General features: G+C 42.1%; 1 protein-coding gene across 11 annotated transcripts; it reads left to right on the top strand.

The window, feature by feature from the left end:
• Positions 1–2,997: 2,997 nt before the first annotated feature.
• SEMA6D (semaphorin 6D) lies at positions 2,998–57,137 on the top strand. 11 transcript variants are annotated; one of them, XM_076004331.1, is made up of 19 exons: positions 2,998–3,337; positions 41,856–42,018; positions 42,425–42,536; positions 43,095–43,155; positions 43,272–43,334; positions 43,442–43,543; positions 43,776–43,866; positions 44,332–44,451; positions 45,517–45,605; positions 46,332–46,549; positions 46,658–46,789; positions 47,471–47,626; positions 47,728–47,901; positions 48,737–48,877; positions 48,975–49,052; positions 49,456–49,556; positions 49,935–49,991; positions 51,513–51,680; positions 53,402–57,137. In XM_076004331.1, exons 2-19 carry the CDS (start codon positions 41,910–41,912, stop codon positions 54,688–54,690), a joined length of 3,261 nt encoding a protein of 1,086 aa, XP_075860446.1. In that variant the 5' UTR covers positions 2,998–3,337; positions 41,856–41,909; the 3' UTR covers positions 54,691–57,137. The 11 variants fall into 11 exon arrangements, with proteins under 11 accessions (XP_075860446.1, XP_012619006.2, XP_075860441.1 ...); XM_012763552.3 differs by having other exon boundaries at positions 49,495–49,556; XM_076004326.1 differs by having other exon boundaries at positions 49,495–49,556; positions 51,513–51,668.
• The last annotated feature ends 14,952 nt before the right edge of the window (positions 57,138–72,089 follow it).

Here is a 72,089-nt window from a genome sequence, read left to right on the forward strand (position 1 = left end):
TAATGTTTTGTTTAATAACTGTAATAGTTAAGGGGTTGTACTTCCTGATGATGGATGACTTTTATTGACAATTACACACACAGATTTTCTATACTTTTCAGATGGCTTTTATGCTTAAAATAGATTACAAATGAAGCTATTAGTTATCACTGATGGGTACTATATATAGATAATATTAAAGCATAATCATACCATGTAAAGAGCTGAACCTTTTAAATTCTCTTTCTGGGTGTGAAAATAGCCAAATATCTCCATTCATTCATTCATTCATTCATTTAACAAATAAACATTCCTATGCCAGTCCTAAGCTGAGCTGGCATACAGGGTAAATAAATGAAGGAGATACAGGGTAAATAAATGAAGAAGCATTCATTCTAGAGTAACTGTACTCACTCTCTGGTTTAGCACAGAAGAGAGTGTGAGAAAGTTCCATTATCAGATCTGTTTAACAAGTATTCAGTGAGTGTCTATTAAGTGCCAGGCACTGTGCTGGGCACTGGGGCTGGCCAGGTAAATGAGATAAGATCCTTGCTGTTAAGAAGTGTTCAATGGGAGAGACATCCTAAACAGATCATTTCCCTTCAGTTTGACAAATTACATAAATGAGCACAGAAGAGAAGCACTGAAACCCATTGTAGGGGCTAGTGGGATGAGGAGTGTCTTGACACTTAACAGATTTTTTTGGTAAAAGTCAAGAAAAGCAGTAATTAAGCTATAGGCCAACAGGAGGAAAGAGTGCCCAAAAAACAGAGACACCATAGAACAGTGCGGCTCCCTGGAGAACTGCAAGTATCCGGGCAATGCTCGTGCCTAAAACATAAGGTAGGGAGAAGGGGGAGTTGAGTTGGAGTGGTAAACAAGGGTAAAAGGTTAAAAGTGTGTAAAATCAACTGATAAAACCAAATGTTAATAAACTACAACAGTGGTAATGGCATGAAAGTGAACAATTTCCTTGGACTTTTTTCCACTAAAATCCAAGTAGGGTGTTATTTCCTAACTATCAAGATTCTAGGAACCAGGGAAATGAGAAATCATTAAGAGTAATATTTTGATCTTGACCAAAAGGCAAAGGATACCATTATTTCCATGCCAAGGAATTGTCTACCTCTCTCTCTCTTCCCCCAGCAGACCAAATAGAGGGATTGAATCTGAGGTCTCAACTGATCACTTAGACTGGGAAACATGTCTAACCCATGGCTTGAAATGACCTATCAACATAGCCTTCTGCAACCTAAGACTTTTTTTTATTCCTCCACTTAAGATCTCAGTCTAGGTTAAAACTGCACTCTCCCAGAGGCACTCTGAAGGTTGGCCATTGTGGAATTTTAGCAAAAAAAAAAAAAATTTAAGAATCCAGAGAGATGAACTCCCCCCCCATCTGCTGCTACTGCAGACACATGACAACTCACAAGCTTTGTCTTCAGGTGGGTGGCCATTTGATTCTTAATCAAGCCAGTGACCACCCCCTCGCAATCTTCATGCAGGGCACAGTGTCTGCTGTCTGCAGCAGGGCTTGCTGCCTTGATGGAGAAAATACGAATAGCTGGACGCCAGGAAGCAGGCACAGCTTTCTGGGTCAGAAGTTGGCTGGAGAAGGGGCCTGCCTGCCAAGTAACTTGCAATGATGTCAGAGCTCAGCACAACCAGAAAACACCAGCTAGCTCCACAACAAAAGACTTAAAACAACAGAAAAAAAAAAAAAAATCACAGCGTTGTGTTGCTAAAGCTGTTCTTTCCGCCCCCTACTCTTTTCTTGTAATAGGAAGAACAGCAGGAAGGGAGTTTATATTTTAAAAGACTCCCCCCCCCCATCCTCCTCTCCCCGTCTTCCTTTTGGTTACAAAGTGTTAACTAGTGAGGAAACAGCCCTCCGGATGAGTCCTGCAGCAGTTCCTTGGGGTGTCTTTTTTAGAGGTTCTTTTCAAGGCTGTCAGTGGAAGTTTCAGAAACAGGGAGAAACAGAGTATTTTTCGTCAATGTAAACATGTAACTTTGTGTTTGGGAGAAAGCAGGGACCATTGAGGAAAGGAAATCCTTTCTGCGCCCTCCTCGTCTCTCATTCACGGTAATTAACCATACTCAAATGAAAATTAAAAGTTTGGCGAAAAAGCTCTCTTCTTTCTTTTTCTTTAAACAGGGGCATCGTGGTTCATTCTAGCCATTTAGAGCCCTCAGTGATTCATAACTCAACTGGAAATTAATAAAACGCAGCCCGTTCTTGGAAATGAAGTTTGGATTAAAATCCTCTTGTTTTGCAACAGATGACGTTTTTTCCCCTTTTCATTTGTGACAGTCAATTTTAAATGATGTCACTTCAAGGACATTTTCATTTCTCCCACAACATATTACACGAAACACTTGCCTGTAAAACTGGCTCATTAGCCTGCAAAATTATACTGTACAGAATGGCTTTCATTCAAAGTAGAAATGGGATTTTTAGTAGGCAATTTCTGTATTTTATAAAGATAAAGCAATGTTTGATTGCTTCTTCCCAGCTGTTTTGCTTAGTGGTTATAAAGAGAAATTGGAGGAGTGTGTGGTGGGGGGAGGTAACGTGGGGGCGGGTTTGTAAGGATGCGCTTAAAAAAAAATAAATAAATCTCAGACTAGAAAACTAAGGCAGAACTTCCCGGAACAACTGCGCCCGCAGCTCTCCTGGGCTGCAATGATTTGTCTTCGGGACGTCTGGAGGAAAGCTCTGGACGGAGTGAGGGAATGAGAAAAAGAGGAAAAGAGGGAGGGAAGCGAAAAGACTGCGTCTCCGGCCTCAGCACCCACGGCGAGCTGGAGGACTGAGGCGCCAGAAGTTGCTGGAAGGAGCAGCTTCTCTCGGAGGCGGGGAGGGAGAAGGGTGCACAGCAGAGCGCCGGGGAGGAGGGACGCGGAGGCCACCGAGGGGTCAGCGGGGCCGCGGCGCCAGGGTGGGGGCCTCCAGGCGGCGCTGGCCACCGCGCACCGGCGAGGGTGAGCGCGCCCCGCCGCCCGCGCCTCCAGCCGTCCGCGCCCGGGGGTGGGACCCGCGCCGGGAGCTGCCGAGTGCGTGGAGGGAGCCAGACTCCGGCTCGCCTGATGGATTGACTTGGAGATGGATCGAATTACACCATTTGCCGTGCATCGGTTTGTTTTGCTTCTGCTGCGTCCCGCTGCCGCCGCCGCCGCCGCCGCCGCCGCTGCAAGGGCCAGTGGTGGCCAGTTTCGGGATTATCTAGAGGAAGCCAAGACCTAAGGAGACAGAGGAATACCTATTTTTTTAACATTTTGTCTTTATTTTCTTTTTTGCTTGTGCGTGACAACCTTTTTATTTATTTATTTATTTTTAACAACCACCCCTCATGAGGTAAGATCGTCTTTTAAAATTTTGCTAATGCTCTGTGCGCCCAGCGGGGGTCGGACCCAGATCCCGAGAGCCTGTGTCGCTGTGTGTGCGTGTGTGTGTGTGTGTGTGTGTGTGTGTGTGTGTGATTGTGAGTGTGTAGTGTCACTGGAGAGTTGATTCTTTTCCAAGCAGCTCTTTCCGCCTGCTGTGCAAAGGACGCGCAGAGGGCTGGAGAGGTTTGGCGGACCCGTCAAAACTGGCAAAGCTGGTGGCTTAGGGGGAGGGGCACATGGACTTGGAGGCCCTCCTCCACTGTGCAACACCCCCCGAAAAAATTGGAGGTAGGGAGGAAGGAAAAGTTTCTTACCAGGCAGGGCCAGCTCGGCGGTCCCCCGCACATTGTCTGGGGGAGCCGGGGCTGCTTCGGTGCCCGGCACGGGCGGCTCCAGCCAGCGGGAGAGAGCCGAGGCACGACCCAAGGAGCCGGCTGCGGGCCCGGTCGCCTCCTCCCGCGCGCCAGCCCCGGAGCGGACGCGAGGACAGCCGGGTCGGGCAGTGCGGGGCCCGGCGAGGAGCGGGCGGGTGAGCATTCGCCTGCGCTCCGGAGAAGGGGCGCAGCGCCACCACCGAAGCGGGAGCAGCCCCCCGCGGGCGCCAGCTACCTGTCAGTGCGCCCCGGGTTGCACGACTCAGCTGTGGCGCCTGCTGGTGAGGGGCGGGGGCTCGGGTGACTTCGCCGCCCGCGCCCTCGCCCCCCGGGCTCCAGCACCAGCTCCTGACCCGAGGGCGGCCACTTCCCACCCTCCCTCCCCCTCTGCTGGCGGAGCGCGCCGCGGGCGGGCGGCGGAGCCCGGAGCTGCCCACCGCCCACCCCACCTCCCACCCGGCGCCCGGTTTCTCCTCCCGGCCGCTCTCCCCGGCAACTTTCCGGGCTTTGTTCTCCGGCTGGAAATGCTTCGCGGAAGCGTCTTGGACAGGGTCTCCGCCAGGCGGCAAGAGCTCAGCGCCGAGATGTGTGACGTTCTCATCTCCCCATCAATTATGGATGGAAACAAATAAGGAAGAGTCAGTTCTGCATGAGTCCCTTCTCCGGCGGCGACGGGCGTCCTGCAGCCGGGAGGGAGCTGGCGGCCGCTGGCGGGGGCATGGTGAGGAGGCAGGTAGGGAAACTTTCATCCCCCGTCTTGACAGCCGCGACGTTTGTCCCCGGGCTGCAGAAACTGATACAGAAGCCCGCCTGGGGGTCATTTGCAAGGGCTTAAAGCTTCCTCTGTCATGTGTGATTCTTGGGTTGAAATGAAAGGTCATAAAGGACTCGGAGGTGTGGATGAGAACGGGGTCTGAAAAATTTCTGCTCGATCGACTCTCGGGACCATTGCTGTCAGGTGATTGTTTGAATCCTGAACTTGTAAAAAGCGAAATGTCACGGAGCCAGGGGGCGAGTTGGAGTGCGGGTATGGATTACAGCGTTGGAAGCACTCAGGGCAGTACTTTCTGTTCTGAGGGGACCAGTCAGTAACCCGTGTTTCGGATCCCAACCCCACAGTGAAATCTGTGTGATTTTCACACAGAAGGGACAGCGCGTCGTTATTATAGAGCTGTAGACTTCGTAAACAGTAATTGGACCTTAACGTTCAGTACAGCGAGGGCTGCCTTCCCTTAAAAATAACCATAGTGTTTTCTGTTATTTCGGAGGGGAGAGGGAAATGACTAGGGCAATTTCCCCCAAAAAACTTCTGGCTGCTAAGAATTTTAAGTCTGCAGTAAAAAGTATGGGCGCTTTTTAAGGTTGCCCTTCCCCCCCACTTGATGTTTGGGGCAAGAATAATGTGGATCCTTTTGTTTATTTCAAGGCTGAAGTCCTAGGGAAAGGTTTTAGCATTTTTCCAAACCGGTTTGATATGTATCCCTCGGAAAAAAATCTTGTTTGAAGATGTGTTTCAAGGTTTCTTGTACTATTGAGAAATTTCATCTCAGACCGCTCAGGGGGAGGATTTTACTATCCTTTTTAGTGCTTCAAAACAATGGTTTTGATGCTGGCTTATTCATGCTGTTAAAAAATGAATCCCCTCACTCTCTTAAGTGTCTAACTCAGGAAATTAAGTTGTGTGTAGTTATGTTTAATGTAGTGAGTGACAGGCATTTTCTGTCAACCTGGCAGATAGTACACAAACATTTATTCTGGCTTAGATGCGTAGAAATTGCCAGATAAGCTCTGAGATTTGGATCTATATCGCCATGAACCTAAACATCTTAAAATAAACAAACCATAGCTCAGCCATAACTGAGTTTTGTTTTTTATAGTTCGTGTCTGTGCTTTGGTTTTGGTCTCAAGAATGTGCTCCCAGAAAGACAGTTAAATAGATAACCCTAAGGTTTCCAAAATGTGTTGTTGAGCAGACCGTTTTCTTCTATTGGCACATTTAGTCATATTAACAATGAGCTACTATTTCTTATTGGATCCTGCAGAACATGGTACCTGGCCTCATTTCTGCTAAAAGATGCTTACAGATAACCTTTCTTTGAGGAACATTTCTGTGATGTAGAAGAGTCTGCCAGAAATATTGTCACTTCCCCATCACCAACAGCTGGTTAACTTGAGTTTGATTTAGATTGTGGGCATTCTGCCCTCTTCTCTTCTACTTCTTCTTCTTCTTCTTCTTCTTTTTTTTTTTTGGTGCCCTTTAATAGTACCATCTGGCCATGTCTCCTCTGGTTTGATGGCTTGATGGATTTGAAAGATGGCTGTGATGTAAACCTATTAAGTCCTTAGAGTAAAGGCAACTTAGAAATCCAGAGGACTTTAGTTCACTTGCTTGCTGCACAAAAAGTCTCTGTCCAGTACCTGTGATGGGGGTAAGTGGGCTCCTGTATTATAAGTGGTGTTTCTATCATTTCAAAGGCCACAGGCAAGTAAACAGGAATGACAGACTTGTTTCACAAAGATGACCATAATTGCTAAGGACTTATTGAAACTGCAGAAGTTATTCACTTCTTACTGCTCCATCCTAATAAACCTTGGTAATTAGCTTAGTCATTGTTCTTGCATGTGAGTTTCACTAAGATACAAAGAGTGAAAAATGCATCTGAAATAGGGTAATTTTTCACCCGTCTGATGTGTTTTATGCAGAGTTAAGAGTCTGGATGAATGCCTAACCATTATTAGTGTAACCATAGGAGGTGAACTCCTTTCGTAGCATATGGCAGGATAAAATATTATCTTTTATTTCAATTAATAGACTTTAAGCCTGCACATTCTAGATTTCATTTCTAGAGGAAGCAAATGGCAGCTGTGGTATGTCAACCAGTCAGTATTTATTGAGTACCTGTCGTTTGTTTTCAAGGAGCTATGCTAGCCGATGTTCCAATACCAGGTGGACCAGACACGTTTCTGTGTATTCAACTTGAGTAAGAATAAAAAGAAAAGATGGCAAAACAAGTGGATCTTTGGACAAGAAGCACGAATATGCATCTTTCTTTTTAAGCATGTTATTTTATCCAAGAGATTTTAAAGCAAGATTGTCCACACCAAATATTTACAGTGGTCCAGCCTACCTGCCTTTAACTCTAATGAATGATTCAGTGTGCTGTTAGTGTAATTCACACATTAAATCTGTCCTTAGAATAGGAGCTCTCACTTTCTGTGGCTTATGGGAATGGAGACTTAGTGTTAAAATCTACCAAAGCCATTGGTGCCATTTACTTAGTGAACAGCTGCCAACCTCCAGTGGGGGGAAAAGGTGTGTTTTTATTTATTCTCATGACACATGGAGAGAATGAAAATCCCGTAACTATATTAAGCATACCACAACACTTCTCAGTTGAGGTGGCTGTTGTTGGGCTGTGTCCCCCTCAGACACTGATGACAGTGGCAGTTCAGCTAATAATCGAAGTCACTTCCATTTCTCCCAATGGCAAAACTCCTAAACCTTCTCACTTTAGAAAACAACCATTTATATAACCTAAGAGGATCAGATCAGCGGTCCACACCCATACCACAGGAGGTATACTTATTTCTCAAACTTTTCTTTCCTATTAAGCTTTTGTTAACTCACTCAAATTAGCATTTTAACAACCCTGAAGTGAACTTCTGCCATTCTCTCTACTTGGACACAGTGTGTAGATCATCCATCATCCTGTCCTTGGCTACAACAGACTGCTGGCTCTATCACCATTTGGAGCTACACGGAATCCATCCGACTGTGAACAGCACAGCTGGCTACAGCAATTTTTTCTTCCACACCACTAGCAGCATTGTCTGGCTGTAGTAACTAAAGTTAACACCCAGAACGGGAAGTTTTCATTGTTTGGCAACCTGTCCCAGGCCCCCTCGTTCAGTACTGGGGGACACGCCTGCCGAAAGGTCCTGCCAGCTTGCCAGTGGTGTGTTCCACTGAACAGGGGGCTTGTCCCAACCTTACACGACCACAGGTGTGACTCTTTGAGGCTTTGTAAGATTAAACCACCAGCATTACAGAATTGGAAGGAGCCATCAGACTCTACTCAGCTTGCACCTTCAGAATTTAGTCTGTTTGCAAAGAGGAAAAGAGAAATGCAATAGCCTTGAGTCTGTGATGTCAAATGACTGAAGACAGAAAAAGACCTGTCTAGTTCCTTGGTGAACTGAGCATGTTATTGCTGCATCCCTTTGCACAAAGAACATGTGATGCGCCTAGATATGGGGCCCATATCTAAGAGTACCCAATGCTATGATATTTTTTGTTTGCTTTTGTTCTTCTTACTCAAGAAGGTATCTGTTGCAGGAGCCATTGCTTGTTAAAGCAAGAATAACAAATTAGGTGGATTCATTTGTTAGGTTATGTTGCCAGGCTTTTTTTATTTGTTGGTATGTTTAAACTTTTATAATTGGGAATACTACTTTTGGAGGTTGAGGTGCAAAGGGAAAACTGCCTTGTGTTTCGGTGCAAGTTAGCATGTATTCTCTCTTCTCTCCCTAACATTTACTAATGCAATCAATCACAAAACAGTTGGGAGGAGGAGGAAGATGATAGTGATGATGACAGAGGAAGAAGAGGAGAAAACAGCAGCAACCACAAGACCTAAGACTTAATGCTAGTTTGTTTACTAAATTCTAGGCACCACGTTAAGATCTTTATATTGACTGTATCATGTGACCCCCAATCAACTACATGAGGTGTGTTCTATTATTATCATTGCTTTACCTAAGAAGAAGCTGAGGTGCTGAGGAGTTAAGTCATTTTCCTAATGTTCCTGGATGGGAAGGTGGTAGGGTCAGCATTTGAACTCAGGCCACTTTTTCATCACTGCACTGAATTGCTTCAGGGAACACCCAGTATCCTGCAATTTTCTGTTTTTAAATAAAAGAGTCATGTTGGGGGGGGGGAGGAATTTTTATACTGATTGAAATGATATGTACAGTATGGGTATGCTCTTAAATCACAAGTTTTTCTAAATTAAATCATCTTGTTATACTTTACCTTCATTTTATATTCTTATTGGCCAAATAATTCTTACACACTCTTCTCTGTAAGTGTGCTAGAACAGTATCACCTCCCACCGTTTTTATCCATGTTAGGCTTTTCTGTCCAAGACTAAAGTGGCATAGGACAAATGACAATATTCATCACTCTCCACCAAAAAGTGCTTCTGCGTCTGGATGCGATTGACATTCATTTCCCTGATCTTGGCAGGTGAAGATCCATTACGTATCTTTGTCCCGTTTCCCAGGAGTATTTATGGGCCCCATCAGCAAAGACAGCGAGAGCTGCAGCTGTTGACAGGCATTAGTGGCACCAGGATGGAAAGTGTATTGCCGGAGTTTGACTATGTATTTCATTGTACCATACATTCTTCTTAGTTATGATTGCGGGAGAATCTTTTAACCTATGTGAGTAATCAGACACATTGTTGAGAAACTGTCACCCAGGCATCAGCATTTTCTGTTGTTGCTCTTTATTCAGGATTCCTATGGGAGAAAGAAAAAAAAAAAAGAAAGAAAGAAAGAAAGAAAGAAATACACATTACTGCTACACATAATTCTGAAATTTAAGGTTTTCAACATATATTTATGGCAAGGAAATATAGGTTTTTAAAGCCCGATATGTTGGTACATGTATAATGAGGCCTCAGGAAGATGTGCAATTACTTAGCCTATTATTGGAGTCTATACTTAAAAATAATGTCAGGAGTTTCTACTTTGCTGAGGAACTGGCACATAAGAACCAGAGCAGACGAAGCTCTTTGAGAAAATAACACTCATATTCTCTGGGAGCAGGCTGTCAGCAAACCAGGGACTTAGTTAGATACCCCACTACATTGGGCCTGCGTCTCACTTGTTATTATAAGGGTCTTTGGAAGCTTTTTTTGGTCTGCGAAGTTGTCTACATTTATCAGTAAGTCCTCAAAACTCCCCTGGGTGACTGGTGGATCAAATGAAGATATTTTTAAAAGCTACAGAAAGAGAAGGGGAGGCAGAAGAAGGAATAAAGAATGTTGCAGTTGTTCCTGCCATGGCTGGCCATGACATTTGTTCATTTGGCCAACTTCTACCCCGTGTCTACTCTGTACGAATAGGTGCCAAGGCGGAGAGGGTTCAAAGAGGAACGTGACACAGTTCCAGAGCTCAAGGATCTCACTGAGTGATGTAGGAAAGACGAGGTGAACAGATAGCTGAAATTGTGCGTGTTTTAAGTGCCAGACTTATGGAAATTGAGAAGAGCGAGAGGCTATTTCTGGCTGGGGTGGTCAGGGAACGCTTTATGGAGCCACTGATATTTGAGCTGGTCCTTGAACTAGGTGGGATTTGGACAGGTGGACAGGGAGGAGTGAGGGGAGGAGGTGTTGAGAGGGAGGTCATTCCAGGCATAGAGAACAGCTTAGGCAAAGGCCCTGGGGTGGGCCGGGCAGGGGGTGGGACTCTAGATCAGTTGTCCGCGTTTCAGTCCTTACCTATGGCAGCCTTGCATTTCAGGTGTGAAGAGGCAGTTTGCCATGCAGCCCACACTATTTATTGAGCGTCTCTGGTCTACTGTACTTAGCCATTCGGCAGATGGCCCCGCAGCTTAAGCCATCAGAATGAATGGGATCAATCTTGTGGCAATTCAGTAGATTGCTCCATGATCAGAACTAAAACCCACACATCAGCTGCCAACTGGTTCAGTGGTACACACGAACACTGCAAGGGATCACATGATTTGCCTCAAATTCCCAAGCACAGAGCTCCCCTCCTGGAGTTGTTCAGCAAAACCAAATTAGAAAGTTGTTGCTTCATCAGCTTTGTCTTCTTTGTAAACTTAAAAAGCCTCCATGGTGAAGAATAAATTCTGTATGTATATGGGGGGTTTGGGAGTGGAGAGAAGGGGATATGAAGACAGGAAGTGGAAGAGAGGACAGAAACATACTGAAACCTTGACAGTAGGGGTTCAGCTCCAGTTGCTGCTTAGACCCTTTGGGGCTTTATTGCCTGCTCACCAGGGTTGGTTAGCAGACGGAGTGACGCATAGTAGATATGCAGCAAATGTTTTAATAAATGTGTTAATTGAGTTTAACTTTTTATTACATTGCAGATAGAGCCTGTCATGGCTGGAAAACTGTGCAAGGAATTGGGCTGGAGCTATGACAGCCTTCTCCTAATAGAGAGAGGGAGAACGACTTGGAACATTTTTAATACTTTCTTTTGGAAAACTCCACTTTTAGGGTTCCCCAGGGAAATTTGCACCCCTTGCTGGGTCTGAGATTTCAGGATAAACGCACCTGCCACCAGCGCCTCCCCATGTCCTCCAGCTTCCAACCGCCTCCCACCCTCCACCAGACTGTTTGGACACAGGGATTTCCAAGCCAACATTAACCCCTTGGTTAACATAGATTATAATCAGCCCCCAGTTAAGTTTAGTAGTGACGCTAATAAGCTTCATGGGAAGAAAGACCGGAAGTTCTGTGTGGTATAATTATTCTTATTAGAACACGCAGTAAAGGGAAAATAAAATGAAAACAGTTACATTAAGGAATGATCAGATCAATTGTTTTGCCAAGAATTGCTCCAGTGGTTCAATTTTCCATGGTGTATTTAAGTCTTTTTACAAGTTAATAGTTACATGACAGACGGTCTTAGAGAGGAATCTTAGCGTCTGAAGAATCACTGCCAATGAAAGATCAATCTGAAATTGCAAAATAGTTCAATAAGGAAGAAGGATTAAGTGTCTACAGATTCAGTACTGGGAACTTTTCAGGAATATTCTGGTGACATAAAGCAGAGAACCTGTTCAGTCTAGTAATTGGCCCTGGCTCCCACCCAGTCGCTGGTTGGAGGGCAGGCTGCCTCCCCTGCATGGAGCACAGTTGCCTCCAGACAGGATCTAAAATGAACTGGGCTGGCTCAACGAGACTAATAATAACCGCTAGCACTTACTGTGTGCTTACCGTGTGCCGTGGCACTGCGCCTAGCACTTTAAATATGTTATCTAATTTAATCCTCACACTACCCCTGGGAGGATAGGGCTAATAATAGCTAACTAAGAGCTAACATGTATGTGTCTGATACTCTTTCAAGAATGTATATGTTAAATCATTTGATCAGCATTCTTTGAGATCAGTAATATTATTAAATCATGTACTCAATTTTACACAGGAAGAAACTGAGGCATGGGAGATTGAGTCACTTTCCCAGGGTCAAACAGCTGGTGAATAGTGAAAGTAGGGGACTTGGATCCATGAGAGTTAGTGTGGTTAAGATCATGAACTCCTGGAGCCAGCCTGTTGAGGGTGCGAATCCTGGCTGCAGGATTCATAAGCTGTGTGATCTTGAGCAAATTACTTAACCTCTCTGAGTCTCATTTTCACCATATAAAAGGTGGGTGATGATGGTAGTACCCACCTCTTAAGGTTGTTGTGAGACACAGATGAATTAATATTTGAACAGCACTTATAATAGTGCTTGGCATGTACTGATTGCTATAAATATATCAGTGTCTCTTAAATAAAAATAAATGCAGTCTGGCTCCAGAGCCTGTGCTTTTAGCCCGTGGACTGTGCTATCTTTTCACATGTAATTTTATGATATCTCTTTAACTGATATATCTACCTTGAAGCCTGTTCCAGAAGAGCTACTCTTCACTCCCACCCATTACACTGGTCACAGATTCAACTATACTAGAAAGGGGAATTTAGCAAGAGGCACCCAGTGTCCTGGAGATTTGCCCCAGACCTTGATGCCTAGTTAAAGATCCCTAACCCAGATGTCAGCTCTTTCAGAATCTTGATATCAAAAATCTACCTTCCACTGTTGGTTGTGTTGGCGGACAAAATGTAGATCATTAGCATGTACTCTATGCTGGTGGCCCAGGGGCTGATAAAAGCCTGAATAGTGCCATGAAATTTAGGCACACTCCAAGACCATCCCTGCCGTCACCCGCATGGTAATCTCTACTGGTGGTCTTCAAATTTTAAAACTCATCAGAATCACGTAGGGTTAAAATGCAGATTCCCAGAGCTCTGGCAACAGTGGGTCTGTTTTTCTGGGTCTGGAATGGAGCCCAGGTGTCTGCGTTTTTTAAGAAACACTCAGGTAACTTGAGCCCGTTGGCCCTTTACCACACTTTGAGAAATGGCACTCTAATGTAACCAGAGTGGCTCTGTCAGTGTCCCTGCAGATTGCCTGGCATCATGTTAAAATGCAGATTCCCATCCAAGCAAAGTGCTAGACTTCAAGGCTAATGCTGGCAGGCCACTAGGTAGTGGATCTGAGACCTCTTGCCTACAGCACAGGGAGAATGATTATGAGCCAGCTAGCTCATGAAAGAATGAAAAAAGTAATAAAATCTGCTCAAAGCTAAAGAGGCTCCCCCCCCCCTCAGTTTTCAAAAGATCTTCATAGTGTGCAGAAATTATGAAAGAAAAAGGGCACACACTTATTTCTGCTGACTGGCCTATATCATTTCATAAATGGAGTCCTGGGCCAGTATTCATAGCAACAGTTTTTGATTTAATGATAAACTGAGATAAGGGTAATCAAACTTCATGCTTCAGGGCATAAGGTGATTGCCTGCTGCGGTCAGGATGGAATTTTTCCCCTTGTGCTTTGCACAATTGACTAGATGCATTAGAGAGAGTGCTCGGGCTGTACTTGGAAGAGCGGGCTGGGGGCCAGGCAGAAAGCTCCACTGACTGAGATCATATGGGAAACTATTCGGGCTGCGATGAACAACCCCATCGTTGTTTGGCTCTATCATTTTTATTTCATATTAAGATTCCATGTACCGTATGTATGTATTTCTATAGCTGCACGGTGAGGCTGAGAGCATACTGTATCAGGAAGCAGATACCCTGCACCCCAGCCATGGCCAAAAGACTGAGCCTCGGAGTGACCTAGGAAAAGCACTCTCTGCTTAGAGACTCAGTTTCCCCATCCGTGGATATCCTGCTTTTCCTGCACAATTATAATGGCATCAGATAAGACAAGATGGATGAAAGTGCTTGGTGAAAACCAGACAGGTGCTGCTCAAATGGAAGGTATTATTATGATATGATAAAATATACTTGTTGGTATCACCTTTTATTATAATCAGCAATATATAAATTCATACTCTGTGTGATATCATATGCATAATGACAGCAAACATTTATTAAGTTCTTAATCTGTGCCAAGCACTGAAGTATTTTACTTCCATTCTCTCAAATGATGCTCTTATCAGCCCTCATATCAGCAAATACTTATTTAATTCCTATTTTATAGATGAGGACACAGAAACTCAAGAAGCATCATTAGTTCATTGCCCACTGCTGTGAGAACAGTTTTCACAAATTTAGTGGCCAAAAACAACATAGATTTATTACTGCGGTCCTGGAGGTCAGAAGTCTAAACTGGGTTTCACTGGGCTACAATCAAGGTGTCGGCCCTGGGGCAGAATTTGCTTTCTTGCCTTTCCCGGCTTCTCGAGGCTGTCTTCAGTTCTTCCCTGGTGGGCCATTCCTCCATCTGCAAAGCCAGTGGTCCCGTGACACTGACTTCTGCTTCTATAATCACTTCTCCTTCTCTGAATCTTCTGCCCCTCTCTTCCATCTTTTAAGGACCCTTGTGATTACAGTGGGGACACCCAGATAATCCAGGATAATCTCCCTATTTTAAGATGCTTTACTTAATCACATATGCACAGTCCCTCTGGGTGTGGACGGTTTTCTGCCCCCCTCAGTGAAGTACCTTGCTAGAAGCGCACAGCGGCAGAGTCAGAATTCACACCCACGTCTGTCTGATTTTAAAGCCCATGATCTCAACCGCTCAGTGTAAACCCCCTCAGTTTAATCAGTGGAGGAAACAATAAAATTATAGGACATAAGTGATGAGGAGAGCCTTGTTGCTTTTAGAATAATCAATTGGAGGCTTTTAAATGTAATCATCATAGTAACTACACAAACATTAACCTTACTGATAATGCCCTACTTTGTACTCAGCATACTACATACAGTCATTCATTCATTTCTTCTGAGGGTGAGTATTATTTATCTAGCTAACTGAATTTTCAGGCATCCCTGAATCCATTTGTCTTTCACTGGGCGACTGAATGAACAAGGAGCATTTTGGGGCCCAGGGAACCATTTCGTTGGAGGTCTGTAGGAAAGAATTTTGAGAGGGCCACCCATTCAGCAAAGGACAGTTGAAGAAAGATAACAGGGCAATCGTTTGCTGGCTCTGGCACTGTCTCTTGGACAGTTAGATGGGGTTCCTAAGGTAGGACTGCCCCATCCCATCCACTGATGGTCAAGGCCATCTCCAAAGATACAGTTCCTAAGAACTGTAGAAAGTTGTCACAAATCTCTCTGTCCCCCTGTCCTACCATTTATCACACACTTAGCTAATGTCTGAAGTTTAATTTTAAAGTTAAAAATGTGTACCCATCCCTGAAAAGACTCTCAGAGCAATTTGGAAAAGGAGTAAGAGCGCAGAGCTGGGAGTCTGGAAACTTAGCCTAGCTCAACTGTAAGCCAAACAGGTGTCTGTGGGCAAGGCACTGGCTTTGCTAGCCTTAGTTTCCTCCTTAGACCAAAGTGAGGTGAGGATGGGTGGGACAGAGTCTACAGGGTTCTTTCTAGTAGTAAGATTTCTTGATGGCATGTTTATCTTCTAATTTTAATTATTCAGGTAGGTGGATCAGATAAAATGGTGATTTTAGAAAACATGAATCCACTTCCTGAGTGTGTCTATAGCTATCTGAAAAAAAGAGACAGACATATAGATAGTCCAACTTCTCAAATTTATTATTGCCATTTCCATTTTACAACACTTTGCCCTTTTCTTTCGGGATCACTTAAACTTCATTGCTGCTAATGTCGTTTTTAGACTCGATTTTCAGAAATACATAGATAATATTTTTAGTAGCAGTAATTGCTCTTCATTCAGCTCTCAGGGGTTGATACGTTACCATTGCACAATTTCCCTGTAATTTTCGGTTATATCCCTGAAGAGCCATCCTCCACTGAATGCGTAGCACTGAGAGGGCAAATGAGTTTCCAAGTAGAGAGCCAAATCTGAACTATTGGTAGTGGTTAGTGCAGCTGGTGTTACAGAAGTTGGTAGGACTTCATCCAAGGTTAGGGAGAAAAGGAATGACTTTATAGATTAGCAAAGTCTTCTATGAAAAAGAGAGTGCATGTGGTAGTCCCTGTGCAGCCAGTTTGCCATCTTTGATTCAGGATTTTCTTTAGAGATACATCTCCCTTAAAACACTCTTTCTCAGTAAGCATGGTCTTTGTACAGGTCAGTGAGTATTTAATGCAGGTGTAATTTGAAGTGTTATTCAGCAAGCTGTAAGAACAGAACTTGAATCATCTGACCCAGAAGAAGGAAGATAACTCCTAATGCATAAGGAAACTTGGTAATGATTACCCAGTTCTTGCCATTTGATTTATTTTGTTGCATATTCCATCCATTATTCCCACTATCTTTAATATTTTATCAAAGACCCAAAAATGTGATAAATGATTATGCTACTATGGATACCACCTTCGCTATACATGTAAGTATATATAGTGTATATACACAACTGTCCTATATACATAGATGTATATAAATGTACACATATTGAAAAACATAACACTACCACACATAGGCACACTTACATACAGATTTTAAATGGTAGCCTTCAAAATCAGACAGATTTCAGTTGGAAACCTGTCCTATCTGCTTAATAGGTGTGAGAAAGTGGGTGTATCACTAGTTTCTCTGAGTCTTACTTTCCTTTTCTCTGAAATGAAGAAAATATTTTGAAAGAGATGTGAGATCAATTAGAGATAATGCATGGAAATTGGCCATCACAGTTCTTAGAACACAATAAGGTGCTTAGTCATGTTGGATTTTTTGTCATCTGTATGCTTTGAGCTGTAAAACAGAAAACCCAATTCAAGATTGCTTTAACAATCGGGACCTTATTAAGTGACATCGTAAGTCCTGAGATGGGGTGACTCCAGGGTTGATTAATTCTTTGGCTAAACAAAGTCATCAAAGACTCAGTTGCTTTCCATGTGTCTTCTCTGCCATTCTCAGCCTGTTGGCCTTCTCTTTAGCTTTTCATGTTCCTGTTCCTAGCTGTTATATTCCAGTGAGAGTCCAACAGATGAGAGACCAACTCTTCCCAGGAAACTTTTCCTAGTAACAGACTTCACCTTGGTCTCCTTGTATAGAATGATTTCACCTGCTCATGTCTGAAGCCTAAAGCAGTCTTGGGAATGGGACCATCGCAATCGACTCCAATGGGGGAGATTGGCTTACCAGTGAATACATGAACAAAATCAGCACTTTGTTACAAAGTATTTGTAATTGTACATTGTTGGATGTGCACGTTACTTAAACATAGTGTACATTACACAAACACATTTGTGAGTTCACACAAACTATAAAAGTTTGTATGAATCCACACAAACTATAAAAGTTTGTATGAATCCATACAAACTTTCATGGGTTTCCCCATGAATCCAAACTATAAAAGTTTGGCGTTGGGTCAGAAATATTTTTCTTCCATTATTTGAAAATTTTGCTTACCAGAATAGAATTTGTATCTAATTAGGCAATTAAAAACATAAAAGCTATGGCATTGGAGGAAAATGCTAGAAAAAAGTGAACAGGATATATAAAATGAGTTTGCTTTCAAAACTATGCTTCCATGTTTCTTTTATTCTGTAGCTTGTTTTAAATGAGAAATAAGATACCCCTGCCAGATTAACACTTGGAAACATCGCAGTAAACACAAGCTGTAATTATGAAGTCACTTTTATCTCTTGAGAGGTGGAGACAGAAATGCTAGCTTGATTCTCTTCAACTCTGTAAGACATTTCAGGATTATAAATTCACATTTTCTTATAGTTCCCACTTCAAAAAGAAAAGAAAGAAACCCATTAACCCTTAAAGCTCTAAGTTAAAGTTTCATGTGTTTCTGTTATGTATGATAAATCTTGGATCTACTGAGGAAAGTTACCCACATTTTTATCTTCCTTGTCAGTTAATGAGATATATTACAGGCTACCAGAGTGGAAATCTTGGCCCAGCTTTGAGCCTTCCTTCACCTCTTTTCTTGGCACGGTAATACAATAAATCAGTTCTAAGGCATCATAAAATGTGAATGAGGAGACTCCTCCTTTACCTCTCTTTGCACAGCTGATGTGCCTTTGCATGAAGCTATAAAAATTAACCGTCTAGATTTTCAATATCTGAAATTTCTACTTTCAGTGTTTTATAGTTGCATTTTTGTTCACCAAGGTAAAACTTCACTTGGGCTTTTGTCCAATAAAAGTCTTGTTCCTTAAAGGAAGGCAGGAGCCCTTGCTTTCCTGTTCTCTGGACACTGAGCCTGCACTGTGTTCCTTCCCAACTGTTGGTCACCGTGAATCCAAACGGTCCTGAGTTCAAATTCCAATCCCGCCGTTTAACCTCTCAGAGCGTTGTTAGCCTCACTGGAAAGTTAGGATGATATTTCTACCTCATAGGAATGTTACAAGGTCTTCAGGAGGAAGTATAAACAAGGCACTTAAGCATGGTATCTGACATTAATAAACTCAATAAATTGTAGTAGTTTTGTTGTTATTATCGTTGTTTTCAACTCAAGGATGTTTGGCAATAAATGAAACATTCCAATATGAAAGGCTTGTGGATTTTGTACATAGATTGGTTTCCCAAAATATATTTAGATGGCTACTTCTAAATGCATAAAGAGATAAAAAAAATTTACAAGAATAACTCTAATAAGAGCTTGGCATTTTTGAGCACATCGAAGCACAGTAGCACTACCACATGTGCACATTGCCACTCACTCATTGCACATGATTCTGGCAACTTGTTTGTGGTGGCACTGGGAAGGTTTATCATGTTGTTAATGTTATTTTCAGATTATGAATTTTAACGCTTAAATAATGGACTGAGTATTCATAGTGACTTACTGGATTGGCTCACCCTGACCCTAAGTCTTAGTAGGAATTTTCTAGATGCTTCTACATCCTTCATTCATTCACTTACCATGCAACAGTTGAGAGCATTTTCAGTGTTCACAGTGCCTTCCTCCCCCTGTGCCTCAAAGTGTCAAAGTTGAGTAAATAGAGGAATAACTGCATACAGGGTCAGTTTTACGGGTGTGGGACCTGCACGTTAGCACTTGGCCCCATGCTTGGACTGCTCTGCAGTCGCCATCTTGGAATTCTTAATACTTTTTGAACAAGGAGCCCCACATTTTCATCTTGCATTGGGCCCTACGAATTATGTGGCTGGTCTTAACTGCTCCTCTTCACCAATGGTATTTGGTGAAGGCTGGGTATTGGGCAGGCTGGGTCTGAGTTCCCTGTGTCACTTACTCAGGCAGCAGCCTGTCCCCCAGCCTTGGTTTTCTCAGTTGTAAACTAAGGCAGAATAGACAAGGTCCCCAGGGACACAGCTGGTACTCTTCACACCTCAGGAGGGTAAGACATAAATAAAATGACGTCAGGCCTGTGTTTGGATTCTAACTGTGGTGACTCTACTTTCAAAACTCCAAATTAGGACACGGGGATTATGTGACCAAAAAAAAATTAAAATGAAATTAGGACTCTTCTTGAGAAAGTTGAGCTGTGTAGCTGAAACCTTTGACTTCTACCCTACTCCTACAATGCTGTTTGGTGGTTTATAGCATAAAATTAAACTGATTGAGCACTGGCATTATTCTGCTCATTTCGGTTTGGGTCTGTCCTTTCCTTTCTATAGATTTTATGCTGATTTCCCACAGGAGACTGACTCCTGTACTTTTGCCACACTTAAAAAAAATCTATATCCAAGATCTTAAAACTCCAGTATACAAATATTAGCATTCCCAAGAGCTGATTTTCAGCCCAAGAAGTTTTGTGTCTTGGGACGTGATAAAAATATTTAGACAGCCCTCTGGCATGGGCACTAACCAATCAAAATAGACCCCGTGATGTAGTGCCAAGTGAGTGGTAGCTCTGGGTATATCCCTGTAGTCTTCCTTTTCAACGTCCACTTTTAGAAAAGGTACTACAGGATAATCATTGTGGCCCAAATATCTATTCTACAGAGACCCAGATCCTCCACGGTACAAGAAAGAAGTACCAGCACTGAGTCTGTATTTATTCATTGTTCCTGACTCAGTCATTCCAGCACCTCTGCAAACACTGGTACAAATTCCATATTAAAACCTACGGTTGTTTAATGCCAGACAGAGACCTCAGATACACTCATTTTCCATCAATTTAAGGTCACTGGCAAATTGCAATGATAAAAGACATTTCAAAGCAAACAAACGATTCTAAATTAACTGAGATTCAGTAATCATCATTTTGAGATACACCTTCAGTTCTACCCCAAGCCACCTTTCACTTGAGCAAATTTGAGATCACAAGAAAATCAGATGCTCAAAGTGTCTCTAATCACCTGCCTGGACATGTGTACTGTTAAGTTGGCCTCTCCACTTTGCAAATGGGCTGTCCACCTGGAAAGATGAGCAGTTTTCCTATAATGTTAAAAGCCCACATACAATTCCAGTGTAAGTCACAGTATCAGCAGCCAATTAAGATCAAAGCTGTGATGCTTAGTTCTACAAATATCATCACTTAACTATTAAGCATTTTTTACTTTGATACTGATAGAGAGGTGTTAATGCAGACTCTTTAAAAAAACTCAAATAATTTAGGGTGTGTGAGGGGATGATACTCTTTTTTTATTTTCAAGGGCTATAAGAATCATGTCTTTGGGCCTCCTAAAAGCTACTCAGTTTGTGGGATTTATTTACTTATTTTAATTTAATTCTATTTTGGTGAATACCTCGACTTCTGCCTGTTTTATTGTGTAGCAGTTGGATGCTTAGATTACAAGTCTTGGAACCAAATGAGAGTTCACATTTTAACTCCCCAAATATTTCTTGAGCTCCTAATGGTTGGCTAACTGGTATGTTCACATTTGTGTTAGCATTGAGTGGGCTAATGTGAAAAGGGCCACAGAGATGGTTGAAGTCTGATTCCTCCTTGCTCTAACAACTAGAGGTAGAATTACAGAATCACCCTTATCTGCTATAGTATTTATTTTATGACTGAGAAAAATGGCTCCATGTGACTAAATTCTAAAATAGATTCAGTGTTCCCAGCAGCCATTTATCTTCAAAGTAAAATATAAACAATTCAGCTGTAGAAATTAGTTTATGAAAACATAATTTGCTGTTTTGCCACACATTCAAATAGAAATTTACTTGGTGCTTAGATTGTCACTTACTTGTATCACGAAGATGTAGGGTGATCACTCCAGCAGGCAGCAAGAAGGCTGGCAGAGGAAGAGTCCTTATTTCCTGCCACCATACTCATGGGACTGTAAGAGGGAGTTTGGAATTTGAATGAGCCAGGTCTTCGTTTTGCATTTCCCTGTGCATGTTTTTAGAATAGAGAAGGGAGATCTTAATGCCAATATTTGAACAACTGGGGTACAAATGTTTTCGACTTCAAATATCCAAGCACACAATTGCCATCAGTTTTTCATTTGCTTTTGCTGGTGTAGCTTTGACCACTGAGAAAGTCTAAGCCAGGTTTTCTTTCTCCTATGTGACTGTAATTCTTAATTTTTAATGCAAAAGGCAATCCCTGTATTAGTAGCACCAAGAGAACAGCAGTGATTTTGAATTGGCATGGATCTTTGTGAAAATCAGATTAAAGTTCACTCTAAAAATAGAAACTGTTGTCGCTAGTTTTATTTTAGCACTTTATATTTTGGAAGCTTAGGAAGGGAAAAGTAGGAGGTAGAAAGGGGAGGGAGAGGAGCAAAGCCAAAATCTGTTAATTTAGCTGAAATCTTTGAATACCTCCATTTTCTCTTAGGGCATACCCACTGTATAAACATGACATATTAAATAGTAGAAAACTTGTTCTCTAGGAAGTTATCACTTGAAATAAGTTTTACGTTTCAGGAAACACATCCCATAGGACCCAAGTATTAGTTCTTGGCTTTATTTAACAGACAAACAATAACCGATTTAACCAAGGAAGTGCTCAGCTAATTTGGGTGCAAGGTGACTTTATTTATTTATTTATTTATTTATTTATTTATTTATGTGTAGTATCTCACCATCTTCACTTTTATAAATGTTAAAAGTTACAAAGTATCACTTTTAAAGAGTGAAAAAGACTAAAATAAGTTTTTCATTTTATCTATTCTCTTCTATTATAGTATTTGTCTACATGCACCTCTGGATGTATAAAGTTATGATCAGTGAACATACAATTTTATATTCTGATTTTTTTTCCACTTAGTATATTACATCATAAGCTGAGAATTACTCGTCTTCACTATTGTTATCTTAATAGTTGCACAATATTCTATGAGGCTAGTGTAATATACTTTTGTTTTAACTACTTCTCCATGTTTTGAATTTTAAACTATTGCCGGATTTTTCACCATTATAAAAAAGCATCTCCCTGCAATAATTTTTTTTTCTACTTTAGATTATTTGCTAAGGACAAATTATCAGAAGTAGAATTACTGAGTCAAAGGTTGGCAGTGTTAGCGTGTGTGGACAGAAGCGTGTCTGTTAGACATTGCCAAATGATTTTCGAAAATAACCTGGTTATACTAATTTATCCTGCCACTGTGCCGTATATTGAGTTCATACCAACTTCCCCAGTATTAAGCATTATTCTTTAAATAAAGAAGCTAATTTCACCACTCTAAAATTGTACCTCCTTTATATATTTTGCATTTCTATGATTGATAACAAGTAGCTTGCTTTGTTAAGAGAGTGGGGCAAGACATTTTAGGGACAAATTGCTTGATACACAGAAAAACAATCTGGAGACTATTACTAAGGAATTGTAATAACATCTGTGTTCTGACCAAAGCCTTCCTGTTCCTTTGCAATGTATCCAGCTCTGATGGCTAATTTTAATCATTAGCTGGACCAAGAGAAGAGAGCAAAGGAAACAGTATTTCAGGACTATCTCTGAATAGTCCTGAATTAGTCTGAATAGTCCTGATATGGTACAGAGATGGTACTGAGAGCATCCAGGAAAGGATTCTCTCCCAGAATAAGTATGTCACTTATCTAGATTCATAAGAAACCATCCCAAAACCAAAAACACCACAATCATTTATTTAGCTCATGAATCTGCAGTTTGGACAGAGCTCAGCAGAGAGACTCAGCTCTGCTCCACATAGGACCACCTGGGCTGACTCGACAATGGAATGGAGGATCCAGTTCTGAAAAAGCTTACTCACATGGAAGGCCAGTGGGTGCCACAGCCTTGGTTTCTCTCCATGGAGGTCCTCTTCACAAAGGCTTCTCCGCAAGCAGCTTGGGCTTCCTTATACTATGGTGGCCATGTTCCAACAAGTATCCAAAGAAGTAGGAAGTGGAAGCTGCCCACTTATTAAGTTCTGGGCCCCGAAACCGGCACAGCATCACTTCCAGCACATTCTGTTATTCAATGTCATAGCCCAGACTCACAGAAAGGAGATATATATATATATATATATATATATATATATATATATACCCACTTCTAAGTGGAAACAGTATAAAAACACTTGGAGATCATGCTTTCAAACTGCCCCACAGTATTTCCAGCCCTTTGAGAAGCTGGGAATCTTGATACTTGGAACAGCATGCACTTGGAGATATTATAGCTCTAACCTCCATTCTTGCTTTTTAGAATACTCCAGGGGTCAGTTCTCCATTTATATAATCCACCTTTTCCACAACAAGGAATTCAGCCTGGTGTCTCTTGGACTTAATTTTTGCACTACAAGGAATCTAGCAGTATTTTGCCCCCCGCCCCAGCCCACCTGGGAAACCAGGTCTCAGGGCTCTTAATCATCTTTGTCACTGCTTTTTCCTACGAAGATAGATTTAAGAGGTGGGCTTGCATATGTGACGCATCTCAAGAAGAATAATGGTGTTAAGTACGTATATGGAGCATTTATACTGGCAAAATGCTTGACTTCTAATGTGCTGACAGCCTATTTATGACAATCCCGCCTGATTGCCGAGTGGCTGATTTAGGTGTTTCTATTACTAGTGCCAGGAAAAGAGAAATTATTTAGGGTTCGGTTTCTTGCTCCTGTCTTTCCAAGAATATTCCAAGAGAAAATTTGGAACATAGAAGAAGATACTGAATCACCAGGGGTGGTCTTCAAAAAAGGTTGAGATATCATAGTTCACAGGACACAGCAGACAGGAAGCATAATGATGCTAATAATAATAGCAGCAATAACCATAATCATAGAGAATACTTATACTCATTTGCATAATTTTAAAAGTTCTGCATAGTAAGTGTGTAGCCCTCAAAACAACCACTTAAAAGAGGCCCAGTTACTTTCTACTTTTAACAGATGCAAGGGGAAGTAGTTTTTCCAAGGTCACACTGCTAATGGGTGGTAGACCCAAAATATTCTTAAAGGAAAACTGGTTTTCTCAGGTTCTATGAGGGCATTAATTCTCGGGTGCGGCGAGAAGATGGACCATGTCCAGTGACCCCTTCTGAAGGTTTCCTGTAATGCCACTCCTTTTTCAGCCATTTCATGGGGTTGGGGGGATGGGGATGAGAATGTCACCCTTCACTGTGCTTTTATGGATTGTTGAACATAGAAAGCAAAAAAAAGTAGACCAGCTTTCCAGAGGCGGAGACTTCCCTTGCTATCCACTCCCCCCTCATGTCTGCTGTACCTGGACAAGCAAACATTTGAAAGAGGGGGCCTCTTTAACTTTGGGGGGCCTGGGAGCAGGGGGATGCATCCAGCCCTGGGTCCTCAGTGTGTTTGTAAGTGAAAGTACCCCAACAAGCAGGCTCCCCGTGTACTGTCTTCCCTGTCCTTGGGCAGTGGGTCCCTGCCGCACCACTGCCCCACCATCCTGGAAACAACTTAAGGGCTTAGCTGTTGGGGCGAGGATGGCAGGGAAGGGGCCTCTGACCACTGCCGACCTTTAACCTCCAAGGCAGAGATGGGAGGAAGCTGTGGAACCCCATTCCCAAGACTTGGGAAGACAGGTCCTGGCTCACTTCCTACCTCAATCTTCTCTCTTATTATTTTATTTTTTCATAGAAACTTGTATTTATTTATTTTTCCAGTATAATTACCTGCCAGATCATGAAACTAGAAGAAATGATGTGGGGGAAATTGTGCTGTTTATGTCTTAAAATACCAATAATAAAATCAAGCTAAAAATACGGTGGCATTCTTATCTTAATCAATTACTAATGCCTCGTTCTCTTCTCCTTCCCTTTTCTTCTGTTGTGACCTTATTCTGGTGCAATGATTAAGGACCACAGACTTTGGAGTCAAACTGACTGAAGCCCAGCTGTTCAGTTTTGTGACCAAAGGCAGATTACCTCTTTTTTTCTTCCTCTGCAAAACAGCACTGAACTCTTGGGGGTGCTGAGCACAATGCCCAGTGCCGTGTTAGCACATGGCCGGGCTTGTGGTCACCTCTGCTTTTCCAGTCTCCAGCATCTGCATGGTACACCTCACTCCAGGCTTCTGGCGTGAAAACCAAACGAGCATGTTACCACGTGTGCAGAATATTTCATGTATTGGCCCATGAACGTATTTACTCTAATATGCCAGAGACCCTGCCTTTTAGGAGCCTGCAGTCTAATGAGAAGGACAGGGGAGGTAGATGGACAGTGCTACTGCGGGCATCCACCAGAGAGGTGGGTGGAGTGTAGCACGAGGAGACGGAGAGCAGGATGGAGAAGCTTTCAAACTGGCGCTGGGTTCTACAGATGTCTAGGAATTGGCCAGTTAGACAAGCTGAGGGTTCAGATAACTACAGGAGCAAAAGGCAGGAGGCCCCAGCCGGGCCGGCCACTTGCAGAGAAGCTGCATCCGTGGAAATAGAAATGTGAATATTTATTTGAGCAAAAGCATAAAAGCAATGTCAGTACACTGGGCTGATGCAAACTGTGACTAAATAAAGCACTGATAATAATACTACTTCTTCGCACTTGTATAGCACCTTTACAATTTACAAGTATTTTTACTCACATTTTCTCACTTGTCCCTTTAAAAAACCGTGGTGAAGGAAGGAGTCAGCGGAGATGCTCCCTTATCTCAGAAGAGAGGCGATGAGGAGGTAGCTGCAAGCCGCAGAGACCCACGTGCAGGTGGTGCCTTGCTGAGCAGGGGCCCTCCTGCTTTCCCCCAGGGCCTCCTTTCCTCCTCCCTTGGTCAGCTTGCATGCTGCAGAGAGACACAGCAAGCAGAGAAGGTGTAACAAACTCCCTTGAGGTAGAGTTCAGGGCCTGGGAATTTGTGATTAGAGCTCTCCTAAACCAGGCTGCCCCTTTTGGGTTGGGGTTGTATTTGCATTTGCGTTAATTGTTACCTCTGTTAGTGGAGTGTCCACTGATCTAAAGGCTGTCTGGGACTTCCAGTGTGTGCAACACGAAACAGGCAGCTCTGTCTGTCTGCCTAGCTTGGAGTAGACACAACTTCTGGGAAGAAACCCATAAGTCCCTTCTGTCTTTTCGTCCAGTTTGGCTAGAGCTCCTAGCTTACTCTGGTTGTAATCTCACCTGGTCCCTGTATCCTTTTAACAAAAGACCCCACATCCTCTGCCTTCCCTGTTTTTATCATCCTTTCTTTTTATCAAAGAGCTGCAAATCAAGTCTATAATAAGAGAAGGTGAGGGAAAGGCAAGCTGGTCACACTTTTCCCCTCCAAAGGTAATCGGGCCAATTTCTCCCAATTTTTTCACCAATGTTTAGCCTGTTTGCATGTGTAAAGCAACACTCTTTTGTCTCTGTACTTCCCTGTGACTATAATAGAATTTGTGACCTCAGGTCCAAGGTATGGGTCACAGTGGGAAATGGACCAGAGAATATCACTGGAGCATTTTGAAGTCTTAACAGTTCCTTCCCAGCGATTACAAAATCAATGCAAGCCCAAATCTCACTATGGTCAGATCTGTGGCTGTAAAAGTGAATGCCTACCGTGCATACTGCAGCATAATTTAATGCTTAATTTAATCATTTAATGCATAACGTACTGTGTTGGTATGTGTCTGTGTTCATTACTGGTGATCGTGGGTGACCTGTCATCAGCAGTTCACCATCAGTGGTCAAAATGCTCTTTGGAGATTTCTCAACTTTTTTGTTGTTGTTGTTGTTGATAAGGTACAAAGTTGCACACAATAATTCATTCAACAAACAGCTATTAAAAACCTGTGTGCTAACCACTTTTTAAAGAATTTATTTGTGGACATAAACACAGTTCCTGCACTCAGGGAACTCACAGTGGGGTTGGAGGAGCAAGTTGAGCAAATAAAGAAATAGAATATCATGTGGTATGTGCTCTGACAAAGGCAAGCCCAAATTTTGGGGGCAGAGGAAGGAAAAGAGAATCCTGGTGGAGAGTGATTTCTCATGAAAAGGAAGAAAGGACAGGAAGAGCATTGCAGGTGGTGGGCACAGCACACACAAAGGCAGAAAGGTAGGAGAAGCCAGGCTTAATTTTGGAATGAGGCAAATCCTTATGTGCCCAAAGTACAGGGTGTTAAGAGAGTGACATCCAAATGCTGCCGTCTGGTCCCTCGCGGACTCCACAGTTGTAAGACCACTGCTGAGCGTCACCGTGGAACCTCGTTTTTATTTCTGTCTATGCAAATCCACCTTGAGCCTCTCTGAGATTATTCCTGGCACTGCCAGAAAGAGCACTGGACCTGGAGCCAGGTGATCCAGAAGCCTCTCATCAGCACCATGACCTCGAGCAGCTCTTTAACTCTTGGTCTGTAAAGTGGAGATTCATTCACTAATTCAGCAAACATTTACTAGATAGATAGCGGGTACCAGACACGACGGTGGGTTATAAAGATAAAGTAGAAAACAGACAGACATGACTTCTGTCCCCGTGAAGCTGGCATGAAGTTCAGTGGAGATAATAACTTCTGCCCTAAATCTTTAAGGACAGCTTTAAGGACCAGAATAGATAAGATATATTTGCACTGAAAAGCACAAAACACTATAAAAGTGAAAAGCTCATTCCCGATCCCCCCCCCGGTCTAAGCTGAATATTGCTGAGAGCCGGGCGCCCCTGACTCCCACAGAAGTGGGTGAAATATTTATTAATAGCTCCATCCGCTCAGAAGTACATCTGGGGGTGTGGAGAGGGGCTGAGAGACCTAGGCGGGGGTCCTGAGTGTGTGTGGGCTGAGTTTCCTCCAGCACATCTGACAGTTTAAAGAAGAAATTGGACGTGATCTGTTGGCCTGTGGGAGGGCCGGTAGCACCACACTCCTGAGTCCAAGAAAGCTAGAGGTGGCTCTGAAAGGCCGTATTTCCCAAAGACACATGGTAGTGGGGGGAAATATGCACCCTCTGCCATTCCATCTGGGACAGCGTCAGAATGCCAAGTCCACATCCGTAAGTGCCAGCGGAGGCCTGTTCCCTGTTCAAGGCAACAGTCAGTCTGTAGCACAAAGCCCATTTGTGGTTCAGCGTCACAGATCACAGGCGGCGGCCGCAGCGCTCCCCTGTCTCGGGGTTCGGAGTGAGCACGTGTGCTTCGCATCCCAGGCAACGCCGGGGCTTTACGGAAAATTTAGAAGTGTAAATTGGGAATCATCTCACTTTGAGTAAAGAAGAGCCTTTTGCAGTCCATGCACCAAACTCAGAATCGTCAAATCTCACAACTCGGAAGTGGCCTTAGAGATTACCGACCTTCTAGCCCAATTTCTAATGATACAGAGTAAGGAAACTGAAGCTGGACGAGGTGAATTGGCTTCCTCATTGGCTCTCTTGGCTTCCTAGAGGCCAAGAGTGAAATCTTTAATAGATTTCTTAAATCCCAGTTATCCCCAGGTGTGTTTGATATCTGGGGTGAGATTACCGTCCCCTGGGGTGATTCATAAGGGGAAGTGAGAATAAATGTAGATAAGGGCAATATAATGTTGGAAGCATAATTATCTCCAGCGTTTGAACCACACACCCTTCCTTCAAGGTGTGGTGCCTTTAACCTTGAACAGGCTTCCTGGTACTCACCTCGCCTAAGAGAAATTATTATGGTGCTTATCATGGGCCAGGATATCTCAGGTAAGCTCTTTAAAGAACTTGTTCAGTCCTCACAGCAACTCTGACGCAGCTGGTAGTATTGTCCCCAATTTACAGGGTCAGGGAAGTAAGCCATTTCCTAGCTTGCCCAAGGTCAGACGGCTGGTTGCAGAGCGAAGCTGGGACTCCCACTCAGGCAGGCTGGCTCCAGAGCCGTGTTCTGCACCCCATGTTCTTCACCCTGCTGCCCACACTTCAGTCCGGCTCCATCCCTGGCAGTAGGAGGGGCCAAGCTTTGTTCACAACCTCTTGGTCTTGATTCAGTTTAGTAAAAATTAGCAGCTGAGATTCTGAGAACTTGTGTGGATTTTACAGAAACTCCCATTTTGCCCTTGTGGACCCAGAGGTTCCAGAAGGCCGTGGTCTATCAGATAGGGAGTCTAGACAAAGGGCTGCAAGGGGTGGCGGGTGCACTGCCCCCAGCCCAGCCTGGACTTTGCTGGCCATAAAACCTACTTGGGCCATTTATTATGCTCATTCTTGGTTACAGTTTCATTTTTAGTCCAGAACTGCCCGTCTGAACTTACCTTACCAGGGACCTCACTCATTTCCATCAGTAGGACAGAAGACATTTTTTAAAAAATAATTATTTTGAAATAGTTACAAACCCCAGAAAGTTGCAATGATAGTACAAGGAGTTCCATGTCCCCTTCACCCAGGAAGTACATTTTAAAAGGACAAGTCAGAACTGATTTTACGAAATGCTGATGATGTTAATGCTTAGGGTCCTTCTGAACAATCCAGAATCCTGCTTTAAACTTGCCTTGGACAAGTAACTGTCACTGTGTTCTCAGATACAGAGGGCAAATACAAAGGCCGTATTTTTGGTGACTGAAAACCAAAGGACTCGGACCAGACGTTCTCAGCTTGCAAAATTTTTAAATAGGCCGATTTTTTTTCTCTGGGTTGTTAGAGTTTTCTCCCTTCTATAAAGCCTTCAACAACCGTTTTAAAGCGTGATGTCACCTGGGATCCTCTGGTGAGGCAGTTTGCAGAGTACCGAGCGAGACACGAGCTCCTGAAAATAGAGCAAATCCCTGTTGTTGTTGGCAGTGATGATAAACGTAGATCACTGGACGCCGTTGTGACATCTGGGTTCTAAGCTGGCTTCACCATTCTTGGATCATAAGTCCCTTGATTTATCTGCGTATTCTCTCCCTGTCAGACAGGAATAGTAGCAGCAGCCCATCCGCAGTCCTTCCTGGCCTTGGTACTGTTCGTGTTCTTTGAAATCCTGAAAAAGGCACCGAGGAGTACATTGAAAGCTACAGCCACATAGTGGTGGCGTCACAAAAGTCAGGAGAATCAGAACAAACACGCTCTACTTCTGTCAGCCCAGCCCAGAGGGCAGGACCAGACCTAGACTCAGACCCTATTATCCTGGACACAATGTCACATGCAGGCCATATGGCGGCCCCAGCAGGTCATCTGGGAGAAGAAGCCAATGTTCCAAAGACAGGCTGAGTCCTTTGGTGTCTCAGGTACCCCTTGGAACTTTGCACCCTTCCTTTGTCTGAAGGGCTCCTTTTCCTGGAAGGGGAGTCGCCTGGCCTGGCTGGGACTATATGTGTGGAGGAGATGACCAAAAAAAAGGCTTTTAGTTTCTCTTGTCCTTAGTTAGCCTGCAAAACTCCCTTAAAGGAGACACCCTTGTTCATTTCTGCCACAGCAATCCCCGCCATGTTTTTTTTTTTTTTTTTTCTTTCTTTTTCAGTTGAAGAAGTTTCCTTGTGCTTTGTATTTTCACAGAGCAGGTCTTTATCTTGATCTCTTAAGAAGTTGATATGTTTTGTCACCTGTCTGGACAGCCTATTCTCTCTACTTAGATATGAGGATCATCCTCTCATTCGTTTTTTGTGCTACTTTCACTTTAAATGAGGATTGTTGCTAGTATAATTTCGCTTTAAAGATGTTACTGGATTTGAGTTCAGGCAGACAGGCAAAAACTTGTAGGGGAGTTGTCACTAGAATTATGCTGCCCAGAGCAATGGTTCTGATCAGAGGTCAAATCCTGGGATCTCTGCTCGAGTTTGCTTGGAATTGGCAAAGACAGGTTGGATCCTGTCTTCTGTCCCTTCCTGCCCAACTCTTTTAAAGTTCAGTTCCTTTTTGAATTATTAATATGTGACCAGAAGCATTAACTGTGTCAGATGTTGGTATGCTTCACTTTAATAAAAGCCAGACTTAAAGTGAAAAATCTCGTGTACAAGGTGCATTCGCTTTGAGAAAACTTCTTTATGTTGCCAACTGTATCATGCACATAAAATATAATTAATATTAAAATAAACAAAATGGACCCAACTTTTAGAAAGACGCTGATTTTAAAAGCAAGGCACTACTACTTTTATAACTGGAAAGAAAGGCCAACAGCCAAAGAAAAGAATTCCCCCTTGCAGAATTTCAGGCATAAGCCAGCTATTTATTAGGCAGTCTGATTTTTATTTTATATTTATTTGTTGAGTACTGGGGAGTTTAAGCAGGCTTCCTCTCTGCCAGTCACATGTACCCTGCTCCCCACTCTCAGGCACAGCTCTGATTTCCTTCCCTTTGTTCTGAGAAAGCTGCAGAATGAGCAGGAATTTCAGGGGGTACAGAGGGGTGACAGAAATCACTTAGTTCTTTGGCCCGTGTTGCCTGTTTCTCCTGGATCAAAGAGCAGTTCGTTAACGATGGGTAGTTGTGAAAAGAGGCATGTGTTGCCTGTTACAGAGAACCTCTTGATTTCACAGCACCTGAATGAAACTCATGGGCTGGGGCTACGGAGGAAGGATTGTGAGCCAAGGCCACAGGGGAACGGTGGTGGACTCAGTGTTGGGGTGGCGGTGGAGAGCTGTCCACTTTGTTTGCATATGTGCCATGGCTGAGTCCTGCCAGTGTGCTGCCTCCTCCATTTATTTCTTTCTCCCTCCATTCATTATTTACTGAGGGCCTCCTGGGTGCCAAGCCCAGTGCCCGATGCTGGCGGTAGAGAGAATGACACTCCGTCGCGCAGCCCAGCTGAGTAGAGAAAACGTGAAGATACGAGCATTGCTGTGAGTGATGAGGGCTGTAATAGAAGTCCTGGGCTGGTCTCAGAGTAGCGTCCTGAGCAGAGCAGTGTGTCTGGGGGAGTGTAGTCCGAGGTGGGGAGGAATGCAGAAGGAGAGAGGGCCAGGGAAGTTTTGAGCTGGTGAGTAGACAGTTGCCAGGAAGGGCATTTTAGAGAGAATAGTGTGTGCAGAAGACACTGCTTTGGGGTCAAAGTGGGGAAGCATGAGTAGGTGAAACAGAGAAGCTGGCAAGCATCAGATCGCGAAGGACCTTGTAAATCTTGGAAATGAATTTAGACCTTACATATAGGCCTTTGGGAACCATTAAAGTGCTTTTAGACAGGGAAGTAACATGACACCGTTTGCGTTTTGGAAAGATCATTCTGATGGCCTCGTGGAGAATGCACCAGAAATCTGGGAGAGCAGAAACCAGCTAAGAGTAGATTCTAGATCAGTGAAGAGATAGAATCAATAGGATGTACTGACACATTCGAAAGAGAGGGTGATGGAGAGAGAGCGATCTAGGATGACTCCCAGGCTTAAGACTGGAGTGACTGAGTAGGATATGAAAAATATCAATAACAATAATGACAGTAGTTGTAATTATTGGATTCTTCCCAGGTGCAAGGAGTTTGGCGACATGCTTTACACAGGAAGTTATCCCACTGAGTCACTGTGATGATATTGGTGCTGTTAGTATACTCATTTTAGGCAGGGAAACTTGAGAGTCTGAGAGGTTAGGTAACATGTCCAAGTTCGCATGGCTAGTGAGCTGCGGTGCTTGGCTTTGAATCCAGGCACGCTGAGCTCTGAGCCTGTGTTCTGCAGGGAATTTAGCAGGTGGAGAAGTCAAGGCAAATTTTCTTAAGTTCAGTGTTAGACCACTGAGTCTGAATTACCTATATTTTACTGAGATGAAAATATCTAGCAGAGAGTTAGAGGGCTGGATGTGGAGCTGAGGAATCTGGTCTGTGCTGGACGTGTGGATTTGGTCTGTCATGAGTTGGTGGCAGTGAAGAAGGTAGGTGTGATGTGAGTGACTCCCCGGAGACCCAGGTGGAGCCATGAAGAACCACATCCAAGGGGTGGGCGCGTGTTAGGACAAATTTGGGCAGGTTCCTGAAAAGGATTAGCTAGAGAGCTGAAGCGAACTCCAAAAAGCCAGAGGTGGCATTTCAAGATGTCATGAAACAGCCTAGATGATTATATGCCTCAAGGAGATAAAGGAAGACTTAAAATGAGAATGGCCTTGGATTTGGCAATTAGAAGGTTAATAGGAAGGAGTTAAATTTAGGCTAAAGTGGGCTAAAAAGGTAAGGAAAGATGAAAAAGGGGAGACAGTGGATTCAGACTTCTCTTCAAAGAAGCCTGGCTGGAAAAGGAAGTGGGAGAGGGAGATGTGGAGGCAGCCTGTGGGGCAGGGGACTGCTGTTTGTTTATGACAGGGGCCACTTGAGGTGCTTGTATGGTGAGGGGCAGGAACCAGCCAGACAGTGAGGGTTACACCAGGATACTCATCCGAGCAGGTAGGGGGAGTAGGAGTCCTTCCAGCCCTTGGGAGGAGATCATGGACTGTTAGAGAAGACAGCATTTCTACAATTTTTAATTCCCTGCCCCCCACCAACACACCTTTTTTCCATGAAGAAACTCAGCCCAGAGAGGTAAATTGACTTGTCCGTGGTCACACAGCAAGTCTGAGGCCCCAGATCTCCTGGTGCCTGGGCTCTTTCCTCTCTTGCTGCCGGTGTCAGTGGGGGAAGGAGAATCCCTGATTTGTTCCTCGTGGTACGGAGTCTCCAGTCCTCCAGAGTAGCTCTCCCTTGCTCCTTCAGCGTGTGCGTCCTCCGGATTCTGGTGTGTCAGCAGCGCTTCAGCTGCGCGGAAGGTGAGTCAGAGAGCCGCTTTGTCATTTCCTCTGCATGCCGTGGGGCAGAGTTTTAGATAGTTAATTATAAAGTGTCATTAACCTAACAGGGCTGGAAGCCTCTTCCTCGAACCTGGGGGCTGAGAAGTCAAGGGCCTTTCAGCTATTTCTTTCTGGCCCAGAACAAGAGAGGGTGTAACTATGTGTTCCGATCCCCAAGCACCTGATTCCCAAGCCTGTGTGCAGGAGAGGATTGGGCGGGAATGGTGTGGGATAGCCATAGAGATTCCTTCAACGGAAGAGCTGATGCTCATCCAAGACACCATCAGCCAAGAGTAACTTGGTGAGCCCGGGTGCAAGTGGCTACCCACGCTGTTCAGAGGAGCCCAGAGTACCTGCCCCAACTCTACTTAGGGTTCTTCTGGAATTTGTGTGTACCTACAGATAGTTCCTAGTCTCATCTTCTCACCACACATGGGAGGTGAAAGAAGGGCTTGCAGTTCAGTGTGTATCACCTTACTATACAGCAGAGGTTATGCCGTCAGCCTAGTTATCATACCATTCCCATTAGATGCTGATGGTGATCACTGATTAAAATCCAAATCCCTACACAGAACACACTGCATACAACGTAGGCATATGGATGCTATGTAAACCTAAACCTCTCTTTTGTAATTTCCCTTCAGTTACAACCTTTCTGTCTTGGTGTAGGCTTCAAGGGGTAGAAAATAATTTGCTTCTCTCTGTTCTCATTCAGTCTACTTAAATCCATTGCTCCTTTTTCATGTAGTCATGTGAGGCTATCATGACCCATAGATGGTAGATCTGTCATTCCTGTGACTCCAGGTGCATCATCCTCATCGACTGTAATGTGACCAGTGCCACCTGGAGTGTCATGCAGTCCAGAGACAGCTGTGCCTCTTATGCCACAGGTCTAGCTCCACCTGCTCTTCTTCCTTTAGTTCACAGCATTCTCAACTAAAAATGGCAGTGCTGTTGGGGACTAGAACCCCAGGTGCCCATCCTTCCTGGGTATGCTACCCTCTCTAGTTTATTTAATAGCATTATATAAATGGAAATCAGGCAGGATTCAGCAGGGCTATGGTGACTGAGGACACATGGTTAGTCCTTCATTTATAGTCTGTTCATGGTTGTCACAGGTATTGACAATTGTGAGACATACTCGACCCAAGGGACTGAGAAAAATCTTCCCTAGGCTCTGAGACATGGGGAGGACTTAACTAGGCCAAGGATGGGAGGCAAGAAGGGCCATCTAGAGAGAAAGTAGGAGCAGGGTTTGCTAGGTGGCATGATGACACATTGCAGGCCCAAAAACAGAGCCAGGTGGAAGCGGCACAAGAAAAGAGGGATAGAGGCTCAGGGTAAGACTGGGAAGGGAGGCAGGACTCAGAACATGAAGACCTCTAAAGGCCACATGGAAAAGACTTGGGCTTTATCCTAAGAGTAATAGAAAGTTACCTGAGGATTATGAGAGTCCATGATCATGTTTATATTCTGAAAAGATGATTCTTGTTGCATCCAGAAAGTGAATGGGATACAAACAAGGGGCAGACAGTGAGGTGGGCAAACTATCAGAAGAATTTGGTGTAACAGAAAGCAAGGAAAGGCAGTGTTTGGAAAATCTGTGAATGGTCAACTATCTAAAGCTACTGAATACTCAGATGAAACAGGACTGGAAAATTTCCACAGCATCTAGGTACCTGGAGGTCATCAGTGTCTACCAAGAGAGGAACTGGAACACGGGAAGGAAAAGAATGAGCAGGAGGTGAGGAAATGAAGACAATGAAAATGCAAAACTTCTTTCCATTGCCTGTGAAGAGAAGGGAAGAGACAGGTGATGGCTAGAGGAGGATTTGGGACCACACGAGATTATTTTCTTTGTTTTAGGTGAGAAAGACACATGGACAAATTGCAATGCTGACAGACAATATTTAATCAGTTAAAAACTATAGAATATACCAGAGAGAAATGTAATCAATATCTTTCTTTTCAAGAAAAGAGTGAAGGGATTGGGTTGAAAGCACAGGAGAGGAGTTGATGTATTTGGTAAAGAGAAAAGGGAAGATTGAAGAATGTCCTTTCATTTGGCTTTTATTTTCTATGTGAAGTAGCTGGGAGGCAGGAAGGTAGCAGAGTGTGAAGAGAAAGCAGATGGGGGCCTTGAGGAAAGTGGGAAAAGTTTAAACTTACTGATTTGGGGAGTGGGCAATATTACTAGAGAAACACAGGCTGTCCATGGAGTTTTATAGTGCTATTTGTAGTTAATGGCAAGAATTCTGTTATATCACTACCAGATTGCCCCATGAAGTGGTTGTCATCACTAGTACTCAACCTGCTCTGAGGCAGGTACAGGAGGTGAATGACTGAGTTTCTCCAAAATAAGGACTTTGTAAGGAAGTCTGACAAGGACATGGAGGATGGGGGAGTCAGGAGCATAGGCAGAAGTATTATGGAAATGACTGACTATTGACTATTATATCTAAGATGGAGAAAGAGTTATGTTGACATCAGAGAAGGCTAATGATCAGAAGAAATGAGAGCATTTAGCGAACTGAAAGCCCTGATGAGAAGAAAGAGTAGTCGTGGTGAAAGTGGTCAGATCACACACTGGAAGGACAAGAGATGAGGCTCAGAGAACATGGTGATTGACTTTATGATTTTTGAGGTAAAGTCCCACTATGGAAACCCTGGGCTGGGGCTACTAACGTCTTTGAAAGGCTAGAGAAAATGACTGGGAAGTATTAGACAAAAGAGAGGAAGTAGGGAAGAACTTCAATCAAAGACTTTTCATGGAGGCTCAAGGTCTGGAAGAGTCATTGGGAAGCTAGAAGGAACCAACTCTGCTTTCAGGTCCTGACGTAGGTGGAGTCTGAGAGTCTGCATAGATTCTCTTTGAGAAGTGTCATCTCCAAAGAGAGCCAGGGGGAGAACTTCAAATCAACATGGTATCTCTCTGGGTTCTTTGAGCTAGGGACAAAGTAGGTCTTCCCATTTCTGCACTCTCATTTCCTTTAAATTAATATAGTTTTCAGAGAGACAAAAACTATATACCGATTTTTTTTTTTTATCTAGGATTCATTAATTTCAAATTTGGCCACTATTTTGTAACCATAAAAAGAACTTGTGTTAACTTTCCCTGTAAATTATCCTGCCTAAAGAACCTCTTTTTAGTATTTCTTTTAGTTTGGGTCTGCTAACAGAAAATCTCTTGAGTTTTTGTTTAACACATCTTTATTTTTGACGGATATTTGTACCAGTTATAGAACTCTTGGCTGAAATTTTATTTTCTTTCAACACTTTAAAAATTCTGTTCTATGGTCTACTGATTTCCATTGTTTCTGTTGATAAATCAGCTGTCAGCATTAGCCTTGCTCCTTTGAAGGTAATATATCTTTTAGCTTGTAACATTTTAAAAATTTGTCTTGCTTGGAACACTTTTGACTATGATGTGTCTGAATGTGATTCTGTTTGTAATTAGAAGTTCTTACATCTCTTGAATATGTGGCTTATGATTTTTTGTCAATTTTGAAAAAGAAAGGAGCCATTATCTTATCAAAAATATTGTTTCTGTATATTTCTCTTTGTTCACTCTCAGGGACTACAATATGTTAGATCTTTTCACAAGGTCCTGTATGTCTCTTATCCTCTTCTTGGTTTTTTCCCAGTCTTTTTGCTCTCCACATTTCTGTCTGATAACTTCCATTAACCTATCATTCTTTTTACTAATCTTTTCTTCAGCTCTGACAGATATGTTGCTAACCACATCTGTTAAGAAAATTTAGTTATTGTGCTTTTCAGTTGTAGAATTTTCATTTAATTCTTTTTTAGAGATTCCAGTTCTCTGGTGAAATTTTCCACTTTGTCATCTTTTTTCTTGGACAAAATAAGCACACTTACTTTTAAGACGTATGTCAGATAACTCTAATACCTGGGTTACTTATGGGCCTAGTTCTATTGTCCACATGAGCTTGTTCTTTCTCTCTCTCTCTTTCTTAGTTGTAGTTGTTGGAATGTCTGGTAATTTCTTGAATTTTGGGTATTATGTATAAAAAACTACAGTCTCTGGATGGTTTCTTTTTTTAGAGAGGTTTCACCATATCTTTTCTGGCAAGTAGCTAGACTGAGAGATTACATCCATCCAGTCCAGTACTAAAGTTATTGGAGATCAGGTTGGAATTTTTTAAAGTTTGGTCTGCCTCATGTTTTTCTCTTCTTCTAGGGTATAGCTTTCCAGAAGTTCAAGTGAGAGCATTTGGTTACTGACTAGTATTTCTCCCTCTTGGTGGGTCCTAAACTTGAGACTGCCAAAAAGTTGACTCCTCCTTATGACTACACTCTTATTTTTATAGAGCTTAAGAATTAGCAAGTCCCATCAGGTAAAAATCAAGTGCTGAGTGTGAAGCTTGGTTCTTTGTACCTTCTTCCTTCTCTCCAGGATTCTGCTGCTCAAGCCCTGGTTGTCTTGGCAGCACTCAACTCCTTTTAAGAGCTTTCCTCATTATATATTGAATTTCATGTCAGGAATGTATGGGAGAACACCATATAAAATACCAAAAAATGATAAAGTATATTTACTCAGATATCTCTGCTCACTGTCCGACTGGAGGGAATAATCTCGTGTAGTTATGTTCTTTACTATAAGCTTACATATGAAGAAGGTTCCTTCTTCCTCTTTGGAGGCATCTTTATCTATGAAGCTGTACATTTTCACCTAGGAACACTCCTATCATTGGTTTGATGCCATACATAAATAGTGTGCAACTAGTTTGCAAATAGTTGTTCAAGATGAAGGAGTGAACATTGCTTTTTTGTTGTTGGCCTTTTTGCCCAATAAGAGGTCATTATAATAGTTATGATGATATTCACTAAAATTTACTAAAGATTTACTATAGAGTGAGGTCCTGTGTTAGAAGCTTTATATAAACTGTATCATTTAATTCTAAGAAGAACCTAAGAGGTGGTAAGGATAATTATTCCCATTTTACATCTGATTAAACTGAGGCTTAAAGAGATTAAGACAGCTTAAACAGGGTCCCAAAGCCAGGAACTAATGGCATAAGCAAATTTGGAATCAGATTTTTCTAACCACACGGCCTGTGCTCTTTTCTAGCACTTTTTCCTATGTCTTGGCTTGCCCTCATTCAACATAACTAGCCTCACTATACTGAGCCCTGGAATCCTGAAAGACATCCTTAAATACAGTGAAAGCTAAGTAGTCCAAGAGGTTTACATGCAAATACTTCTCCTTTCTGATATACTTCTCTAAGGTATTTCCAGATTCTTCCCTCCTCCACCCAGCCTTACTTTGATATATGTATAGCATTAAATACTTCCATTTATGACTTCTATGGCAAGTCTGAAAGTGATTTTCTTTTTAAAAAAATAAAGCTTTATGCAGAGACAGGAAGCAGTTAGTGGTAGGGCTTTATTTTTGGACGATTAGACTGGCGGGAGGCGGGGTGTGGGGAGAAATTGCTTTCTGCAGTGTCAGATGAATGAGTTATAGGAAATGATAGCTCAGCCTGCAGCTTGGTGCTTGCTAGTGAGTCAGCAGTGATTCCATCCTCAGCCTTAATGCTGGGATCACACTATTCCTGGTGAGGGCCCCTCCCTGCCCATGCTGTCTGCCTACCTGATGTGAGCCAGTTACCTGTCATGGAGAACAACTATATTTTTGTTTTTATGCAGATATTCCTACATTTCTTTTGGATTGATTGGTGCTTCTGATTGTTTTTCCTGATACCCAGCAGAAAGATTCAGTGACTTTCCATCCAGAGTATGCTGTTTGGGATTGACGTTATAGCAGAAGCTAATTTTCAGGGCAACATTTTGTACTATTATTATATTACTTCATCTTTCTAGGGTTTTTATAAATGGTAGAACTCTATGGAAAAGCAAAACAGGAAGACATTGCTAGAAGTGGTAGACAGAAAGAGGCCCTCTTGTCATGACAATTGAAAACGTATGCAGGTGGCATAATCAACATGGTTGTTAGGTTAGGATGGATGGTAGAAGTATGGGTGATTTTTCTTTATTTTGCGGGTTTCATAAATAGGCACAAGTTGCAAAATTCATTCTAAAAGTAGTCTTTTTAGTATTTTAAAATAACTATCCATTTTGTGGCAGAAAAATGGGCCAAATAGCCTTACTATTTTAGGACATCTTTTCCCCAGGCCCTGTGCAGACTCTTAGAGTCACTCTGGCCATATCCAGGAGCCTCCAGTAGGAAATGGGTTAGGGGGACTAACTTTGCTCACAATCCGCTATGTGCCAGGTATTTGGTTCCTTTTCACCCTGAGGAGACAGTGCTCTGTTCTATTTTATAGGTAAAGGAACTAATGAGATTGAAGAACCTTTCCCAGGTCAATTAGCTAGTAAGTGGCCACACATAATGCAGACAGACTCCAAAGTTCAAACTCTTTCAACTTGAGTACAAAATGATGCTGCCACAGTTTCTACTCCACCATGATTTTTGTAAGGCATTTTAAATGTGTTACCTTACTGCTGGATTATCGTTCCTAAGGAAAAAAATTATTGCAGTGCTTTCTCCTTGCAAAACTAGGGTGCAAAAACTCACATATACTTGGCTTCTTTTGTAGTTGGAGACATAGTGAGAGCATTGCATAGCATGCATGCGTGCACATCTGTGTGTCTGACATTAAGTCTATGAAGAGGCACAGTGAATGCCTGGTTTAGTGGTTGGACTATTCTGGAATTTGAAGTAATTCTGATGATCTCCCCGAAACTTCTTAGGTATATGGGACTTAGGGTAAAGCCAAATTGTTTTGATGTTCAGTACAGAAGCTGGTAGTGACAGTTTTGGTTGAGTAAAGGGTGGTACTCTTGCAAAGTGGAACACTTACTGCTTCACAAAAATATCCATTCTGTTGGCCTAACAGGTCTCTAATTTATCTTTTTAATAAGTTAATGACATTTAAAGATCTTTTTAAATTTTTACTGTTATTATTGTACAATTAATGCTATATTTTGACAGCTTTATTGAGGTATTAATGTACGATAAACTGCACATATGTAATGTTCAATTTAATGAAATTTAACACCTGTGAAACACTTCAATAAAGATGATGACTATATTTTCTCCCCACCCCAAATTTTTTTGTAATGCTATATTTTTGAAAGGAAAAACCCAGTCATTTATTTTCTCCATTTAAGATGGTGAAAAGAACCTGAACAAAGACTCATGTCTTGAGAGTCCAAACTCCAGTCTTGCCTTAACTAGCTAACATGAAATTCAGTGAGTCCCTTAATTTTTCCAGCCCTTGGTTTTCTCATCTGAAAAACGAGGGGGCTGGACTCAATGGTCCCTAAGGCCTCCTACAGTGCTAAAGTTCAATAAAGCTAAGAGGACAGGCATACTTAGGGTATTGGTTTGTGTCCAGATGGTTTTATGTAAAAATGGAGACTTCCCTGGTGGCTGGTGTCAGCTGTGCTGCTTCATCCCTGCCCTGCTTTGCTTGATTGGTTATCATGAAATCATTTCATTTATTTCAGTGCCCTTTCACCCTGATTCAAGGTCATTCATGTCACTGTTTCCATGTTCCCTACTAAGCTTAGGGAACTACTCGACTTAAGAATTTATGTCTAAAGCTTGAATCATGCAGTGACAGGATCATCAGCTCTCTGGCTAATTTTCGAGGCAGCCTGGACATTTTGTGGGGGGACAGAGACAAGCTATATCGGATGAGTTTCAGGACTGGGGGAAGGGATGCAGATTGGAGTTTCATTAAAATTCTAATCCCAACTTTACCCGTCTTCTTGCCAAGTCAGCAGCCAGCATTTCTGCTCATGGTTCCGGTGGTGATTCTCCTGTGATGACATACAGTTGTTATTACCTCAGAAGTTCTTGCAAATTTGCCTAGAACGTCAGTATGCTCCCCAGATGCGTGACTCGGGCCTGGCGTGCCGCCATCTTTTTGCCCGTGTTTTCAGAGATACCTGATCCACCACTGCCAGCGTCGTTCCTGGTGGGAGGGGGGCTTGGGAGGGAGCTGATGGCGAAAATCGAGCTGATGACAAATGAGAAAACAGTTTCATCACAGCACAGAGAGCGTTGCAAACTGCTTCTGTTTTCTAGGTAGCTCGGTGGGATTTCTGAGGAGGGGCTTCTCTGACTTCCCCGTGGCCCACCATGAGGGTCTCCCTGCTCTGCACCCACGTGCTGCTCCTGACGGTCTCCCGGCTGAGGGCAGTCAGCTTTCCTGAAGATGACGAGCCCCTTAACACCGTGGACTATCACTGTGAGTCACCTCAAGAACACTGGCCTTTGCTGAGAAGGAAGCTTCTTTGTTTTCATTTTGCTAATAAGCACATTCATTTTCAGAAAGAGGGAGAGAAGGATTTTTATGTCTTAAAAATGTTTTGCATATTAACCTATCTGTGATCATTTCTTGGTATCTGGAGGAATGGGACAATTTTGTGGGGTGCTTTTCTACAGCAACCCATAGGTAGGTTATATATTTTCAGTTAAAAGAAAAAGGCCATTTGCTGACATTCACTGTCTTTTTATTCATTTATATTCAAGACCTTAAGAGAGGAATTTAGTTAAAACCCTTCTACAACTAGTATATACAGCTAATCAATGCTGTATATTGATTCTTCAGCTCCATAATCCTGACTGATGGTTTAGCCCATTTTTACTTGCAGATTCAAGGCAATATCCGGTTTTTAGAGGACGCCCTTCAGGCAATGAATCGCAGCACAGGCTGGACTTTCAGCTGATGTTGAAAATTCGAGACACACTTTATATTGCTGGCAGGTAATTTTCCTCTCGTTGGTTTATTAGATTAAAATTCTTTTCTCTTGTGGCGCTTGCATTAATGTGCGTAGTTCATGAAAAACTAATATGTGATTGTGATCAAAAATTGCAAGTAGCCAGAAATATCCACTGAGAAGAGTCAGTGTTGTATACCAGGAACAAAATATAGAGTCAAAGCTTTCAGCAGTGCTGTTTTATCGCTGCCATCAAGAAATCATACACCATTCTTTTTCCCTAAAGCAGTTGGGGCAAAAAACTTTCTTTATTCGTTTTCAACTTAGAATTATTCAAGCAAATATTAGAAATATGTCTGTGCTGATACCATGGAGCAGTTTGACCCATGCCTGGAGAGAATAGCTTTTCTTTGCTCTCTGACTACAGTAATATATAAAAGTATCTCACTAATGAAAAAGCACTCTTTGTTGACTTTGCTTGAGACAGAGAAAATCCAGATGATCTCCAAAACACAATAAAAGCAGATCTGTAAAAATAAAATAAGAAGCAGCTTAACATTTTTATGTATTCACATGATGTGACTTATTGCCTTATTTCCAACAGGGATCAAGTTTATACAGTAAACTTAAATGAAATTCCCAAAACAGAAGTAATTCCAAGCAAGGTAGGCAATTGTCGTTGACAAATTTATTTGCATTCCCTCAGTACCTGAATGATGTTTTTTCCCCTCCAAAAATATTCCCAGTAAAAAAAAAAATTAATTTTGCTTGATTAATACAGAAACTGACGTGGCGATCAAGACAACAAGATCGAGAAAACTGTGCTATGAAAGGCAAACATAAAGTGAGTTTAACAGACGAGTGCCTGCCAGACTCAGTCTTTTGTGGGCTTGATACCACAGTTTCAGCAAGCGGAATGTCTGATTTTAATGTAATCGTTATTTTCTTTAGGACGAATGCCACAACTTTATCAAAGTATTTGTTCCAAGAAACGATGAGATGGTTTTTGTTTGTGGTACCAATGCATTCAATCCCATGTGTAGATACTATAGGGTAAGTATGTTTTGCATGATGTGCTTTTTTTTTTGATCCACTGTTCTTCCCTCCGTCGTATGTTGTTAAAGTTGAATCTTTTCCATTTTCTAGTAATTTATTTTACCTCTAATGCTATGAAAGAATAAAGACAGACTTCTTCAAATAGAATTCCAATACAAATAAAGCAGTAGTGCCTTCCAACAGGCACATTGAACAGTTCTAACACCAGCTATTTATTTTTCTTTTGTAGTTGAATACTTTAGAGTATGATGGGGAAGAAATTAGTGGCCTGGCAAGATGCCCATTTGATGCCAGACAAACCAATGTTGCCCTCTTTGCTGGTAAGATCCTTCAGTGTAATGAATATAAATGATTAATGACATCGAAGGTGCAGAAGGAATTTAAAGGAAGAAGAAAGCTCATAACTTGAGTAGCTACCTTGATATAAGTGTTTCAAAGGCTAAAAAAAATCTATGAACAGATTTCCAAAAAAGAGGAGATTAAAAGCAAAGCTATTTCAATGCATACGATAAGTATTCTGTCACTTAGCCCTGTTGTGAACTAGGCCAGTGACCCTCAATAAGTTGCTTATTAACATTTTGATGCTTAGATTTCTCATCTGTAAAATTAGGTAATGCCATGGGCCACCCTGTCACAGGTTGATAGTGAGTACCAGGTATAGGTTTATTTGTGTAAATAACAATAACACAGGTGAAAGCACACCAAAGGGTTTAACACACTGCATTAAGTTAACACACTGCAGGATAATTCTGGTTGTTTTACCAAAATTATAACCTTGGTTTCAGATGGGAAGCTGTATTCTGCCACAGTGGCTGACTTCTTGGCCAGCGATGCTGTTATTTATCGAAGCATGGGTGATGGATCTGCACTCCGCACAATAAAATATGATTCCAAATGGATAAAAGGTACCTTTGAAGAACAGTGACACGGCAGGGGTCACCGGGACAGTGGGACAGCCTGAGTGCAAACAGCAGCCACGGCCATGGTGGTGGTGGTGGGGGGGTTCAGCACATGACTTTATGCTGTTTATTTAGAGCAAGTACACACTGCTTAGGTTTTGAACAGGGCCATGGATGGGGAGTGAAGAGACTAGTAGTTGTATCAGGAGAGTAAGTTTGCCCAGGTGTATATTCTGAATGACCTCAAAAAAAAAAAGAGAGAGGCTGGGTGCAATGGCTCACGCCTGTAAACCTAGCATTCTGGGAGGCCGAGGTGGGAGGATCACGCAAGGCCAGGAGTTCAAAACTAGCCTGAGCAAGAGCAAGATCCCGTCTCTACTAAAATAGAAAGAAATTAATTGGCCAACTAATAAAGTATAGAAAACATTAGCCGGGCATGGTGACACACGCCTGTAGTCCCAGCTACTCGGGAGGCTGAGGCAGAAGGATTGCTTGAGCCCAGGAGTCTGAGGTTGCTGTGAGCGAGGCTGATGCCATGGCACTCTAGCCCAGGCAACAGAGTGAGACTCTGTCTCAAAAAGAGAGAGAGAGAGAGAGAGAGAGATCTTATCTCTGTGGGTGCTGATTTGTCTAACTCGAAATGCATGGAATACTACTTGTCCACGCTCGCCTACCTACCTTGGAAACTTAACAGTGAGAATCGATTAGGCCTTGTCTGCAGAGTCGTTTTGTTCCTCAGAGTCTAGAAATCAAGATTTTTTTTATTCTCAGTATAAGAGATTTTCTTCCCTAGTTAAATAGGTTAATGAATAAATCTGTTTAAACAAAGACCTTTGCTGTAGTTCAGTTCCGTGTAGGCCTTTTTACAGCCCATTAGCTGACTTTAAAGACGACGGGCTCCCTGAAGCTTGAACACACCCACATTGGGGCTCCTCAGAACTGCTGGCATATTGGAGTCCTTGTCGGCTTGAACGTAATGGCGCGACATCTGTCAGTCATGCCTGGCAGTCGGGGTCTTATGCTAATTGAATTACTCTTTAGGAACCAGTGTGTTTTCAATTTTTCTTTCAGAGCCACACTTTCTTCATGCCATAGAATACGGAAACTATGTCTATTTCTTCTTTCGAGAAATTGCTGTAGAGCATAATAATTTGGGCAAGGCAAGTATGCGCTTGACTGTACTGCGGACTTGTACTGCACGGTGTTGAGACCACTTTGGGAGGGCTGTGGATGCTCGCTTGGCATGCTTTCCCGCACTGAATTCAGTGCACACAGGGCCAAGTGCAGAGACATGGGTTGCTTATCCTGAGAATAATTGCCAGGAAACAATGGCCAGAGTGAAAACAGCAGCCTTGGGCCTTGAGAAGTTGTCTCCCCCCCCCCCCACTACAGAAAGTGTTCTACAGGTACCCTTGAGCTATGGATGCTTTTACTCTTTAGAAATCTGCTGATAGTCTATTCTTCCTCAGTGTTAAAAGGCAGAATAGAAAGTAGGGGCTCCATTCAATTTTGAGTGTTTCAGTGAAAGCCCGTGCGATTTTAAAGTATTGCAACCCTTTCTACAACACATTTCATTAACAATACGAGATGCAGAGTTGGAGACAGAGTGCAGGAATGATTTTCATTCAGCAGGGCAGATGGATGGCTCACTTCTTGGGAAGCATGCTTGGCAAAATGGGAAAATGGCCCTTTTTTTCTCACAGGTAAATCTAGTTTACATTCTTACCGTCCAGACCCCTAGAGAGAAGGCTGCTACTAGATTCTTTTGAACCAGATATATCTTTAGCATTTTTTTTTTTTTTGTCCATCCCTTAAATAGCAGCGCTTTGTTTCCGGTCCTCATCCTTGCTCATAGCCCTGTCGCTCTGCTTTTGTCCCCTGGGCAGGCGGTCTATTCCCGTGTGGCCCGCATCTGTAAAAACGACATGGGTGGCTCCCAGCGGGTCCTGGAGAAACACTGGACTTCCTTTCTGAAGGCTCGGCTTAACTGTTCTGTCCCCGGAGATTCATTTTTCTACTTTGATGTTCTGCAGTCTATCACAGACATAATTCAGATCAATGGCATCCCCACTGTGGTCGGGGTGTTTACCACACAGCTCAACAGGTGAGAGCGGCTCCCTGGCACTCCAGAGGGTGTTCTGCGCATGCGCGTCAGGAGCGCGCGTGGGCCCGTTGTCACCAGCCCCTCACACATGGCTCTCTCTCCTCTCAGCATCCCTGGATCCGCCGTCTGTGCGTTTAGCATGGATGACATTGAAAAAGTGTTCAAAGGACGGTTTAAGGAACAGAAAACTCCAGATTCCGTTTGGACAGCGGTTCCCGAAGACAAAGTACCAAAGCCAAGGTAAGGAAAAAACGTCAAGGCCGGCCCGCGGTGGCTCACGCCTGTCATCGTAACTCTCTGGGAGGCCGAGGCAGGGGTGGATAGCTCAAGGTCAGGAGTTAGAAACCAGCCCGAGCAAGAGCGAGACCCCGTCTCTACTATAAATAGAAAGAAATCAATTGGCCAACTAAAAAATATATAGAAAAAATTAGCCGGGCATGGTGGCGCATGCCTGTAGTCCCAGCTACTCGGGAGGCTGAGGCAGGAGGATCGCTTGAGCCCAGGAGTTTGAGGTTGCTGTGAGCTAGGCTGACGCCTAGACTGGGCAACAGAGTCAGACTCTGTCTCAAAAAAGAAAAAAAAAAAGAAAAGAAAAAGGTCAAAAAGGGTTTTGACTTGAACGAAACCCTCAGGTCGTTGGAAGCATCCATTCCTGGAAAGCAGCTGGGCCAGCCTCCCACACCAGGAACGGGTCCCTCTGCAGCGTCTCGGACAGAGTCACCAATGTCACCTTGCGACCTGCAAGCCTGTAGCGTGAACGCGGAGAGCCCACTGAATTCGGGAGACAGCGTTGCTCCTCTGGTCTCACTCGCTCACCTTTCCCTCTTGACCTCTTCTTTTCAGAACGTGCACTTATTCCTGAGATGCCATGTGTGTTTGGGGGGGGGGGGTTAGGAATAAAAGAACCCTGTTTCCTTCCAGGCCTGGCTGTTGTGCAAAACATGACCTTGCTGAAGGTTATAAAACCTCTATCGATTTCCCGGATGAAACCCTGTCGTTCATCAAATCCCACCCCCTGATGGACTCTGCTGTCCCACCCATCGCCGACGAGCCCTGGTTCACAAAGACTCGGGTCAGGTGAGATTGTGTGGGAACCAGTGCCCCCCACCCCAATTCTGTCCAGCCTGTTCTCTTCCAGTCAGCCCCCCCCCCCCGACTTCTTCCACCTCCTCTGGCAGGTACCGATTGACGGCCATCGCCGTGGACCGCTCTGCAGGGCCCTACCAGAACTACACGGTCATCTTTGTTGGCTCCGAGGCTGGCGTGGTGCTTAAAGTTTTGGCAAAGACCAGTCCTTTCTCTTTGAACGACAGCGTATTACTGGAAGAGATTGAAGCTTACAACCATGCAAAGTAGGTATATTTTACGAGAATGCTCTTTGAGCATTGCTCAAAAATTTCCGGCATTTATTTCTTCTAGCCATTTCCTTTTAGCCCTCTAAATTAGCAGTGGTTTGGCATATTACTGTTTTTTTTTTTTTTTTCTCACCAAGATAAATCCTGGATTTGTTTTAGTTTCTTTTTTTTTTTTTTTCTTTCCATGAGCCTACCAGGGCAAGGAGGTGAACAGTTGAAGAGTTTAAAAATAATTCAGTCCTTGTTTTTTACCTGTGGAAGATGAGAACATTTTCGTAGCACCCCTTGTACCCTGCAGATATATTTCAGGCTGCCACATGCAGCAGACGGTTGGTTGTAAGCACGTATTCACACACACACACACACACACGCACACACACACACACGTACACAGAATATAATTCTAGATGAGCATTTTCTTCCAACCATTGCTATGTAAGAGATTATTGAGACCATTAAAACAAACAAGAAATAGGCGAAAAGCGGACCTAAGGAGAGATCCAGAAACATCTAACACAGAAGATTTAAATGCATTAAAACATCTCCATTTCGCTCCCTGCAATCTAACATGGCCTTCGCAAATGCAGTTCCCTTTTGAGCATCATAACGGGAAAGCCGTCTTACAAAAACCCTTTGCCCAGCCTGAAATTTAACCAACCATGCAGAGAAGTAGAAGGCGAATCACATAATGATTATTTCCCAAACTGTGCACTTGCCTAGTTTGTTACCAAGACCCTCGCTTCCCATTTCCCCAGCTCCCAGTAATTGCTAAAACCAAAAACCATGCTTGACTGACTAAACATGTGGCTCCAAAATGTGTCCCGCAAAATAGGTGCAATGCTGAGAACGAGGAAGACAAAAAGGTCATCTCGTTACAGCTGGATAAAGATCACCACGCTTTGTACGTGGCGTTCTCCGGCTGCGTCGTCCGCATTCCCCTCAGTCGCTGCGAGCGGTATGGATCGTGTAAAAAGTAAGCCCGCGTTTCTTTACTTACCCGGGGTGTCGCAGCATCAAAACCTCTGACGATGAAAAAAATCCAAATGGCACTCTGCTTGGTTTTTGTGCAGGTCTTGTATTGCATCTCGTGACCCGTACTGTGGCTGGTTAAGCCAGGGAGCCTGTGGTAGAGTGACTCCAGGGATGCTGTGAGTACCTTTGTCACCTGAGCCAGGATGAACTGTCTTCTCCAGGAATATCTAAAGCTAGACATTTTAGAAAACTTCATTTTTTTCTTTCTTTCTGTCTCTTTTTTGATTTTTTTTTGGTATGATAGAAGAAAAAAAAGGAAACATGGAGATGTGAGAAGAAGGGAAATGGTAGACATAATGACACTTGAGGCAACTAGATGGAGAGAAAAATATAATTCTATTCTGTTAAACATTTTAGTCGAAAACTCTTTAAAAGACATAGCCATTTTATGGATAGCCCAGTCATGTCGAAAAGTTGATTTCTTTTCTCTCTCTCTCTTCTCTCTGCCCATTCATGCTAATCTGCTAATCGGTCTGTGTTCTTGGTTCTGCTCTGATTGTCACTTGTGTTCCTATGAAGGCTGTTAACCGAAGACTTCTTTGCTTTCCATCACCACAGAGCTGGCGGATATGAGCAAGACACAGAATACGGCAACACGGCCCACCTAGGGGACTGCCACGGTAAGACAGAATCTTCCATTCCCTCCTGGAGCTTCTTTTTGACCACATTTGCACGTGGACGTTATTTTACAATCAGTCTTTTTAATGACTTGGGACACATACCACCTAGCATTTAACTTAAACTTCGCAAAAGCTGAGCTGTTTGGTCATGGGGATGCTTTAGAAAAGGGTCTTACTTTTTCTTTTCCTTCACCATTTATAATTCTGTAGGAAATCTAGAGAGTGGTAGTCTAACCAGTAGGTTAATCTTTTAATTTATAGTCTTTTTGGTTGGTTTTTTTTTTTAATTTTTACTTTTTTTAGTTAATTGGAATTCATAAATTTTTGCTTTTCTTTTGGTTACTTTTCACTGATTACTTGTTCCTTTAATTCTTTTAGAAATTTTGCCTACTTCAACTACACCAGATTACAAAATATTTGGCGGTCCAACATCTGGTTAGTTTTTTTTAATTTTTTTGAATTAACAAACCTTTTCTTTCCTTCAGTTCAGCATTTTCAGCCCCTTCTCCCCACCTTTTGCGCAGTTTGGCAGCCCTTCATTTTTCTGCTTTGACTCATAATCCCACTGACGGTACCAAAAGACTTTTCTTAGCACCTCACCCCTGTGTAGCATGTTAACAGTTCATCATTGACCAAGGCACATCCTTTAAGAGAAACCAAATGGGTTAACATAGACTGCATTCCAGCTGCACGCACGCCCACCCGAGCTTTCTTCTTCCTCACCCCTCCCCCATCGTGAATGCTCCCTCTGGCCATCTAAATTTAACGGATGGCAGAATTTCATTATTTTCCTCATCTCTCCTTACCTTTCCTAAGACCTAGTAAACAAATACACATTTCGAAAAAAAATGTGTATTTTTAGTTTTAGAGATTTTTGGTTTTGAATGAATTGTGGTAATCCTGGGAATCTTTGAATGCTGTGGTCTCAGTGGTGTGAAACAGGCTTCAGGGGAATGAAGCCGGGGTTTGCTGTGTTAAAAATGTGCAGTGGGCTCTCCGAGTCTCTCTGTCTGTATCTGTCTTGGAGCCTTCGTTGGTGACTGTTGCATCAGTCTGAATTGGGGTCTCAGAGATTTAAGCCTAAAAGCATATGCTTACATTTTAAGAGAAAATCTACTTGTGGGAATTCATAATAGACACGCTTAAAAGGGTTAAGTTAACTCCTGGTCCCATTGCTGCTTCTAAAATGTGTCAGCAGATTCATTCCTCAGGGGAAGGAAAAGATGGCAGATCTTGTATACCGGAAACATCTTCATTCAGTTTGTAAATACCATTGCTTTTGCGTTAGTTACCAATAAGTCTTTGGCAGAAACTCCCTAGGTATTTTGGAAGGTGCAGGCAAAGCTTGTTCCTGCTTCCATGTTTTACCGTGAATGGTAGGGCCTCAGTGCAGAGAATAATCTGCAAGTGGATGGGAGGTCCACGGTAAAGCTATTTGAATAACTTCTTGGCAGGGCTGGTCTATCAGGTCCAAAATCTAGTGTCTATATAGAGTTAACCAGGTATTTTGTGATGAAGTTACATTGTAGCTTCTCCAGGGAAGGCTACACAGTTTCCAGCCATCCCTGAAAGTGCTTTTTTAAAGCATACACAAAAATAAATGAAATGATATTGTCTCAAAAGAGACTGAGAAAATAGCAATTATTTTTCTGCTTTGGGATCTGTATTAACATTTTCAGGAGTATCATTAATAACCACAGGGGCTTCAGTAGGAACATTTTGAGTGTTTTACTTTTGAAATGCTTACTATGTCTCTACTGTTGATTTTTTAGTTTTTTATTCTTCCCTTGCCAGAGAGGAACTCGGTGTAGTCTCCTCAGGTGTGTTTTTACGAAATCCTAGAACAAGCTTTCACACAAAACTTACTTAAACTTGACTTAAAAATGCAACAGACCAATCAGAAAAAAAAATCTTCTCACACTACCCATGTTAATAAAAATCTGTTTGCCACCACAGACATGGAGGTATCTTCATCTTCTGTTACCACAATGGCAAGTATCCCAGAAATTACACCTAAAGTGATTGATACCTGGAGACCTAAACTGACGAGCTCCCGGAAATTTGTAGTTCAAGATGACCCAAACACTTCTGATTTTACTGATCCTTTATCAGGTATCCCAAAGGGTAAGGCCTCACCAGGGAACCCATCTCTAACTGTGTGGAAACCTGATCCCTACCACAGCTGAGGTGTGTGTGGTTGGTTTCTCCAGAGGTGAGCCTCCATGGAGCTGCTGCGGTTGTGCCTCCACCTCCCCTGGCCACGGTCTCTTCGCTTCTCTGTGGTTTTATCTGAGCCCATTCCTTAGAAGACGAAAGAGCTAGAAAGCCGTTGAAGAAAGGGTTGGTGAAGCAGCCGCCCAGCCAATCTAATCGGGGTTGATTTCCGTCTGGAGAAGCGGAGAGGCGCCAGAGATTTTCGAGGGTCACCTCAGCAACTTTAGAAAACAAAACTCATTCATTGCAAATATCTTCATATCGTATGTTTTATCTCGGAGCTTTTCCCAGCTTCTTGTTTAGCTTCAATTCAAAATGTGAATGAAAGGATATGTGAGATGTAAGTTGCTTGAATACCACAAGCAATAAACCGTAACAGAGTGCTGGTCTGTAACTATCCTTTCCAGCCCACAAGAGAAGCGGTTATAAAATAGCTGCCTGTTGAATTCGATTATCAAAAAAAAAAAAAATCTATTATTTAGTGATTACTAAACTTATGGTATCAGGTTTCCAATCAGTTTTTATAGCAGTGCATTGTCATTTATGATTTACATTTGTTTATTTTGGTTTTATGTGTTTTCGTTGTAAAAAGTTTAATCATTCTTCTTTCTGCTTTGCTTATTTTAATCATACCATTTTTTTTTCTACTTTTGTTTCTTGGTCTTTCACAATGCCACTGAATTCCATAACCCTGAACATTGATTAAAAACAACTAATATTCAAAGGCCTTAGTACTAACCTAAAGCAACAGAATCTTCAAAATCACTCTAACTTACCTTACTCTGGGATAGCTGTGTTGATAGCATGTAACAGACTTGGATACCTCTTAAACTAACATTTCTTTGATTGACTGTTAGATGTCTGTGGTTGCATTGAAAAATTCCAATAATTATAAACTAATTAACTCTTCTTTCTCTAGGTTTAATATAAATATTTTCAAATATCTCCAAATAATTTAATGATGTTACTAATGAATGCACAGTATGTTTCCTTAGACTGTCTGGATTTCTTAGGTAGCAGGAAATTCAAGAGTCCTTCATCCCAAGATGATATTAAAAAAATAAAAAAGCAAACATGAAAGTCTATATTTGTAGCTTACAATGACCAAGCAGATACTTTTAGTTTATAAACAAATTATGCATTTTTATTTAAGTTAGTATAATTGTATTAGAATAATTATTTTAGCATAGGGTGCATTTATATTAATTCATGCCTTTTCCTAATCCCAGCACCTGCCCTTTAAGCCTGATTGATGCGTTAAGAGAATATCATGAGAGAAAACATTTAATGAGCTTAAAATTGGCTGTTCAGGAAATGTACACTTTGTAACTATTTTTAGGTAGAAATTTAAAATTTCTAAGGTTGCGTAACAACTGTTTAAGAGGGGTTGGGGGAAAGAACAGAAAAATACAGATGAGGGGAAATTAGAGTTATGCTGGCATTTGTAGTAATCAGATATGTCTCTGGGGATTAAAAACAAACTATACAAGGAATCTTGGAGTCTACCTGACTCTCCAGGATTAAGCATACAGACCATGTGAAGGTAGTGTTGGCTTATCGAAAGCCGTTGACTGTTTAATATTATTTTTAAAAAGCATCTCATTCGCACTTTCCCCATGTGTCGGTTGCAGGTGTCCGATGGGAAGTCCAGTCTGGAGAGTCCAACCAGATGGTCCACATGAATGTCCTCATCACCTGTGTCTTTGCCGCTTTTGTTTTGGGGGCATTCATTGCGGGCGTGGCAGTATACTGCTATCGAGACATGTTTGTTCGGAAAAATAGAAAGATCCACAAAGACGCGGAATCTGCCCAGTCGTGCACAGACTCCAGTGGAAGTTTCGCCAAACTGAATGGTCTCTTTGACAGCCCAGTCAAGGAATACCAACAGAATATTGATTCTCCTAAACTGTATAGCAACCTGCTGACCAGTCGGAAAGAGCTGCCACCCAATGGAGACACTAAATCCATGGTCATGGACCACCGAGGCCAGCCCCCGGAGCTGGCCGCCCTTCCCACCCCTGAGTCGACACCTGTTCTTCACCAGAAGCCCCTGCAGGCCATGAAGAGCCACTCGGACAAGGCCCACAGCCACGGCGCTGCAAGGAAAGAAACCCCTCAGTTTTTTCCCTCTAGTCCTCCACCTCATTCCCCGCTAAGTCATGGGCACATCCCTAGTGCCATTGTTCTTCCAAATGCCACCCATGACTATAACACGTCCTTCTCAAACTCCAACGCTCACAAAGCCGAGAAGAAGCTTCAAAACATCGACCACCCTTTTACGAAGTCATCCAGCAAGAGAGATCACCGGCGCTCCGTGGATTCCAGAAATACCCTCAATGATCTGCTGAAGCACCTCAACGACCCAAATACTAACCCCAAAGCCATCATGGGAGACATCCAAATGGCCCACCAGAGCCTAATGCTGGATCCTGCGGGGCCTATGTCTGAGGTCCCCCCTAAGGTCCCCAACCGGGAGGCATCTCTGTACTCCCCACCTTCAACTCTCCCCAGAAATAGCCCGACCAAGCGGGTGGATGTCCCCACCACTCCGGGAGTCCCAATGACTTCTCTGGAAAGACAACGGGGCTATCACAAAAATTCCTCCCAGAGGCACTCTATATCGGCCATGCCTAAAAACTTAAACTCACCAAATGGTGTTTTGTTATCCAGACAGCCTAGTATAAACCGTGGGGGGTACATGCCCACCCCCACAGGGGCGAAGGTGGACTATATTCAGGGGACACCCGTGAGTGTTCATATGCAGCCTTCGCTCTCCAGACAGAGCAGCTACACCAGTAATGGCACCCTTCCTAGGACGGGACTAAAGAGGACGCCGTCCTTAAAACCTGATGTGCCACCAAAGCCTTCCTTTGTTCCTCAAACCCCGTCTGTCAGACCACTGAACAAATACACGTACTAGGCCTCCAGTGTGCTGTTCTTGTGTGGCTTTATCCCGTCCGTGGTGTCGAGAGATGTTGTAAGGGTACCTTAAGACAAGAGACTCGCTTGTGTTTTGGGAGAAACCAAGTGGCCAAAGAAACTCTTTCTAACTTTGGCACCATCAGAACTCGCCACATGGTAGCGGCTGCAGCGAGGCTTCTGTGTACTTGCCTGAAAACAAAGGAAGGTGCTGGTCATTCCATTCATTTTGTTTGAAGCTAAATAGATGTGTGGCTCCCAGGGGCTACCTTACCAGTGTAAAGAGCTGATACAGTACTCAGAAGAATCTGTGAACAAATACTTGAAAATGGGTTCAATTAAGACTGCCATTATGTGTGGTCTTCCCATTAAATGTGAACATTTTAATATGTATGCATTCACCTTGCCTCTTGCACAAATGTCAAAAAAAAAAAATGGTAATGTCTCAAAGAAATGAACTTGTAGATTACCAGGCAGTTTGCTAAAAATTCAATCTTTGACCCAAACTGTAGCATTATTTTTTTCATGTGTGGCATTTTTTTCATGCCACCAACAAACTGTGTTGCGAGCGTGTGTGGGTGTGTGTATGTCTGTTTGTGTGTGTGTGTGTTCTGTACCCACTAAGATTTATTTAGGTGCCCATTGCATCTTTTTGTGCTATGGAGTTGTTTACATTGAGCATGACTGAACAACTGAACAAGAGACAATAACTTTTTCCCACAGCAGTCCATTGGGTTCAGCTTTGGAAAAGGAATAAAATCAAGGCTCCTTTGACCATCAGAATGATGAACTTGACTTAGTGGTACCCAATGCCAGAATGTAAGAGTTGCAAGTAATTTTGTGCTGCTATTCATTAAAACTTCTATTCCAGTCTTGCCAGCTTAAAGAGATCGAGTTATTAAGAGGTATCTTTGATTTATCTACCAGTATTCAGTAGTAAAATTTACCTGTCCACTGTGAATCAAAGCCCAAGTCATTCTATTTAATGTTGGACACACTAATAAGGTTTTATTTTGATTGTGCTTAATTTTCCCCCCATGTAGTATAATTTCTCCTCCTTTATTCTTCCTACCCCCAAGGTAAAAAAACAAACAACAACAACAACAACAACAAAAAAAAACAGAAGATGAAAGACATACGAAAGAAATTGTAATTGGCTTAACAGAAACAGTCTGTGAAAATCTAACAGTGGTGCAATCATGTTGTCTATGTTGTGTTACGTGAGAGTTTTCTCCTAAGTCATGCAGGTAATGACAATATACTGTAAATACCACATGTGAGTTTACCTGAATCTGTGCATTTTGTGCCTTATTCATGAGAATGATAGAAGTTAAAATATGTCAAGTGTTTTCAATATAGCACATTATTTACCGAGTGCCAGTTGTAAATGTTTTTCAACCAGCACCTGAAAAGACTTTCAAAAAAAAAAATCATAAAAACAACCTAGAACGATTAATTTGTTAAACAATCCACCCTAATAGCAGCATTACATCCTTTGCCATGATAAACATTCCACTCCTGCTTTCCTGAGGATGAAACAGCGATAATGTGAACTCAGATGAGGTTTCCTGGATAATGTGACACCCGTGGAAACCATATAGAGTCATTTATACCTAGTTTGGCAGAAACCACTTGCAGTTGATGGTGTGCGACCCCAATGACTATTTCAGTTAATACGCTGCACACCACACAATTGTTTATTGAACCTAATCTAGAAAATACCAAGACAGGAATGCTCCTGACTTTAGTCAGGCAAGTAAGTTCAGCTGATTTCTTGTGGTAATACTGATGGTATCTATTACTTGGGGGAGGACAGGTTGCAGAAGACCAGATCACTTTTATACAGAATGTGGAATACTGATACAGTTCATTCTTTTCCTTTTGAGAACATTGTTTTGCAAAGAACATGATTTCCTGTGATCTCTGGAAGCTCAAAAGCTAAAACTTCTGTTCTTGAAACACTTCAGCTCTTCAACTAAAATATTACAGATTAATAATAAATTAAACCAACCAATGATAAACACTACTCAGTCCACCGACAACAAACATGTGTTTGAATTCACCTTACCAATATTAATCCAAGCGTGTGTAAAACGGAACAGTAACTCTATGTGACCCCGATAACATTTTGTAACATTGTGCTGCCTTGTAGTTCGTAATGTGAGTTCTATCAATATTTATGTTGAAATTTCTAACATTAAATCTAGTCTCTATCCTGTTAATTTAATTTTTAAATGCTTTATCCATTTGTGCAAAGGTAAACACAGATTGTATCTTTTTTAATGGTACGGCATAAAAAGTAACCCTAAAGTGAAGTGGCTCTATACTGTTTTATAGAGTACTTTAACATGTATAGATATCTTGTAAACTTGTATTGTGGATGTGTAAATAATATGTACTTTGGGTTTTTAACACCGCATGTAAAGTCAAAATAAAATATACAAATCAGACCCTGTCTCTTGTTATTGAAGAGGTTTATAACATACCATACTTTAAAAATATTTTTAAGTCAATCAACACCAGTAAGAGTTTTCTTTTAAAATTTCTGCCAAAATATTCTTATCTGGAACATTTCCTACTCGGTCATGGTTTTGCTACAGTTCTCTCCTTGCAAAGCTGATTCTAAAGGCCAGACCCTTGAAAAAAAAATGAGAAAACTCTTCCGAAAACCAGATGAACTGTACTGCATCAACAGTCAAATGCTTCAGGCAAACATAGTCGTGGCTTACACTGTTCCCATATCTAGTTCAACAGACATTTTTCAAATGCATGATTTGTATTCCCAAATGAAAAATGTGATTTTAGTTCAAAATTATAAGTTGCCGTGAACATTTCTTAGTATTTGGTATATGGAATTTCTCCATTCCATTGTTTTAACTGAATGGGATGTTTTAGGTGGTATCTTCCCTAAATACTGAAATGGAAGGTAAAAAAACATGATTCTATGGTTCTTCCTTAGCATGTACTGAGTTGGTGGCTGCTGGCATTGCCCCTCGTGAATGTTGAAGCTGTCAAGCCACTTCTAAGAGAGAAAGCAGGGCTGATTGTAGCAATCCTGCCCTCTTGGCTCTCGCTGTGACTCTTAGCCAAAGCCCACCTGCACCTCCTACGTGGCCATGTTTGTCAAGAAGCCTCAGCATCTTTGCCAAACACCACGAATGGCCATATTCCTATTTTGAGCCTTATTCTCTGTCACGGTGTCATGTGTTAGGGGTGCTGTTTTTCAGTGTCAGTTTAGTAGTAACAGATGTCCTTTTTTTATTTCTGTATGGCATGCTCTAGTCTACAGCCATGTGGGAGATGTTGTAGGAAGTCTTTTGTGAGAGAAGAAGGTTGGTGGGAGGCCTCTTTGCCCCCTTACACAGTTTCTGGCTCTGCAGCTTTGCACACAGTGAGGCAGGGCCACCAGTCAGGGCCTGACTTGGCATTCCAAACCCCACCCCACCATCGCAAGGAGGTCTGCGTAAGCCTGCATCCCAGTGGGGTACTGGGGAAGAGGGTAGGTGTCTCCCAACTCACTGACTTGCAGAAATCAATGTGTAACTTTGAAAGTTTGAACCAATGGATGAAGGAAGAGACAAGGGAAATGTATCATCAAGTTTGTTTCTTCCTGGGCTGCTTTGACATTGTATCTTCTTTCACCTACATTGCCTATTTCCATTAAATTTGTATTTATTATGCCTATGGTCAGTAGACCAGTGTTCCTAGGTTTCAGTATTTTTTTTTTTGCTCTTAAAAAGTTCATCTTTCTTTCTTCCCTTATAGAAGTTCTTAGCCTTTTTCCATCATGGACATCTTTGATAATTTAATGAATGCCATGGACTGAAAGGTGAACTTCCATTTCCTTTTCATGGGATAAAGAGTCCCCTAAAATCACATCTATAAATCCTTCATATAAATGCTCAGATCCCATCTGAGAGATGTGGGATAAAGGAACTGGGGATTTCCTTTAGGGAACACATTATAAAGCCAGAGAGTAAAGGTACAAACAAAATAAATTAACCAGGACAGGGTATTTGTGCTCTGGTTCCCAAAATTCCATTGACTGGGCATATAGGCTACTTGGGAAAGAGGTAACTTTGAAGCCAGATGGAACCATAGAAATGCTGATACAGTCTATGAAGAAAGGGCATCTCCCGTGCCAGGGAGTGAGTGCCATGACAGACCAGGTGCTGCCCCTGCACCAGGACTCACCCTTCTTCCCTGGGAGAGAGGCCGACTTTCTCTTCCCCTTCCAGCTGGTCTCCAACATCCTCCTTGTCACAGGAGGGAAAAGAACAAAGTCTCCAAAGGAGCCCTGGGTCCTGGTCTGGAGAGCTGAGTCCTAATCCTGACTCCTTGCTCCTCAAGTGATCTGGAAGCACCACACCTCTCCCAACTTCATTTTGCCCACTTTTGAAAAGAGATGGCTTGACATCCAATTCTCTGAAGGTTCTTTGGTCTCTTTCAACTCTGTAATTCTATTACTTATTTTGTGAATGCTATGCTTAAGTATTCCTCATTCGATAGCTTGGATTGTAGTCTGTTTATGGATGTGTGAGGCCTGTTCCCTGCTAGATGTGGGATGTATCTGAGATTAGCCATAAAGTAAGAGGCATGGTAAACAACGCACTTTAAGTTGTTTAGCTTGGATCTATATTTGATGTTTACCCTTTTTCCATATAGAACATGTAAAACACTTAAATCTCTGCCAGCGTTGCATTCTTTATGAAACAGATGAGATACCATGAACAGAGAGGAATGGACTTGTAGTAAAATCAATCTTTAATTCTCAGGCGTATTAGGGAGGGTGATGGCAGAGAAAGAGGTAGTGTCCTGGACGTTCAGACCATAGACCATGAATCAACTGGAATTCATAGATAAAGGAAAATAGCATATTTCTAGCCTCTGTCTCATGATATAATTCTTTTTAAAATTAGGTATTGATTATTGGTTGATAAATCTCTTTGGGATATGTACTTGAGTACCTCTAAGGCTCTCGTACTGGGTTTGGTAAGTATGAAAATGTGGTGTTTGTTACATATGTGCTGTGATTTGTGAGTGTTCTTCGTCAGTGTGAGATGGGCCCACCCAATACTACTATAAAGATGGACTTCAGACCAGTTAGAGTAGTGGTGAGAGGGAAGATCTGTGTTAAGCAGCTGTATGCAATGGGGTGTTCGGTGCTGATGGAGGTTCTTTATTTGTGCTGTCCAATATGGTAGCCCTGCATATGAGGCTACTGAACAACTGAAACGTGGCCAGTGCCCCTGATGTACTTACTACATTGGACAGCGCCAGTCTACAAGGCTACCACTGCTGCTGGCACAACTGTAAGCAGGCAGGCTGTGGCTCTGAATACAGCAATTGCATGGTGTATTTAACTCTAATTAAAAGCTGAGACATGCCTTGTAAATTTGAATATCTACCCTTTTGCCTTACAGAGAGTTGGACTCAGAACTGATCTGTCAATCAATCTGTCAATCACACATCTACTTCAAAGTTTGATTTCTTATTTAGAAATTATAATAAGCACATCTTTTAGCCCTAAAAGAGCACCAGCATTTGGCTTGTGTGAACAGGCTTCTCTTAGGTTTTCCTGGGGCTTTTGAACCCTATTCAGTTAATCTCTAGCACACTTTTTTTTTTTTTTTTTTTTGGAAAGGGACAAGATTTGTCATTCCCATTTTCAAGGCACAGACAGTAAGGTCAGCAGGGCTGTGACAACTATGGAAATGGAAAGGACAGACAATTCACAAATCAAGGCTAATTCACATATTCTCGGACCCATGCCTGGTGCAGGAGCTAACACCCTTCCTGAGAGGATTGAAAGGGAATATCAGTGTTCAATCAGTAAGGATGGCCTCTCTCTGGCACTTCATGTATAATGAGGAGAAACAAAAAAGGTAGAATAATTACAGTATCCAAGGGTATGGGCCAAACCTCCAGTGAAAAATGAAACATACAGTGAAATCAGTGACATGCTGGGCCATCATAATGAATATGCCAAATCAATTATTTGGAAAAAAAAAATCCATGGACTGAGTTGACACAGTATAGGCTGAAAACAACCAAAGAGGATGAATTCAGAGATGTTACAAAGAACTAACCTGATGTGTCCAAACTGTACCCATCTAAGTGTCTGGGCATCCTGCCAGGTCTACATCTGTGGGCTGTCAGAGAACCTCTAGGGAGAATTTGTTTATTTCTTATTTTGGAATTTCTTCATATTGAGCTAGTGTTGTATACTGAGAGTTAAACACAGTTCTAATTTTTCCACTGCTTCCTATGGCTGGAGATCTATAAGAGTCAGACCTTATCGTAAAGAGCGTTTTCTGATCCTTTGAGCTACCTAACCTTCTGTGAGTCATTACATTAAGCACATGAAAATGTCTGTTGAAAAAACAAATTTGGTGATTCTCCCAGTCTTATCCTAAGTCAGGTGGCGGGGCCTGGCCAGTGATTTGCAATGGTTAATGCTAATAAGCATAGGGGAAGCATATACCCCTTCTTAGCATTTGCAAATCAGATTCCCAAATAAGAGGATTATGACATTCTTTAACCATTCTCAAAGGAGCATTCCTTGATTTGGGAGACAGCTTTGGTAAGGATAAAAAGAAATAGAACCTTTGGAGTACTTTTGCAGATTTGAAGATCTTGGGTATTAGTAAGCATTTAGAAGATGAATTAAGCTCCAGGGTTCAGTGACATCTCAGATTGAGAGACAAGATCAGGCAATATTTGGATTTTTTGCTGGCCAGTATGGAACTGCAGTGACTTATAAAACTGAGATGAAAATTTAAGATTCCATCTGACTTGTCACCAGCCTCTTCAGGCTGCCTAAGTTAAGGCTGCCTCCTGAACAATTCCATAAGATTTTCATGACATATTAAGCTACTATTTCTAATTACCTATGGAACCCACCTCTTGAGAGGTAAAAAGAATTGAACTCATAATGTTTGCTTAATTTACAGAAATATTTATCATAAATGAATAAACAGCAAAATACTAAAACTGAAGAATGCAAAAGAATTTCAATTATGTTAAATAATATATATGTACATATAGTAGTCTAGAAAGAAACATACAGAAATATTAAAAACTGGTTATCATCATTAAAACTGATATATCATTTTGAAATGTGCTTCATTCAAACATATTTTTGAAAATTCTCTGTAATTTTTTTTTCTAAATTTGTTTTTAAAAATAAAAAAAAAAATAGCCCCTGGAAATAGCCCCTGACTTTGTTTAGTCATCTGTTCTCAAGAAGAGATCAAGTCTCTGTCCACTGCTGAAAACAAACTCCCGAAAGGTTTGATTTAGCTGCAAGGAAGAAGCCAGAGATTGTGATCAACATTGATGTCCTTTGGTTTCTAAAGGTTGTAAGCAAAGTGTTTCTTTTTTTAGCTGGAGATACTGGGACTAAACTGATAAAATATGGAAATCATGAAACCACCGAAAGGCAGAAAAGAGGCATGTCAGGACAGAACCAGGATCCAGGCCACAGCAGAACGAGGTGTGAGTTAAGTGGCTGAGATTCCAGAGCAGGAGCTCAGAATGCGGAAGCTGTGTCAGCCTGGTCTTCACGTCTCAAAGGGCAAGACACCGAGTGCTGGGAAGGCCCATTTTCTCTTTTGTCTTCTCTTCCCTGGATTCCAGAATAACAGAAAGCAAGGAAGCAGATGAATAGAGAACAGGTAGCTTTGAGGACAATGAGATCATTATGGTAATGACAACTGGTAAAAATATGAAATAATTAGTAGAGCAAAATCCTCTCTCCTCTGCGACAGCGTGCCTGTTTAAGGATGTCAGGAAAACCACACCTCTTTGCAAAATTCTCTGTGGTCCCTCCCCTCCCCCTACTTTTTAAAAGGTAAATTTTCTCAATTTAATAAGTTTGGCCTTTGAAGAAGTGACTGTGCTCCCCCTTTCTACTGTAGCTATGGGCTTCCTTAAAGAGATGAAGGACGTTTGGGGATAACCTTAACCATCGTAGGGCCCCAAATGGAGTTGGCATTTAAAGCCCTATGTTTTCATCGGTGTTCCCACCGCTCTAACTTGTGCCAAGAGTGTCAATACCAAGACAATTCAATAGGATGATCTTGTTCCCTGAAAATGAGCCTAGGAGCAGGGATTAAGCCACTACAGCGAAAGTTACCCCCAGTATTGAAAAATATTAAATTATCACATAACTTGGACATGTATCTTTTGGTTTCAGGTTGATCACCTACTGCCAGGGAATAAAGAGATATCTCTGGAGGGAGAGAGTTTTTCTCAATTGTACATGTGAAATAACCCCTAATTGAATAATTTTAATTTCTACATCTCTAGTACCTAAAATGGGTACCCTGGGAATACATTGGTTACAGCTTTCTGAAACTCCTGCTTCTCTGGGCCTTATACACATGGGCTCTGGTCTAACAAAGTTATGGTCCCATTCCTGAATTGATGGTGGCCGGCTGTCACAATATTTTAATGTTATTTTTCAATGGTTTTGTGTCTTTTTTAGTGATCTTATCTTCTGCTTCTTTTCTTCTCGCCTTTATTTGGACACCATTATATTTCGGCAGTGATTTATTTATTTATTTATTTTTTGAGATAGAGTCTCACTTTGTTGCCCAGATGAGAGTGCCATGGCATCAGCCTAGCTCACAGCAACCTCAAACTCCTGGGGTCAAGTAATCCTCCTGCCTCAGCCTCCCAATTAGCTGGGACTACAGGCATAGGCCACCATGCCCGGCTAATTTTTTCTGTATATTTTTAGCTGCCCAATTAACTTCTTTCTATTTTTGGTAGAGACGGGGTCTCGCTATTGCTCAGGCTGGTCTCAAACTCCTGAGCTCAAACGATCCACCCACCTCGGCCTCCCAGAGTGCTAGGATGACAGGCGTGAGCCACCACACCCGGCCTCGACAGTGATTTAGAATACAAAAAGGATTCAGGTTAACTATATTTTGACAAACGTGTATCAGGTAATCCCTGTATATTTCTAACAACTATTTCATTTTATTCATCTCCAATTAAAACATAACAGAAAAAGTCACAGTTCCTAAAATCAAACAACAACACAACACAACAAAATAAAAATTCTTGGCAGAATGGTTGAATTTTAGAGCTTTATATAAAAATTCCCTTTGGTGTTGGAATAAACATTGAATAAAAAGAAAGGGAGCCTGGAAAGAATGAATTCCTCTCCAGTCTATAATTTGGAAACTTCCACCATTTTGGTGGTAAATGTCCTGGGGAGTATGGCATGTTTGGAGATACAAAACACCATTCCAAGGTCTTATGTTTCCCCCAGTAAAGAATTTAACTTCCAGAAAGTTAGTAGGGATGAAGTTTTTTATTTTTTATTTTTATTTTTTTATTTCAGCATCTTATGACAATACAAATGTTTAGGTTACATATATCACCTTTACCCCACCCAAGTTAGAGCTTCAATCCTATCCATCCCCCAGACAGTGCGCACCACACCGATTAGGTGTGTATATGCCCATCCCCTACTCCCCCTTCCCATCTGCTCGACACCTGATGACTGTTATTACTATATATGTACTTAAGTGTTGATCAGTTAATACCAATTTGATGGTGAGTACATGTGGTGCTTGTTTTTCCATTCTTGGAATACTTCACTTAGTAGAATGGGCTCCAGCTCTATCCAGGATAATACAAGAGGTATTATCACCATTGTTTTTTGTGGCTGAGGAGAACTCCATGGTATACATATACCACATTTTATTAATCCATTCATGTATTGATGTGCACTTGGGTTATTTCCACATCTTTGCAATTGTGAATTGTGCTGTTATAAACATTTTAGTGCAGACGTCTTTTTTATAGAATGTCTTTTGTTCTTTTGGGTAGATGCCCAGTCATGCGATTGCTGAATCAAATGGTGGTTCTACTTGTAGCTCTTTGAGGTATCTCCATATTACTTTCCATAGAGGTTGTATTAGTTTGCAGTCCCACCAGCAGTGTATGAATGTTCTTATCTCTCCACATCCATGCCAACATTTATTGTTTGGGGACTTTTTGATAAAGGCCATTCTCACGGGAGATAAGTGATATCTCATTGTGGTTGCTATTTGCATTTCCTTGATGGTTAGAGACATTGAGAATTTTTAGAATATGTTTCTTTGCCATTAGACTATCTTCTTTTGAAAAGTTTCTATTCATGTCCTTTGCCCACTTTTTGATAGAGTTGTTTGATTTTTTTCTTGCTGATTTTCCTGAGTTCTAAATAGGTTCTAGTTATCAGCCCTTTATCAGATGTGTAATATGTGAACATTTTCTCCCATTCTGTAGGCTATTTGCTCTTGTGATAGTTTCTTTGGATGTTAAGAAGTGTTTTAATTTGATCAGGTCCATTTATTTATTTTTGTTGTTGCCGTGATTGCCTTTGGGGTCTTCTTCATAAATTCTTTGCCTAGGCCAATGTCTATAAGAGTTTTTTCAACATTTTCTTCTAGAATTCTTATAGTTTCATGCCTTAGGTTTAAGTCTGTTATTCATTGTGAGTTAGTTTTGTGAGAGGTGAGGATCTTGTTTCAGTCTTCTACATCAGGCTATCCAATTTTCCAGGCACCATTTATTAAGTAAGTCAGTCACAGAGATAGAGCAGGGAAATAAGAGAAAAGAGCAAAGACTACAAGAAATGTGGGATTACATAAAGAGGCCTAACGTGAGGATCATAGACATCCCTGAGGGTGAAGAAGAAAATACACAAGGGTTGGATAAGTTATTTGGGGATATAATAGAGAAAACTTTCCCAGGCTTTGCTAAAAATCTAGATATCTAGGTACAAGAAGTTCAAATGATTCCTGGGAGAGTCATTGCAAACAGGAAGACACCATGACACACAGTCATCAGACTGACCAAAATAACCACCAAAGAGGCCTTCCTATGAACTGTAAGGTGAAAGCAGTAACCTACAAAAGGAAACCCATCAGAATAATGGTAGATTTCTCAACTGAGACCTTACAAGCAAGAAGAGACTGGGGCCCCATTTTCACTCTTCTTAAAAGGAATAATGCTCAGCCTAGAATCTTGTACTTCACAAAACTAAGTTTCATATATGAAAAAGAAACAAAGATCTTCTCAGTCAAGGAAAGACTGAGGGAATTCATCAAGACAATATATGCCCTCCAGGAAGTACTCAAAACAGTGTTACACATGGATCAACACAATAAACACGCACCAATGTAAAATCACCCAAAACCTAAAGGTCAAACGCCAGATACCACAATGGCTCAAGAGAGAAAACAAAGCAACAAAGTTCAACTCAATAGGATGAACAGAAATCTGCCCCACTTATCAATTCTCTCAATAAATGTGAATGACTTGAACTGCCCACTAAAGAGACATAGGTTGGCAGAATGGAAGTACACAAGCCAAATATCTGCTGTCTTCAGGAAACATATCTAACCCACAAGGATGCATTCAGACTCAAGGTACAGAGATGGAAAACAATATTTCAAGCAAACACAAACCAACAGTTAGCTGGCATGGCAGTTCTGATTTCAGATAACTTAGTCTTCAAATCAACAAAAGTAATGACAGACAAAAGTGGTCACTATATAATGGTGAAGGGTACAATTCAATAAGAACACATAACAATTCTAAATATGCACCTAACTCAGGTGCACCCAGATTCATAAACCAAATCCTACTTGATCTAAACAAAATGATAAACAGCAACACCATAATAGCTGGACACTTCAATACCCCTCTGACAGAATGGGATGAAATTAATTACATGCTTTCATTTAGAAAGCAGTAAGAGAATGAAGGATCTTAAAAACTAAATGGGAGTGTCAGGAGACCCCAAAAATTTCTCTAAGTGTGAGCAACTAGTTGAATGATACAATAGTACTTAGAAAGCATTCTGCTTCTTAACTATGTTACCCTGACATCCCAAACAGCAAAGTACCAGGTAGGCTAGTAAGCTCTACTCTCTTAATGGGATTCTGATAAAAGTTGAGGGAGTTAGAAAGGGAAGTTGTCTGGGAGGGAAAACTGAGAAGAATTGGGTAGCAAGGGATAACAGTTAAAGGCTAGTAAACTAAGTACTTGAGTGTTTGTGTGTCCTTGACTTAAAAGAATTGCCATAATATACTGCATGATATTATTTTGTAAATAATGGCACCCCCTCACATAAGTATATGCACATTTTATGATTTATATAAGCACTGAGAAAATTATTGAAGAATAAATACCAAGTTTTAATATATGTCACTAAGTAAAGTGCAGTAAGCCAAAACTGTAATAGCAATAAAAGCAGGATGTGAGGGAGAGAATGACCACAGTAAAAAGTATGTATGATATAATCCCATTCATGTGTATATATCTTTTTACTAAATCCATATAGATACATAAATATGTGTGTGTTTTATATGAGGATAAAGAGATACATAGATCAGCATGGTTGGTAGTCTACCCACTAACCCTCCACTCACTGACCCCTACTTCTAGCTTGCTGGGAGAGCCTACCTCCCCTATAGAGGCTGAAAATGTAACATACTTTCCTTTCCTGAATCTTGTACAGTGAAGCCATGGAAATGTGACCCGATTCTAGCCAGAAGAACCTGAGCAAAAGTTTGGGAGGGCTTTGGGGAAGGTTTTCTTCCCTAATAAAAAGAGAGTATATGAAGAGAAACGTTCTGCTTTTGGGTGATAGCAAGTGACAGATGACATATGGGCCAGTAGCCACCATCTTGGTACCATGCAAGTAGACTGGGAGAAGGGTCCACATGCTAAAGATAGCAGAGCAAAGATATGGAAAGTCCTGAGAGCTGCTGAACTAACCAAGTTTGAAGACCTCCCTGTTTGGATTTTCTAATGGATGAGATGAATGTTCTTGTTCCATTGCTGACCAGATACTGCTTCTTCCAGCTGAAAACATGCTAACTGATAGAGTCACCAGCACGTTCAAGTTGGTTATCTCACAGTGAATGGATTATGGGGGTAAATGGGGTGGAAATCTCCCTTTCTCTCTCTCTCTCTCTCTCTCTCTCTCTCTCTCTCTCTCTCTCTCTCTCTCTCTCTCTCTCTCTCTCTCTCTCTCTCTCATTTATCTATTTGCCCTATATAATTTGTTTTACATTAATGTTTTTCACTCCTGGCTAGATATTAGAATCAACTAGGGAGCTTTTTAAAAATACCAATACCTGGGCCTCATCCCAGAACAATTAAATCAATTAAATCAGCATCTCTGGGGTGGGCCCAGGCATGGGTATTTTAAAAGTACTCTCCATAAAATTCTGATGTGCAGCCAGGGTTGAAATCCCTTGCTCTGTGTTGCGTCTTTGCAATGAATTGTAAAAGTGTTCATGTGTGTGTTCATTGTTGGTTGCTATGAAATAAACTCTTGTATTAGTTTTATATTGCTGCATAACACATGAGCACAGATTTGGAGGCATATAACACTTATGTATTAGCTCACAGTCCTTGATGGCCTCACACATCTTGGGCCTCAGCTAGAACATCTGGGATAGCTGGACCTGTATTGTGACATGGTCCTTTTAGCTCTCTCCACGTGATCACTCACCTTCAAAGAGGTTGCCTGGGCTTCTTTCAAGGTGCAGTATTTCAGCAGAGTGAGAGTGGAACCACCATGGCCTCATTAAGCAGACGCTTGGAAATCACACAAAATCACTTCTGCCACATCCTATGGGTCAAAGCAAGTCACAAAGCCAGTCCAGATCAGGAAGTAGGTAAAACAGACTCCACTGCTTGATAGAAGGAGCTGTAAAAAGTTTATAGCCACATATAATATATCATTGTGAGTAATCAATATTTACGATGGTATATTAACAAAGAGGTGTTTGGCAGGTTTTATGGGTACAAAAAGCTCACGTAGATGGATCTAGGTTATCCCGGGCTACAACCCAACATATTTCACTTAGCTCCGAATGAGAAAATCCTAAGTGTTTGACCAAAAACAGTGTATTAAGGTGTGACTATCAGGTGCCAGCTATTCACACGGCAGAAGCAAACAAAACAATCTGCTTCTGCAAGTTTAACTTTTCAAATCTTAGAGTGACTAAAAAACATACAATTTGATGTCCAGCACTTTAAAGGGCCACTAAAATCAAGGAATTCTCTTTCCCAGAATGATATAAAAAATGGGAATGGGAGCATTTCTATTTCCTAGTTCAAGGATAGCCTTATTTGCCATTAAGGATACAAGAGTGACTCTGTGACTTGTGCCTTTGTACTTTACAGAAATGAGAAATAATTAGACACATTTAGTTTACAGTAATCTCATGAGAACACATTGTCTTCTAAACTATACAACACCTTTAGACCATGTGAGATGAGTAGAGTATATTTATTTCCATTAGTAAACCATAGAGTTAAGGCGGCCACACCTATGCTTCAACTCAAAGCCCTTTATTCACTGGAGTTTTCATTGCTACTTTTTGGAAACAACAAAAACTTAGACAAAGATCAGATTTATCACCACAGCAATTGATCTTCTATACAACAATCAGAATGATCTTTCTAAAGCAGCCTTGACCACTAAATCACTCCCTGATTGCTTAAAATGTTTTAGTCGTCCCCTATAGCAAAAGGAATAAATCATAAATCCCAACCTCCTTAGTCTTGTATAGAAGGCCCTTCCCAGTATGGCCTCCATGACAGGATCTCATTATCTCCCATCATTTTCCTAAATCATGCTTAGAAGACAGAAGTGTTTATTCAGTGTTTTAGTTATTTGTTCATTCAAACATGCATGTACTGAGGGCTATATTATGGAGTTTGAATAACTGGAAATTCAAAATTGATCAAAATATTATTTCTCTCCACAATGGGGCCAAGGCTTACTAGGGAGAGGAAGAAAAATAATAAATGGGAATTACAGTACATTTTGTGTGGTAATTATGATGATTCCCCAACCCAGATACCCTTTTGCAAACATTCATTCATTCATCATGCATTTTATTCAGTGTCTACTGCTGAGTCGTATGAGAGCTCCTAGAGAAACCAGTGGGAATGCATTGAGCTTAAGTTTTCCACTTTAACTTGGCTTCAATGATGAATGATAAAACAAAAAAATAAAAACACAGAAAGGGCCAGGACAGTTTATGTATCTTTCCTGAAGTAGGGCCAATCCATGCAGAGGAAGGGCCTCTAGTACGGGTAGTCGCATGGGTGATGGAAAGTACTGTTTCTCTGTAGCCTACGAGAAAGCACTTGTGATGTGATTTTGTGTGATTTCCAAATACAAGCCAGGCTGTGCACATTGGTGGGGCTGTGAAATGAATCAGTTGTTCACTGAAAGGCAGTGGTAGACTTGGTCTCTTGTCTTTGGAGGACGAAGGCCAAACTAACATTCTCTAAAATGTCTCTGTTCTGTTTTCTCATATTTCTGCCCTTGGTTCTTAGAAAAGGAACAAGAAGCAAGAGAACTGCATTAAAGGAATACGATATTATAAATAAACTTTGCTCTGGGGCCATTTTGTTTCTTTTTCCCACTGTTTCCCACCAAGTCAGGTGATTCCTGGATAAGACTGAGTTAGAGCTTGAGCAATCTAGGTTCGGCATGCTTTTCTGACATTCCCCAGAACCCCACTCCACTCCCATTTGCCCTTGTACTTGAAATGCTTGACTCATGAAAGAGGACAGAAGGGAAAAGAAAAAGAGAACATCAACAACACAGGGAGAGAGAAGATATAGGTTGAAAGAGGAAAGGAGAACAGCAAGAAGGTGAAGATCAGACAGGTTCACAGGGACAGCAAAATTCAAATCCTGTTCAGGTGCTGGAGGCTCCAGTTGAGCTAAGCTGCCTGCTTTCTGTACCTGCAACCATGGCTTTTCTATCACAGGCCATTTGCTTACCCTGTTTCATTCCCTCCACTTGTAATGCACTTCTGTCCATCACTGCTACATGTCTGGATCTTCTCTCCCCTGAGATCCAGGGCAAACCACAGCCACCTCTTCTACAGCATCCCCTGATGTGCTGACTGGAAGTAATCTGGCACCGAGAACTCACTAGCCTTTATGGGAACTTCTCTTATGACCCTTAGACCATTTTCTACATTGCAGTCAAAGTGTGTGTGTATGTGTTGTTTCCTGTTCTTGGCTGCAGGCATATGGGTAGCAGGCTCCATTTCTAGTGCGTGTTTGTAATCCCCAATAGTGCCTAACCTTAATCCCACACAGAACAGACCCACTAATGTCTTGAGGCTGTGAGACTGCAGGTTTTAGTGCAGTCTAGCTGTCCACTCCACACAGCTCTCTGCACCTCCAAGTGCCAGCAGCCTCCCTCTCCTCTCTCTTTGGGGTTGGCCATTGTTTTCTGCTCTTACTAGCCCCTGGATACTGCACTTCCCTTCTTGTTGCATACAGTTTTATAAATTCTCTATTAAACTCTACTCAGATTCCCTTAAGTGACACAGTGTGTGTCAATAGCAGCAGTAACAGCTACCACCGATGGAACCATTTTTTATATATATTTTTCGTCTCATTTGTCCTTACAACAAACTAAGAGCTGGGTACTTTTAAGCTAATTTTACCCTTGAGAGAGTCAGTGAGGTTCAATAATTTATCCATAGTTGCACAGCTTATAAACTCTCGGTTCAAATGGTACATTCTCACAGAAGGCCTTCCCTACTTAACATAATCCCTTCCTCCCAAACCCCTCCTAACACTTACCATCATCAGATACTCTCTTATTTGTCCATGTATTATCTCCTCCTCCTTAACCAGAATGTGTGCTGCTCAGGGGCAGGGGCTCTGTTTCATTCATGGCTTTATCCGCTGGAACATACCTGACACCCAGGAAACACGTGTTGACTGAAGGAGAGATTCTCCAGCTTCAGTCCTGTGCACCTTCCTGTACATTTTGTGCCTCTCATAATAGCCCAGGATTGCTTCCTTTCCATTCACAACAAGATCTTCAAACCCAGAGCGGAGATCATTCAACTCTATCTGTATCAATTCTTTCTACAAAGTATACAGTCCCCAAATTGACTCTAATGCTTTAAGAGGAAAATTAAAGAGCCAAGAAGAAGCAAGAGATAGAGTGATGAGAGAGACAGAGTTAGAGTTAGAGACAGAGTTGGAGGGAAAGAGAGTGTGTTAGAGTTAAAGAGAGAGGGACAGAGAGAGAAAGAGTTACAGAGAGGGAGAGAGAGGGAGGGAAAGAGAGTGCGTTAGAGTTAGAGAGAGAGAGGGACAGAGAGGGGGAGAGGAGACAGAGAGAGAGTTAGAGTTAGAGACAGAGAGGGAGCAAGAATGGGAGAGAGAGAGAGAATGGGAGACAGTGAAATTCTCCAGGGCTGCAGCTGCTGCTGAGGGCTGCTTGCTGACCTCTGATAAGGGGAAACAGGCCTGAGCATATGCAAAGCCGCATGAATCACTCTCTGGATTGCATTTAAGATTGGGGTCCTCTGGTAACTCATAAAGTAATACAAACAC

This window comes from Microcebus murinus, chromosome 6 (genome assembly GCF_040939455.1).
Source record: "Microcebus murinus isolate Inina chromosome 6, M.murinus_Inina_mat1.0, whole genome shotgun sequence".
In the NCBI taxonomy this organism is placed as follows: domain Eukaryota; kingdom Metazoa; phylum Chordata; class Mammalia; order Primates; family Cheirogaleidae; genus Microcebus; species Microcebus murinus.

Bases quoted from the DNA above. Each gene is read 5' to 3' on its own strand.
- SEMA6D (XM_076004331.1), top strand. From the start codon at position 41,910: ATGAGGGTCTCCCTGCTCTGCACCCACGTGCTGCTCCTGACGGTCTCC. The intron at 42,019-42,424 runs GTGAGTCACCTC...TTTTACTTGCAG, and splicing joins TAACACCGTGGACTATCACT to ATTCAAGGCAATATCCGGTT. The intron at 47,627-47,727 runs GTGAGATTGTGT...CTCCTCTGGCAG, and splicing joins TTCACAAAGACTCGGGTCAG to GTACCGATTGACGGCCATCG.